This window comes from Papaver somniferum, chromosome 3 (genome assembly GCF_003573695.1).
Source record: "Papaver somniferum cultivar HN1 chromosome 3, ASM357369v1, whole genome shotgun sequence".
NCBI classification, from domain to species: domain Eukaryota; kingdom Viridiplantae; phylum Streptophyta; class Magnoliopsida; order Ranunculales; family Papaveraceae; genus Papaver; species Papaver somniferum.
This window is the reverse complement of record NC_039360.1, coordinates 348,940-419,783: the sequence shown is the minus strand read 5'-3', so window position 1 is coordinate 419,783 and position 70,844 is coordinate 348,940. Positions and strand designations below refer to the sequence as shown.

Genomic DNA, 70,844 nt, shown 5'->3' with positions numbered 1-70,844 from the left:
AAAGGCAAAGGAGGAAGAGATAGGCCAAAAACCAAAGAAACAAAAAAACAAGTTAGAGAATATGCAAAGATATTGTCTAAGAAGGCAAGTGAAATGGCTCCTTTTACTAGAGATCCTTGTGGGCATGAGTATACAGCGGCGAAGTACCACGAAGATTCGAAGAAAAGGGGAAGGAAAATTATTGAAAAAGGCGAGTCAAGTGAACGAGATATGAAGAAAAAAGGACCGATGATACGCTCTCAACCTACTCCGTCGAAACCGAGGCAACCAAGTCTTGATGATAAAAGATACTTGGAAGGTACAAAACCTCTTGATGATAAAAGGTACTTGGAAGACCTACCTCCTTACATTAGAGATTACGTAATATCCACCCATGACGTCCCTCCGGATGGTAATTGCGGTTTCCATGTAGTCGTACAACAAATAGGGCCTTTTACTCAAGGTGCCAAGCTATATAATGATAATCAAATCACTTATTTTCGTCAAAGGTTGATGATGAAACTAAAGAATAAACCGGAATTTTACAAGACAATGTTGGCCGATGGCGATGCTAGTTTAGGTGTGCCACTTGTTAGGTTTCAAATTCGTCTCCACGGGGCCGATCCAATCACAAGGGATTATTGGATGTCAATGCCGATATGTGGGCACTTAATCGCCGAGGCTTTCAATTGTGTAGTGCACTATTTTTCAAAAGGTGGTAGTTTCACATACACTCCCAAAACAACCATATGTGTCGAGAAACTTAGACATAGGAGAGTGGTGATTGTGTTTTTTAACAACAACCATTTTATAGGCCTCCGATTAAAAGACAATTGTCCATTGCCACCGATATGCGGGTGCTCTTATTGGTCGGGATTTAACCCCGACACAATGTTGGGTTGGTGCATAAGTATGAAAATAACATGGAGATGTGGAAAGCTTTGGAGGAATCGGAAAAAATCATACACGGATATGCAGTATCCCTTGGGGATGATTAGATTTACCCTTGGCTAGAATATATGTATGCTTTTGAATATCATGTGAATGAAACATTGTGTTTCTTGGTATTTGGTCTTATGTATGCTTTGAACCTCAACATAAGAATGAAACATTGTGTTTTTTGGTATTTGGTCTTAATTTTGTGTTATTTGCTTGAGTTGGCATGTTTTCATTTATGTTCATTTAACTTTAGTTTGGTTTGTTCTATAACTTTCCCAAAAGTTCAATAGTTAACTAAAGTAACAACACCAAAAAAACAAACAAAAGTGCAGGAAATTTCTAAAGCTAAAATTACATAACATTTAATATCCGAAACGCGTTACGAAAAAATGCACAAGGATGCGGAAATGATCTTCATACTTGAAATTCTTTCTCTTCCATCTTCGCCATTCATTCTTTGTTGTTAAAACAATGTCCTCGTATGTTTCACCTCTAAGTCGATACCGCCTTACAATCCGAAACATAGCCATAAATTCCAAAACTCTCTCTTTAATCTTATCAAATCGGAGTACCAAAGCTATATGATCACGGTTATGAGGGTTTTCTGTGTCGGAGATGAATTGCTCATGAATTTTTCCGCAATAAGTTTGACTCATAATACCATTCATTCTTCATTCTTAATCCCTCTTTGGATAGTATAATCTGTAGTTTCTACAAAGAGAGAGATCTTCATCTAGAGTAAATTTAGCCCTAATTTCTGCCATTTTCAGAAGATTTTGAGACAAAATGCTAACTATGGGACACATATTTATACCACTGAGGTGTATAACGGCTATAAAAATAGCAGTTACTTGAAATTTGTGTCATCCAAATTTCAAAACAGAGAGTTCGGTTATATAGGAAATACATCGATATAACCGAACTCAGCTACACAAAAAAATCCAAAACATCCAGGATAAGGTTCGGTTACCTGGTATTATCTTGCAGGTTACCGAACAAACAAGAACAAAAATAGGTTTTTTAGCTCCTCAGTTCGGTTACCTGGTACTATTTTGCAGGTAACCGAACCTTATCCTATATGTTTTGGATTTTTTTGTGTAGCTGAGTTCAGTTATATCGATGTATTTCCTATATAACTGAACTCTCTGTTTTGAGTTGTTGTTTTTTAAAGGAATAAGGAAGGGGTTCGGTTACATTTTAGTTTTCAAAACCTTTGCGAACCAACCGAACTGTGATGGAAAAGTTCGGTTATTTATGAACTCAACATAGTGGCCAAAACAACATAGTTCGGTTAGATTTGAGTTGTTGTTTTCTTAAAGGAATAAGGAAGGAGTTCGGTTACATTTTAGTTTTCAAAACCTTTTCGAACCAACCGAACTGTGATGGAAAAGTTCGGTTATTTATGAACTCAACATAGTGGCCAAAACAACATAGTCGGTTAGATTTGAGTTGTTTTTTTCTTAAAGGAATAAGGAAGGAGTTCGGTTACATTGTAGTTTTCAAAACCTTTGCGAACCAACCGAACTGTGATGGAAAAGTTCGGTTATTTATGAACTCAACATAGTGGCCAAAACAACATAGTTCGGTTAGATTTGAGTTGTTGTTTTCTTAAAGGAATAAGGAAGGAGTTCGGTTAAATTGTAGTTCTCAAAACCTTTGCGAACCAACCGAACTGTGGTGGAAAAGTTCGGTTATTTATGAACTCAACATAGTGGCCAAAACAACATAGTTCGGTTAGATTTGAGTTGTTGTTTTCTTAAAGGAATAAAGAAGGAGTTCGGTTACATTGTAGTTTTCAAAACCTTTGCGAACCAACCGAACTCTGATGGAAAATTTCGGTTATTTGTCAACTCAACAAAACAACATAGTTCGGTTAGATTTGAGTTGTTGTTTTCTTAAAGGAATAAGGAAGGAGTTCGGTTACATTTTAGTTCTCAAAACCTTTGCGAACCAACCGAACTGTGGTGGAAAAGTTCGGTTATTTATGAACTCAACATAGTGGCCAAAACAACATAGTTCGGTTAGATTTGAGTTGTTGTTTTCTTAAAGGAATAAGGAAGGAGTTCGGTTACATTTTAGTTTTCAAAACCTTTTCGAACCAACCGAACTGTGATGGAAAAGTTCGGTTATTTATGAACTCAACATAGTGGCCAAAACAACATAGTCGGTTAGATTTGAGTTGTTTTTTTCTTAAAGGAATAAGGAAGGAGTTCGGTTACATTGTAGTTTTCAAAACCTTTGCGAACCAACCGAACTGTGATGGAAAAGTTCGGTTATTTATGAACTCAACATAGTGGCCAAAACAACATAGTTCGGTTAGATTTGAGTTGTTGTTTTCTTAAAGGAATAAGGAAGGAGTTCGGTTACATTTTAGTTTTCAAAACCTTTTCGAACCAACCGAACTGTGATGGAAAAGTTCGGTTATTTATGAACTCAACATAGTGGCCAAAACAACATAGTCGGTTAGATTTGAGTTGTTTTTTTCTTAAAGGAATAAGGAAGGAGTTCGGTTACATTGTAGTTTTCAAAACCTTTGCGAACCAACCGAACTGTGATGGAAAAGTTCGGTTATTTATGAACTCAACATAGTGGCCAAAACAACATAGTTCGGTTAGATTTGAGTTGTTGTTTTCTTAAAGGAATAAAGAAGGAGTTCGGTTACATTGTAGTTTTCAAAACCTTTGCGAACCAACCGAACTCTGATGGAAAATTTCGGTTATTTGTCAACTCAACAAAACAACATAGTTCGGTTAGATTTGAGTTGTTGTTTTCTTAAAGGAATAAGGAAGGAGTTCGGTTACATTTTAGTTCTCAAAACCTTTGCGAACCAACCGAACTGTGGTGGAAAAGTTCGGTTATTTATGAACTCAACATAGTGGCCAAAACAACATAGTTCGGTTAGATTTGAGTTGTTGTTTTCTTAAAGGAATAAGGAAGGAGTTCGGTTACATTTTAGTTTTCAAAACCTTTTCGAACCAACCGAACTGTGATGGAAAAGTTCGGTTATTTATGAACTCAACATAGTGGCCAAAACAACATAGTCGGTTAGATTTGAGTTGTTTTTTTCTTAAAGGAATAAGGAAGGAGTTCGGTTACATTGTAGTTTTCAAAACCTTTGCGAACCAACCGAACTGTGATGGAAAAGTTCGGTTATTTATGAACTCAACATAGTGGCCAAAACAACATAGTTCGGTTAGATTTGAGTTGTTGTTTTCTTAAAGGAATAAAGAAGGAGTTCGGTTACATTGTAGTTTTCAAAACCTTTGCGAACCAACCGAACTCTGATGGAAAATTTCGGTTATTTGTCAACTCAACAAAACAACATAGTTCGGTTAGATTTGAGTTGTTGTTTTCTTAAAGGAATAAGGAAGGAGTTCGGTTACATTTTAGTTTTCAAAACCTTTGCGAATCAACCGAACTCTGATGGAAAAGTTCGGTTATTTGTCAACTCAACATAGTGGCCAAAACAACATAGTTCGGTTAGATTTGAGTTGTCGTTTTCTTAAAGGAATAAGGAAGGATTTCGGTTACATTGTAGTTTTCAAAACCTTTGCGAACCAACCGAACTTAGCAACACAAAAACTACCATATTTTTTTACCTCCACAGTTCGGTAACCTGGTATTATTTCACAGGTAACCGAACAAACAAGAATTAACGAGTTCGGTTACCTGCAACATAATACCAGGTAACCAAACCTTCTCCTGGATGTTTTGGAATTTTTTGTGTTGCTGAGTTCGGTTAATTGACCAAATATGCGAAACAACCGAACCTTTGGATTATCAAGTTCGATTCTTTGTGCAATTTAGTCAAATAACCGAACTTCCTAATAGCCAAACACATTTGAGTTTAAAATATCCAAATAACAAAACTAATAGTTCAAAATTTCCTAATAGCCAAACTTCCTAATTTCCAAACGAAACACATATAAGTCAAATAGCAAAACTAATCCAAATCATATGTTATACTAATATATAAGTCTTCCAAACGTAAGGAAACAAACTACCAAATCCGCAATAAAAAAGTCTTCCAACCGTAAAAAAACATAGTACCAAATCCAAAATAAGTTTTCTAAACATAAGAAACCAAAGTACTAATTGTTGCAATCACTCATTTATCACGACCACTTCGTGAAACTTTTCTACTTTTGCGTTTAGGAGCTATAGGTCTTCCTTCATCACTAGGAGTGTCATCTCCACTGCTTTGTTGTTGAACCATCCGACTTGAACCTTCCCCTTCTCTTTGACTCCTCTTCGACGGCATGGTCTGGCTTGGATCAACCTGGCTTGTATCGACAAGGTCAGGATTAAAAACATTAGTCCATTGGTTGTAGAGGTCTGTTTGTTGTCGAGTGTCCATCAGCTCTCCACTCCGGATTTTTGCCATCATTTTCTTCAACAACTTAGCACCTGCCTTCACCTTTTCTCATCAAAAACACAAGTAACTATTATTTTTCAATACTTTTTAACATTTTGAAAAACAAAAATAACAGTAAATATCTTACCGCAGAATTCCACAAGGTCAAGGCCTCATCACCACATTTAGGGGTAGCCTTCTTAGCCTCTTTCTCCATTGTCGTCACCTTTGCTTTATTGGCACGGGCCTGTTGGACATTGTTTATTACACGAGGATGAGATATATGTTCATACCATTCCAAATAACCATCGTCAGCGGCATTTGGCTCATCATACGTATCTTCTACCTCTCCGACTGGAATAAGATAATCCCCAGAGTTGTTCTAGTGGTCCACTGATGGAGCAGGATCGTATTTGGGGGTGAAATTCATCTCGGTGTTCTTAGTTCCGACCTTCTTCACCTTGAAGTTGAATCTTTCCACTTGTGAGACACTTTTGACACAAGAAAGTTGCCTAAGTACTCTTCGAGGATTATACATCGTACAACCCCCAGGATAAAACAACGGTCCATTATAACCCGCAACAGCTGAGAAATGAATAACATCAGCATCCTCCACCTCATCATCTGATGCAATTCTGTAAGGATGGAAAACCACATCTTCCACTGTTAACTTATCCAATGTCTCTCTAAACTCCCACACCTTTTTTTCCTTTTTCTTTTCTTGAGCGTTCAAAAATTCATATTTACCAGCCGTGGGTTTCCCATAAGGCCAAGGAGAGTGAGCATTAGCTAATTGCAGTTTAGGGACGTGGTCATACACCCAAACCTATGAGAAGAGGCAACAAATAATACATAGGCAATATGATTAATAACAATACACATTCATTCACTTATATATTGAAACACACAAACGATAATTTAACAGGGTACCTGAACAAGGGTGTATAAGCCTCCAAAATATAGACACCTAAGCCTCGAAGCTTTTCTGAGTTCCGCAAGAACGAATGAAAGAACCGCAGTGCTCCAAGAATAGTTGTTCACCTGATCCAAGGGGTCCAACAGCTGGAGGTAATGAGCATTTACCACGTGGCCTGAAGTGTCAGGGAAAAATATGGTTCCAAGTTGATATAACAAATAAGCAGTCACATGGTGCTTAATCTTCTCCTCTGTCATCACCAACTTTCCTTTAGAAACCAAATCTTTCGTCCCAGAAAACTCATCAAACAAGGTTTTGAGCTTGATCTTTTTCAACTTCTTCTTGTACGTGCGGTCTTCCTCAAACTCATTATACTCATCACCTTCCTTAGGCTCTTTGTTAGCTCGCCTAAACTCACATTGTGCCTTTCTATCGCTCCACCCTAGACACCTTTCGACTAATTGTTCAAGAAGTTCATAACTCATCGAGGGAATGTATCCATCTTGAACACTTGTTCCTATAATTGGTAGGGTTGTGATTCTAAAACAATCATCCGGAGTTGTTGTCATCTCACCAAAAGGTAGATGAAAGGTATCCGTCTCTGGATAATACCTCTCAGCAAATGCAGAAACAGTGACAACATCAAATTTTTGGTGTGCATGTTGTATCCCGTTCCATAGCACACAATTAAATACCGCCAAGCGGACCTCATCACACTCATTTTCTATTTTCCAAACCTTGTTCTTCTGACGTTTCAAAACACGAACAGCATTTTGATGATCCTAAAAAAACAACATCATATCTTATATGCTAACATATATAAAAAAAACAATATATGACAAAATATAATAAAATGACTGAGAAATCTAAATTTTGATGGTTAAGATTGAACCATACCTTTGTCGCAAAGATCTGGGCAGCCCATGAGTGTTTGTATCCCATCAATACCTCCCCTCCATCTCTTGGAGTACCATAAGTTGGATTCTTTGGCGGCAAACACAAATCCTGCTTAGGAATGTATGAATATCTAGCAGAAGGATTTTTAGGGGCCTTTTTAGGTCTCTTGACCACTATTTCCTCTTGCTCCTCTTCATCCAAGTCCTCCTCTGATTCATCATCATCCTTATCTCCATTCTTGTCTCCTTCTTCCTCATCATCACCATCCTCATCATCGCCACCCCCATTTCCATCTCCTTGAGCTGGTTCATCTTCTCCACCTTGATTGTGTTCTTGAGTGCCAATCTCTTCCACAATCTCTTCATTTACTTGTTCGATTACGTTGTAATCGCCACCCTCATTTCCTTCTCCCTGAGCTGGTTCATCTTCTCCAACTTGATTGTGTTCTTCAATGCCAATTTCTTCCACAATCTCTTTATTTACTCGTTGGATTATGTCGTCGACATTATCTCTATTGACACCATCTTGGATGACAACACCTGGTAATGACCCACGTTCATGCTTAACATATCTGGTTCCACGTTTACGAGCATCTAAATGTATATCGCCTCGAGGCGTGGGAGTTCTCAGCTCTTCCGGTAAAGGTTGCTTTGATTTTGAACATTTTTGACCTCTACCATTAATCAAGAAAACAAAAGATATTAGCTTATCGGAACAAAACAATCAAACAAGAGTAAATGGATAAGATAAGATAAGATAAATAGATGAATTAATCATTAAGCCAAGTAAAAGTCTAGAACTATAAGGGTGGAGTTCGGTTATTTTCCATTTTTTGCGAACCAACCGAACTGCGTTGGGAGAGTTCGGTTATTTATGAACTCAGCATAGTGGCCAAAACAACACAGTTCGGTTAGTTTCCCTTATTTCAAATAAGGGAGAAGTTCGGTTAGTTTCCCTTATTTCAAATTTTATGCGAACCAACCGAACTGTGTTGGCCAAGTTCGGTTATTTAGTAACTCAACATACTGGCCAAAACAACATAGTTCGGTTAGACTGGATTTGTTGTTTTTTATTTTCGTAATAAGGGTAGAGTTCGGTTACATTGTAGTGTTCAAAACTTTTGCGAAACAACCGAACTTAGTTGGATAAGTTCGGTTATATGAGTACTCAACATAGTGGGAAAAACAATACAGTTCGGTTAGACAGAGGAGTTGTTTCTTCTTTTGGGAATAGGGTAGAGTTCGATTACTTTGTAGTTTTTAAAACTTTTGTGAAACAACCGAACACAGAGTTCGGTTACGTAGTTTTAAATCCAAAGCAACCGAACTGTTCTTCGTTTACAGGGAGTTCGGTTAGTACACTAGGTTTTTTGGAAAATCGACCTAACCGAACATGGCTCTGTAACATAGTGTTAAAACCCTATTTTGATGATTTCTATTCGATTGAAGCAATCAAAATCAAATTAAAGTGAAGGGTTTGTTGTAAAATACCTCCGGAGTGGTCCCATGGCAGAATCAGGTTGCGGCGGACGTCTTTTATACTCGATGATGCGTTTAGGTTGCGTTTCAACTTCTTCAACAATTTCACCCGGGAGATTTGCTAGATGCCCTAATGGGGGACCTGTTCCTGGTAATCGATTGGTACTCTTACGACGAACCATTCTTATATTTGATTGATTAATCGACGATGAAAATTTTGTGAATCGACGATTAATCGATGATGGAGAGTTTGCAACGAAGAAGAAGAGAGGAATAGGTTCTCTGCGTTTTTGTTTGTTTTTGTTTTTTTTACATTAGACCTAATATATCACGGTTAGGGTTAGTATTAGGGTTAATGTTAATTAGGTTAAGGGTAAATTAGTAAACTTACTAAGTAGGATTAGTCTTAGGACATCCCTTATCATTGTAGGGTGGGTGGCCTAATAAGACCATGGTCCCCAAAAAATCGTTCTATTGTAATGAGTAAGAATTTTTTTGGGCCCTCAACAGAGCTAGGCCCTGCGCGGTCGCACGGCCTGCACACCCTCAGGCCCGGCTCTGGTTGAGTCCACTATGAAGTGATGACATTTCCTTTGTCTTTGTCAGGTTGAGGAACCAATAAGCTCTCATATTTCGTTGTACATTTTCTTGTATCATCATTCTATTCATGGCGCGAGAGCATACATATGGAAGCAAAAATAGAGCTGACAACAATGAAGACGCATAGAACATCGTTACTACCGTGATGGATACAATTGTTTCTTGAAACTCAGTTAAAAAAAATTAGAGATCGGAGATGGATCTGTCTATATGACTAGTGAGTGATGAACAAAGAACATCTTATTTGAGTTAGTTGGTGGTAAGGTAGGACTATCAGTTGTACTTTTAGAGAAAGACAAGTACAAAATTTCACCACTTCGTTGGTCCATCCCAATGACACTAAAAGGCCAAGAGTGTCCATATTTTCAGTGCAAGTACAGGAGATCAGAGGATCGAATCCTCCTGCATTAGAATTAGAGTATATCGCTGAGTTTTGGACGAAGGAAAATAAAAATTGGCGATACAAACTTCTAGGTTAAAAAGCATTACTGCACTATGTTTTTCAATTTCTGATTTGGGAAAATAATCTAAATGCATAACAAAAAAGCAGGAACATCAAATAAACCATAAACAAACTCCATATATCTCCAAAATAACATTGTTAACCATCGATACATTCTTTAACCACCAACTAACTCAAATAAGTTGAGGATCACATAATTACTGAAAGTGGTTAACGATCCCAATAGAGAGTATTACTAAAAATAACATTATCTCAATCACTTCCTCTCCCAGCCCCTGATTCTTAATCAACCACGACTTCACATCTTTTACCCAAAATCAAGCTACCATTCATCATGGATTTTGGAAATGGACAATTTCTTTGGTGGTCTAAAACCAGTTTCAATGAAGCATATTGCAAACCGCATCTGTTACATCTTAGCTTGGATTTCAGTAATGCAATTCTCTTCTTGTTGGACGGAACCAACACTTTACCATGTTTAGTTAACTCATTAATCACTGTGTCGACATCCTTGAAAAACTCACTTGTGTTTTTGTTGTAAACCCAAGCATCGGGTGTTGAAATAAAGTCCTGTGACAGGACATGCATGTGCACTTGATGCATTGTTTGTCTACCGTGAAAGCCTAACCGGACAGCCTGGTGAGGTTTGTCTTCCAAGTACCTTTGCGCTAGTTCTGTTCCTTCATATCTCATCCTTCGTAATAGTGGTATATCGCACCGTCTTAAATGGCACAAAAACCTTAATTCCTTTTTTGTAGGGATGATGAGTAAGTGCAGATCGGACTTTGGTATCGCATCCCCTACTATCAACATCTCACCTTCATTAATTATATCCAGGATCCAATCCTTATGCTCTCCTCCCGGATCTCTTACCATTTCGCAGAATTTATTGTAGTTAATTTCTTGGTTTTTTGTACTTGCATCTCCTTGATGTTGCAGAGTACTATTAGCAGAACTACTTTCTTCAGCCAAATCTTCATCTTTAACAATTCCTTCTTCAGACATCCGTGCTCTTTTAGAAGAATCACTAGTTTCAGCTAATTCATCATCCAAAGTGCCACTACTTTCATGTTTGCGTTTTAAACCCATGTTTGCTTTCATGTTACTAACAGGTTCTTGTTTTCTACCGCTGCTACTGCTATCATCCTCTTTCTTATCTGCTGGTGCTGGATCTTCTTGATCATCTTCTCGAGAAAACAACTCAGCTAGTGTTGTACTACGCACTTCTTGATTTTCACCTTCTTTATCAACTTCTTTCTTATCTGCTGGTGCTGGATCTTCTTGATCATCTTCTCGAGAAAACAACTCAGCTAGTGTTGTACTACGCACTTCTTGATTTTCACCTTCTTTATCCTCTTCTTTCTTATCTGCTGGTGCTGGATCTTCTTGATCATGGGTTTGAGAAAGCAAGTCAGCTAGTGTTGTCCTACTGCTTGTTCCTTGTTCATCACTTTCAGGTTTTCCACCATCATCAACAACAACATCTTTTCCTATCCTATCTTCCATTATCACAATTTCTTGAATCTCTACCAAAGCTGCTTCTTTGGTTTAATTTTGGACTATTTTCTTTGAGGATTCTGGTTAGTTTCAAAGTAGATTTTTGAAACTAACTTACTGGGTTTTGATTAGAGAGAGTGATCTGATAAATTGATATACTACTAGTCTCGTGTTTTTATAGGGAGGAAATTTGTGGAAGACGGTTTAGTTGCAGCGCTTCTGTCACGTGAGATTTGAATATGTCAAAGGCACTTGGGGTTTTGATATGGGGCACGCCTCAGGCTTGTGTCTTTGTTATGGCTCTTTTCATCCCTTTTTTTACACATAACTGGAGTCCTAATGATACCATTAGCACTCCTTATAGCCTCATATACTACATTATGATTGCAGCTTCTAAATCAGACTCCTTATAGCCTCATATACTACATTGTGATTGCAGCTTCTAAATCAGACTTTAAAAGTAGGTGTAGGCCTTATTTTATGAGAAGAACATGGCTTATGCAGGTATCCGAAGATACCAAAAACCATGTAAAACCTTGTCTAGGTTGCATATCAAGATAATACAGGAAGATGCAACTACTGTACCTGCACATACCTTGGCTTATTGCTCAGATTGTAAGAGCAAAGAGGTAGTAGACACGGCATGCACTCCAGATGTGGGCATGCGTTAGATGCTCACTCCATCGATGAGACATCTGAAATGGAGGACCTTCGCGAATAAGACTGGTGATGATGACCCGTTCGTGTTGGTGGTCCATCAAACACTCTCCTTACCGATGCTGCTTGATACTGCCATAAACACCATTGCTCACATTCTGCCAAACCGATGAATATGTGAAATGAAACACATTATGCTTGCAAACCAAATATCTAGTCAAATGAATGATTCAAATAAAAGGTCTAGTAATCCCAAAAAACCAAAAGGTATTGGATTACCTATAATGCTGTAAATTGGATTGACAAGTGAAAAGCAGCACATCCACTCCAGGAATGAGCTGTTGTCCTGCACATTACATTCCCACAAGCTTTACATGAGCAATGAGAAGTGAGGAGAGGGTTTGAACTGCCAAGACAATGCAGCAACATTCCTAGCATATGCACATCAAGCAGAAATGGGCAGGTCGTGGTGTAATAATTTACAAGCAATGAAGATCGGGTTCAAAAGACATTATATAGAAATTGGGGGATTCACGAAAAGGATAAAATCAGACTGCAATACATTATAACTGAGAAAAATAAAAAATAAATAAATAGAGATAATACTGAGAATATATTCCATTAGATCAATCAAATCAGAACACAAAGAGTTCCAAAAGATCGTAGATCCATAATCCTCCAACACATTTACTCAGAGATTATCAAGCTCGTTCACCTCTGATTCTCCTGGCAAGTTGAATGTCTTTAGGCATCATAGTAACCCTTTTAGCATGAATCGCACAGAGATTAGTATCTTCGAACAAACCAACAAGATAAGCTTCAGCTGCTTCCTGTAATGCCGCAACTGCTGAACTCTGAAACCTTAAATCAGTCTTGAAATCTTGAGCGATTTCACGAACTAATCTTTGAAATGGGAGTTTACGGATCAGAAGGTCGGCACTCTTCTGATACTTTCTGATTTCACGAAGAGCAACAGTTCCTGGCCTGAATCTGTGTGGTTTCTTCACTCCTCCGGTTGCTGGTGCTGATTTACGAGCTGCTTTTTTTGCTAATTGCTTCCTTGGGGCTTTTCCTCCAGTGGATTTCCAAGCTGTTTGCTTAGTACGAGCCATTTAAAAAAAATTAAAGTTGCAGAGATCTGATAAATTTAGGGGTTGGATTCGAAAATAGGAGATTTGTATTTGGGGGAGATTGTGAATTTTATCAACGGTCTAAAAGGTGTCGTACAGATAGGAGGGATTGAGTTTTGTGGTAATCGACGGCTGATACTGGTTGAAATTTTTTGGCGGAGTTCAAAATTTCAAATTTTTGAACAGAATTTGGCAGTGGCTGGATATTTTAACCAAAATTTTGAATTTAGTTGTCGGGGTGCTCAGAAAAGGGAAAGGGAATCGTTTCTTAATGGATTTATACACAGTATGACCAGTTTCCCTTTTGACTAGAAAACTGATCAAAAATTGATCTGTCCCCAAATCATGTTTTGAAAACCTCTCTTCCAGTTGAGCCAAAGAGTTTGGTCTCTGGTGCTTTAGTTCACAGTGGCCAAGTCAAAAAGTAAAAAAAGAAAAAATGCATTTGCATTTCATAACCGATTATAAATACGGAAAATTTGGAAATTTTTTGCAACAGACACAGATAGTATTATCAGATTCATAAAACAAACTTAAGATTACAATCTAAGTGTGAGAGAAAAAAAAAAAGCTACGAAATGAATTTTTCGTAAGAAGTAGGCAGAAAACACCCCATGTTGGGTTTTATACACTATGCAGAAGTAATTGCAGGTTACATCCATACATTGTAAGAAAATGTGCATCAGGTCAGTTGAAGTGGTCATCACTAAGGAAAGGCCAACTCCTAGTCATGGAGTTGCTCTCTTTACCACGGCCTTTGATAAACATATGGACCATGGGTAAGGACACACTGGAATATCAAGACCCCTATCCTATGGTCTGTGCACTGTTCTGTACTTGTGTTGATCAACCGGTAAAAGGGTGGGACTGAAAACCAGATATTTTCTATTTCAGGGATTAAGAATAGGGAAGCAGTTTTGAAAGGATGACAGACCCATAAATGAATGGATACTTGGATCACAAAATTGATAACAATAACAATCAAAATGACATGAGATGAGATGCCCACTGCAATTCTCAAGGACATTAACGAATCTGGAAGCAGTATTATCATGAACAGCAACTAACTATACAGCATTAGATGCATGCTCTTCAAACAACTATTCAAATAATTCGATGTAAATGAGCAACTTACAGCTAATTAAGGTTCGTGTAAACTAAAATTCATATTGTTTGTTGATAATACTACTACTGCCTTATCAAGGATCAAACCTGACCATTCTGAAGCAGACAGCGAGTGATCTCATTTCCTTAATATCACCCTACCATTTGATTCTGTGTGAAAAAGGAAAAAAAACAAAATGAAATTAAAATCTTAAAATGAATTTCCAAAGTTCCAAATCATCAAAGAGTTTCACTTAAAAATCCAAGATTCAGAACTATCTTGCTTAGCCCAGTAGAGTATCCAAAACCTATTGATACATAAGCATGCCATGTCAGTGAAAATGTATAACAAAAGAGAGTACAGATCAGATAATTGCCAACCCTCAAACCATTTCTTGAATCCAGCCTACTAAATTAACATGTCCTATGTGCACAAGCACCGGTACTCATGTAAGTTGTTAACTCAGCTCAACAACCTTTTAGGAACAAATGAAGTTCCTAATCATCAGGAGCTGGGTGAAGTTCATAGATAGACCCTACTACAGTTTGCCACATTCCAAATTAAAGTAATATATTAGTGGCATTTTCTTCCATGAAAAGCAAGGTCCAGGATTAAAGAAGAAAGCTGAATATACACATCTTAACACTGAATTCCAAACAAATTTACGCAACCTGGACTGGACTTCTTCACATAAAAGGCCACTATTCCCAAACCATCAAACAGCGATGCAAAGAAAAAATCACTACAGAAACAAATTACTTGGTCATCAAAGTTCTATTATGTTGATTCTATTAACTTAAATTGCTCCACCTAGTAACCTATTTCTCTCTTTCTTTCTCACAGCATACTATATCGGCTATTTGAGTAGAATCAGTAAATGTCACAACTATTACCTTATCACATCTGAACATTCTGGAAGAGAGAGCGAGTCATACAAAGACGAGTATTTGCTTCTTCGTTCATTCCATCCAGTGCTCTCAGTTCCTTAATCTCATCCTGCCATTTCACGATCTGTTCCTTGTGAATTCTGTATGAAAAATAAAATTGAAATTAAAAAAAAATTGAAAATCAGAATAGAGTTTCCTATTGAACTTTCAATTATCTCACCCAATAATAAGTTCTTCAAATTCATTAATAAGATCTTTAAAGAGTGTTTTTCCTGCCTCAAGCATCTCCGAAACCTAGAGAGAGTAAGTTGAAGGGACATGACATAAAAACATCCGAGTAACAACGAATTGGGACAACAATAAACACATACGAAGTTGAGGAATACCTCTACCTGTTGAGTGAATCGCTCAATCTTTTCAAGAACTCCATTAATAAGGCTTTCCATCTCTTCGGATCCTGCTGCAACAGTTTCAACTTCTTCTTCCATTACTAAACCGTTTTCATTTTCCTGCTCCTCTTCTACCATCTAAACAGTAAACCAAAAAAAAAAACTCGGTAAGAAGAAGAAGAAGAAACCAGTAATGTTTGTTTGATTCGTTTCCTTGAAGTTTCAATCTCGTCCATCTGATCAGGTTGTAATTGTTCGGGTTTGCAGAGAAGCTTCTTCTTTTTCTGAGACCTGGAAAACAAATCGCGGGATAATTTGAAAACTTAAAATTGAGAATTGAAATTTCAGGAAAACCCTTTCACTATTTTATAAAATGATTATATTGAAATAGAGAAAGACGGGAATGATCCGGTATTTACATGGTCATGACGAAGACTTCGGGCGACCGAACCCAAATGTGACACCCCATTTTAAGCCGGGAGAAAAACAGTTTTGTCCAAAAGAGTTTAGAAAGTAATAGTTTAGTCCTCACCCATTCAACTAGGTATAAAATAAGTCCCTTTTTATGGAAAGTATACAAATAACCTTCTGTTTACAATTTAGTCCAAATATTTGTATTTTAGTCCAAACTGATTCATGATGATGTTAGCAGTTTTAAATAATAAAAAAATAAACTAAAATCAATTTATCTTTCGAACCGTTTGTCCAAAATTCGTAAACTTTATATATTCGGAAAACTCTTTCCGAGAGCTACAAAAAGAGTACCCATATGACTATATAATTCTCATTTTAAAAAAAAATAGTTTACATTGGTGTACAAACATGTACACATATACAAAATACAACATGTTTACAACCGCAACTCATTACCAACACCAGCTCCAACCCTCAACCACTTTTAACCCTGCTGGTGCAAACAACAACATCACCTCAACCATTCAACTCAATTTTTTTATCCGTTTATGTAGCTTTCCAATCTTAGTTGCACTTCTCTGCAACAACACTACCCATCCAACAACAACATAAATTCTGCTCCTCAGTACCACAAACATCACACATTTTAGACTTCATCTTTGTAATTCCATCGACATTTGATATTTATTCACCTGATCACGACTTCAGAGTTCTACCATCTCAATAGCACCAGTTACTCAGCTGCACCATTCCTTGTACTGCAACATAGAAGCAAACCCATTCTTCCAAACTTCCCATAGCATCACCTGCAATTGCTTCACAGCCAGCTGCAGCTCATCCATACCCTGTAAGTGCTCAGCCATAAAAAATACACAACACTTCTTCAACCCTGTACACATACACAAAAAATATGCAAAAAACAACTTAAAAACACACACAACATGACATAAATCAACTATAGGAGCATGCTGGTGTATAAACCTGTACGATCCTACATAAATATGAGAAATACATCTTCCAAACACACAGAACAGGGCATAAATCAACTGTAACAGAATGCTTGTGTACAAATCTGTACACATACATAAGAAATACATCTTAATAACACACACAACGGGACATAAATCACCTATAGCAGCATGATGGTATATAAACATGTACTCTCCTGCACAAATTTGAGAAAAACATTTTCAAAACACATGGCATAAATCAACTATAACAGCATGCTGGTGTACAAACTTGATCACATACACAAATAAATCAGAGAAAAATTACTTGAAACACACAAGATGCCACAAATGCAACTACAATATCATGCTAGTATACAACCTTGTACATAGATACAACAAATCTGAGAAAAACAAATTCAAAACACACACAACATGCCGTAAATTAACTATAACAACGTGCTGGTACATAAACATGTACTCTCATACACAAATATAAGAAATACATCTTCAAAACACACACAACATGGCATTAATCAATTGTAGCAGCATGTTGGTGTACAAATCTGAACATTCTTACACAAATCTGAGAAAAACAACTTCGAAACACATACAACATACCATAAATAAACTGGAACAACATGCTGGTGTATAAACTAGTACACATACACAATAAATATGATAAAAACAACTTCAAAACACATATAACATGCCATAAATCAACTATGACAGCATGTTGGTGTATAAACATGTACACTCATACACAAATCTGAGGCAAACATATTCAAACACACACAACATGGTATAAATCAACTGTAACGTCATGATGGTGTACAAACAAGTACACATACACAATAAATCTGAGAAATACATTTTCAAAACACACACAACAAATCATAAATCAACTATAAAAGCATAAAGTTGTATAAACTTATACACTCCTACACAAATCTGAGAAAAACAACTTCAAAACACACACTACATGCCATAAATCAACTGTAATATCATGCTGGTGTACAAACCTGTACATATACACTACAAATCTGAGAAATACAACTTCAAAATGCACACAACATGATATTCCCCTGATTTATTATATATTCCCACAGGTGCACCAATAAGTACACCATTGTAATTCATAAGATTTACACAGGTGCACCAATATGTACACCCCTGTAAAACATGCACAACACCAATGAAACACATGTACAACATATTTACAATTATGTACACATTAAGAATTATGTGTACCACTGTGTGGACGTTAAGAATTCAAAAACATTCAAAAACATTACCAATCAAAATATGTACAACTATATACACATTAAAATCAACAAGTGTACATTTATGTACATGTTAACAATAACAGCTATACAAAAATGTGCACATTATCAAAAAAAAAAAAAAATTCTATAATTAAGAACTTGAACTAGTGGTAGCCTAAGAAGATAGGAGTATAGTTAATTAGTTAGAAATTCAAACATCATTTTAGATATAAAAATCCTTTACGTCATATCCTAGAGTAAAGATACGAACATACACTAAAGAAGCTAAATAAAATTGTAAGCATATTCCATCTTCAACTTTTTCAAAACCAAAAGCATGCTGGTGTACAAGTATGTACACATACGTAAAAAATATGCGAAAAACAACTTAAAAACACACACAACATGCCATAAATCAACTATAGAAGCATGTTCCTGTATAAACCTGTACACTCGTGTCATGAATCCATGTGCGCCCAAGAATCATATCATATCCTGGATCTTCTCAGATTATGTAAAACTTGGTCTCAGTGTAGACCAAATTTTCTTTGACTTTGAGGATGACGTATCCGTATGCTCTCTGGAAACTCCTTCGTGATCTCTGAATGCCATGGGGGCATGAGTAGCTTCCTGTCGAGTAATGCCAGCGGCTCTGGGAGTTTTCAAATGGATAATGTTGACAGTAATACCGACATCGAAAAATGCTCTATTGAACTCGTTTCCTTTGATGTGCACCGTGGTGAGCAATCCCCAGCCATACATTTCTTTGTCCGTTGCTGAAGGCTCGGTGAGTGTCTCTTGAATCAACAGACGATTTCCTGACACAATGTGGTTTATTGTAACAAACATGTCTTTCCTTTGAGCTTTTGATAAGTATAGCAATTCGCAGACATGTTCAATCAAGGATTGAACTACTTATTTGATGGGAGGTTCAAAGATAGTAAAGGTTCTGATTGGTAGGGGGTTCCTGTGTACTCCTTCAGCCCCCAAGTTGAGTTCTCCCGATTCGACGTTTTCTCTGAATATGCATTTCAAGACTTTGCAGCTACTCGTGAGATGATTGACAAACCTGTGGAAGCGACAGTAACGAGGATTTTCCATGTCTTCCTCAGTTGGGTCTCTCCTGATATATGTCAATTTGATTGCACCATCTTGGATCCAGACATATAATAGTTCGAGCACTTCTCCAATGGGGAGAGGAAAGTCAGGTGTATCTTGATCAGGAGCCTCTGCATGCTGGCCAGGAGCCCGTGCCTCTGGTTTGTCCTTATTTTGCATCTTTGGAGGAGCTGAGATATGCTTGTTCGGGGGTTCATCCTTGCGCTTGCTCCCTTCTGCAACAGCGTTTGTGGATGGTTGCAGGTTGTATTGCTTGTTGATCAGACGTCTGCTTCTTCGAGTATCTCGCGATTCTTTAGTTTTTGTAGATTTTGCTCTTTCCAATAGAGCAGGTGCAGTGGTTTCCGATATCTTCGCGGGTTCATGAAGCTCTGAGAAAGTACGGAATCGAAGATTTTCCAGTAGAGCCCTGTAGACTGCTTGTTCGAGCAGATATTGCTAGTTTAAGCAAATATTATCGGTTTGAGCAAATATTGCACATTTTATGAATTGTTGGTAACGGGACCAAAATGAATATTAATTTAATATACTGACTGCTGGGTCGAGTAAAATAAATAAAACGTTGATCATGAAATCAACATAAAATTATCAGAGTATTTGAATCTGCTCAGAATCATGTTTCTGCGGAGCTCTGAATTCAAAACCCTAATTTTACTGAAATGATGATTTATTGCAAATCAATCCGCAAAGTTCAGCAGGGACCGACTACATGGGATTACGAGTCCACCATGTACGCCCAGATGCTTGAACGAGCGAAATACCAAAGTCTCTTGAGGACCCGTTGGTGAAAGAATGATTAAATGCTGGTTTAATCATTTATTAAAATAATGCTCGTGTGAGCGACAAATAATAAAACCTGGCTATGGAAGGATGATGATCCGACCAAGAGGTCATGAGACCGGCTCTTGGTGTCCGTGGGACCAATGGATGGTCGTTTGAGCAAACCCCCAATTGTTTGGAAAGAGTTTGAACCTAATATGAGCGACTGAGCAAATTAAGTTAAAATCATTAAAATATGTGGGACCGACTGTTTGCAAGCCCTAGGGTCACCCTTGGTCGGTCAAGGGGATGTTCCCGTGTCACCATAGTGTCCGTATCTCAGTCCTGAGAGTTTCAGTATTTTCCGATGCGCATTTGAGCAACATTCTGAGAAAATATGCAGAATCCAGGGTTTTGCTGAAACTAGGAAAATACATGAGATGATGAAAAATTATAAATAAAACAGGGAATTGCAAAGTGTGGGACCGACCACGGCTAGGGCATGGACGGACGGTTGACAAGCACGATCCCACACTTTCCCAGTTTTATGTAATTTTACGTATTTTCTCTGATTTGAGGGAAATTCCATGAAACTGGAGAGTTTTATTAAATTAAGGAATTTCCATGAGATGAGGGAGATAAAATAATAATAAAATAGGGAACGATGGAGTGTGAGACCGGCAATGGTCAAGGCATGGCCGGCCGGACAACGGGCACGATCCCAGGGCACTCTTCCCAATTTTATGTAATTTTTTATGATTTTAGGGAATTTTTTATGTCTTGTTCCAAGAATGCATTTTGATTGTGACATGTGTTTAATAATGTTTGATTGCTTGACCTTCGGCGTGTATAAACAATCGATATCTTCTTTTCTTTTGAAATATATACACATTTAACATCATTTTCTAATTTTTATAAATACATGATTGTATATATAAATAATATATACATAAAATATGCATATACATGTCCGCGTCCTAGTTTTTTGAGAATTTTATAGTGTCCGCCTTCGTGTCGTGTCCGCGTCTACACCTGTGCAACCCAGCTTCTGATCAAACACGATTCTTAGCAAATAAATAAATAAAAAGTTGTGCAATCTACTATCTAGCGTAATTATCTTATGCATTTGTATTGAGTCACGTGTTATCCAACTAAATTTACTAAACCCATTGCAACAATGTTGTTCAAACATAACATTTTATAATATATTTAAAGCATATTGTTTATAATATATTTAAGCAATGTTCTCATGTAAGCTCTTTTAATATATGTTATCTTTTGTATTAAATAAAAAAGAAAATGTTATAACCCAAGAATACTCGTAAAAACAAACCATACGACACAAAACCCAAGTTATAATCGAAGAGGTTGAGCATGGCCATATGCCGGGCTGATACCTACTAGTCTTATAAAAAGCAGTGATGTTTATGTATCCTTAAATAGCAGGAAAGATATAAATAACCATAGCAGGTTCTGGTTTAGCTTCGCCAATCATGTCACATGTTCTCCTATCTAGTGTGCCACCCAACTTGAGTTCTGCCACACAGTTATACACCAACTTCACTGTTTTTGTACTGCATGTTCGGCAATACCTGAGACACAAGAAACTAGACGGAAGAATAACTCATGCATAGTGGTGGAACCAGAAAATGAATGTTGGGATAGCTTGAAAACAAATTGACTTGATTTGGGCTGGCTTAAGCCTATTGTTTAAGCTTGATTTTTTATTATCAAATACAATTGCACTACAAAATGGAAGCTTTTATTGGATTTAGGGCTGACTTAAGCCAGTCGTCACAATGTAGATCCGCCCCTGATCATGCATCACACAGTTCCAGGTTCAAATTAATGGTTAAATTGATTTAATTTAATATCACGTAAACAAACCAGCAGGTGGTTGTTAAATAACAAGGCCAATTTTGTTTGATCGATAAAGAATTTAGCGTTGACGAGTTTCGATCAACAAAGGTTGATGTAGATTGTCGGCATATTCTCCGCAACTTCCCATATAAATACCGGAGTTAAGTGAAACCAAGCTTTCGACGTAATTCTCCGCTGCATGTACAGGTACTGAACTACTTGTAATGGTATCTTTCTTTGGGTCATATAGAACAAACTGTCTTTCATCCCTAGTCTTTAATAGAAGAATCTTATCATCTTTGAAAGACCAAATCACTCTTAGTGGATATAGATCGAAAATCTGTCGATGTTCCGTCGGGTGAATGACAAAACGTTTAGTCCAGGATTCTTGGACACCATAATCTTGCATCACCCATATCTCAAGTTGATAACAAGGCTCCCCAAGGACCCAAACACCATTAACCACACATAGGCACTCTTCCAACACTCCCACAGTGTGGAGAGGACGGTTGTCCCGAAATCCATTTGGCAACTGCATTTGTTTAAACCTCTCCTCGCTGAAATCAAAAGAGACTATAAACTGCTCCCTTAGCCACTTATTTCCGTGTATTCTTTTAGCTAACCAGTGGCGAAATCCGTTAACAAGCACCCCAGATACACTGTCAAAAGGGATATACTTGAGCATATGATAAGGGATGGTGTCAATGCTTCTCCATGAATCTGACTGTAATGAATATACCTCAGATACATAAACATCCTCCTCACTTGGTGGCATCTTGACAGAACCATCTTGTATGAAATCACCTTTAACAAGCTTGTAGTCATCATGCTTATAATCATAACCAAATGAATATATAGAAGAGTAGTGGTTTGTTACTCTAGTTGGTGAATTGGGTAATACCTTATATTCTCTAGTGGTTGGGTTCCAAATAACAAAGAATGACACCAACCCATAAACCATACTAGTTTGAAACATGATGCAGATCAAACCGTTACAAGATCCCAAGAAGTGAATTGGAATAGCTAAGTCTATGAATGGGGGATCAATTTCAACACAATCATCATCCCTATTTGGTGATATGAAAGAGTTAGAAAAGAGTGTATCATCATAACTGACTGTGCTAACTAGAGGATAACATGGTTTGGTGCCGTCTTGAATCATAAACATAAACTTAGATCGATTTTTTCGGTTGTGGATCGTATGATCTAGATGATGTTTCACAAAACTAGGGTTAGAAACTAAGGAAAACAACGTCTTGCAAACATACTTAACATTAAGGATCGATTCCGCAGGTACCCTTAGAAGGATTTCTTGTATCACATCTTCTGGGAGGAGGATCATTGCTGCTGCGCGGTGGTGATTGGAGTTTCTGTATTTTGTTTTTTTGTGTGGGGGGAGGATCATGCTTGACATTGCTGCTGCGCGGTGGTGACTGGAGTTTTAGTATTTATGCCGAAAAAGAATTCAAAAAGCCCTTGTTGTCTGTGTATATAGACGATTCGCTATATGTTATATATATAGACGTTTCCCAATGTAACTGTGTTTCCGAATTAATAGGTGATTCTCACCGCTATCTCAGAAGATGATTTAGAAAAGGAAAACAATTCCATCTCCTCTTCCTGGATTTCGTAATCCTGAATAGTTCTCTTCTTTTTTGACTCGCGAAGGGAACAATAGATTAAAAAAGCCACTCCTCACCAAGATGGTACAGAGCAGTCTGTAGAAAATACAAGAAACACAAGCTCAAATGTAGCAGAGCTCGTAGAAGAAAAACCCAAAACTCAACAAAAAGAAAAACTGGTAGCCTAAATTAATGCATTAATGCCTCCAGTTGTACAATACAGAATTCAGATGGATTCCGTAAAAGATTTTTGTACCTAAACACCAGTTATATATAAAAACCTTAACCGTATTGAGAATTTCCTCCAAAAATTTGTAACGCCCATTGAAAAGCCTCTCATTTCTCTATATCCACGCGAAAGGAATGATGTCCCAAATGTGATTTCTAACATTTGAGTTCTTAGTTTTTCTTCTCTTCCATTCCCATATGGTATCTCTGACTGAACCTTGAAAGGCCCATTGCAAACCATAACAATTCAGAAAATAAAGCCACACATTCCTAGTTGTTTCGCAATGCCAAAATAGATGTTGATCTGACTCCACTGCTTTCTTGCAAAGTAAACATCCATTCACCATAATAGAATTCCGATAAGTATCCAAACACGGATTGCACTGTAACAATAGAGTCCACACGAAAAAAATTACCTTTTCCGGGATTTTTGGGTTCCATAAGCTTTCATGTGGAAAGAGCACCAAACCGTCCATCTCCATAGCCTTATAACACTCAACAAGGCTAATTTTGCAGATGAAAGAGAAGGTATTTATGATGCTAATTTTCTTCTTTATGAGGTAAGATACTGCAAAGATTTTACATAAAGGTTCTGTTATTTTCTATTTTTTCTTCAATTTTTTTTTCCTGATGATGATTGATTAGTTGATGTGTTATATACACACATCTTAATCTTATACTTTTTTTCAGATATATTCTTTGATGCTGATTTGATTTATGAAATATATTTTGTGTTTGGGTGATTTTAGGTATTGCAATGGATAGTAAATGCAATCAAGAAATTTGGGGCTGGGGTGTTAGAGTTGTTTTTTAACTGTTGATTTTTTTTTTATTGTGTGTGGTTTTAGGCTTTCTGTTAATTGTATGAAATAGGATTTGATATGAATCTTAATAGTGGAATTTTTGGTGTTTGCAGGGATTTCTCTGAGGATAAGAAGAGTAGTTTATGTAAGTACTAATTTCTCAATTGATGTTTTTGTATTTCATGGTCACTAGAAATGACCGCATACTCTGTTTTATTAGGATTGAAAATCTTTTGTGATTCTTATATTATATTGGTAATTTGGTATGATATGTGTTGATAGCATGGTGCGAATGGTGCTTTAATGAGTTGTACTATATGGTTTTTACTTTTTAGTTTGTTTCATACTGAATTTTTTTTATTTGAAGGATCGTGGATTTTTTGGTGTTTTATTTTTGCAGGGTTTTCTCTTGAGGATAAGAAGGGTAGTTTATGTAAGTACTAATTTCTCAACTGATTTTTTCTGTGTTTGATGGTAACTAGAAATGTGTGCACAGTCTATCCTGTTAGGATCTAAAGTCTTTTGTGGTTCTGGTCTCATATTGAGTAATTTGATATGGTATATGTCTTGATAGCATGGTGCGAATGGTGTTTAAATTGTTTTAATTGATGGTGTTTACTTTGTTTCTTACTGAATTTGTTTTATGTTGAAGGATTATAAGTCTGATGGAAAAGGTTCGTTCATGTACTTTAATTGGATTTGTAACTAAGGAATTCTGAAAGTTTGCATATATCAAGTGGCCTGAGCATAGCTGGCAAAGGTAGTGTAGCTGCAATCTTATGCTCTTTGGTTTTGGTTTTTATCTATTCTGTATCAAGTATAATAGTCTTGCAAAATGCTAGATGGACTTTTTAAATATAATTTCTGAATCTTTATCCATTTCTTGTGGTGCATGGTATCCTGGATGAAAATGTCAACGCCAAAGAATGAAAGAACATGATTATTATAGTATTGGAGCTTTCAGAGTATGCACCTATTAGGTGGTTTTGCATTCTGTTTCTGATAATGTATTATGGTTTATCTATCTTCTTTTAGTTGATGCCGCTTGTTGATTGCTTTGTTTGTTATGTTTTTTACAGGTCAGTCTGAATAATAAGTTGGTGGCATATGCAGAAGACACTATTGGAAATGAGATTTATACTGTTTATGGCATTGACGCAGATTCTCAAGCTTTAGTTGGGAAGCCATTGGTTAAGAGATGATTTATAACGTGATTTTTTAATGATGGTTGGTATATTTTTTTCTGTGATCGCAGACATACATGTTTAAGTAAGGCTTCATCCACGGTCAATGGAAGCACCACGAACTCAAGGTTGAGGACAGCAACACCCTCCTCTTGGATGAGAAGCAAGTTGCAGTTTTTGGTTGTAGAAACCTCGAAGAAATCCTATTGGTTGAGACTGGAGCTGAATACAATGTTGATTCACTGTCCATGCAATGACTGGTTAGTCTAATTGTTTGTCACTTTTTTAATTGAATTTATTTTAAGAGTTATGCAGTTGTAGCTTATATTTACTCAATCATGTGTTTCAGCAACACAGAAGACTGTTGGCTGTCCATCGAGCAAGGACTGGAGAGGTGGAAGGGATGCATCATTCATTATATTTAATAAAGCTTAGAACTGGTATTCGTGTGAGGTCATGTTTTGTTTATAAATTTTTGGTTATTCTGAACCCAAGTGTCAACTGAAATAAGATATCATCAGTGTGTTGTACATTTAAGGAATTCAAATTTTAATCGAATAGCGAATGTTTTAACTTCAGCTCATTTGAATGTAAATTGATTGAATTTCGTTCAGTTTTTGCTTCTTGTTCGTTTCTAATATTTTATTTTATTTTCTAGTTAAAGTTCAACTGAATCAGTTATGGATTCAGCTGAATCAATTCTTTTTTGTATATAAAATATGATCCAGCAATATGACTGCTCCTACCGGTATTTTGATGACAGTTCAAGATAGTCTTAATTTGAAAAATTTAAAGAATCTCAGAAGCAGTCATTTTGGGTAATAAGACTACAATGTTAGGGCTCCCAGAAACAGTCCTTTTTAGAGGTTTTAAGAGTTTTCTGGCAGACGTTTTTTTTGCACTTTCCACTAGTGGAGGAAGAGATACACTATCCCATTAACACCACCGCAGAACCAGAACCTATTCGCCATGGAAATAAGAAGAAGAATTTAACCTCTGATGTGAAGAGAAGGATTCTTGAAAAATTGATGCAAGAAAGCACATATGGGAGACTTCACAAGGGAGTTATCACTGATACTGCCGCTCGGTTTAAAGTTAGTTTTAGAACTGTTTCGAGATTATGGCATGATGCTAAACTGGAAAATGCAAATGGAGATGTGGTTGATATCTCTTCTAAGATGGTCAATATAGTTGGTAGAAAGAGAATTCAATTAGATTTACATAGAATTAAGTTGATACCTCTTTGCAAATGGACAACAATTAGAGGAATAGCACACGCACTAAAATTGTCAACCACAACAGTACATCGACGAATCAAGGATGGATATCTTCGACCACATTCAAATGCCTTGAGGCCGGGACTTACGGATGCAAACAAGATAGCAAGGGTGAATTTTTGCTTAAAAATGATAGACAAAGGTATGACCCAATCTTCAAATTCATTCATTGACATGTTGGATCAAATTCATATAGTTGAAAAATGGTTTTACATTACAAGAAGAGCACAAAAGTATTATCTTAATGTCGAAGAAGAAAAGCCTTTACGCACGTGTGAAAGTAAAAAATTTATCACTAAAATTATGTTTTTAACGGGCGTGGCTCGTCGTCGCTTGGGTTTTGATGCTAAGATCGGAATATGGCCTTTTGTTGTTAAAGAAGCCGCAAAAAGGAGCAGCAAAAACCGCAAAGCTGGCACAATGGAAACCAAGGCCATGAAATCTGTTGAAAAAGAGGTTATGAGGTGTTTTTTGATTGAGAAATTGTTGCCTGCTATCAAGAAGAAATGGTCGTTCAATAATTATAATAAAATCTTTATACAACAAGATAATGCAAAACCACATGTCCACGAGAATGATATAAAAATTATGGAAGCGGTTAGAAGTTACGGGTTAGATATCGAGTTGTTGTGTCAACCTCAAAACAACCCCGACTTGAATGTTTTAGACCTTGGGTTCTTCAGCGCTATATCTGCACTTCATCATACTGATGCTCCAACCACATTATATGAGTTTATCGCAAGTGTTACGAGAGCTTTTGAAAATTTCTCGGTTGAAGACGCAAATAATGTTTTCATAACATTACAATCTTACATGAAGAAGATTCTTAGAATCAAGGGTGGGATTCACTACAAGATTCCTCGTATGCATAAATGGCGTTTAATTAGAGATGGACAACTCCCAAATGCACTTGAGTGTGATCCTCAAGTATTGAATGAGGCCAGGGAATTTATGAGGGAGTATGAAATTATGCATGAAAGTTCTTCAGGTATGTGATTTCAAACTTGTTTTTCGCTTATTTTACACATTATTGAAGTCTTTAATGGCAAGCTTGAATTCTTTTTATTTATTTTTGCAGATGACAAGGTTAAAAGAGATAAATGACATAAAAGCAGCAGTAGTAGTAGCCACAGAGACAAGAAATACCACAAGCATTCTAAACATTCTGATAAGAATCATGTTAGTAATTTATTGTATGAAGAATTTATATTTCAAAGAATCTCTGATCGATAATTCAGAATCTCACTAGGTTTTGTGTTTTCTTCTGCTAGTTGTATGTATGTACTGCATTCTTAGACTGTTGGGGTAGGCTGAGTTCTTGGAATGGACCTGTTTTTTTTGTTAACATATAGATGACCATCAACGAATTTCAGCTCATTTTTTAATATGCAAAAATTTGCGTCGTCTGTAGATGAATTAGAAAATTTGTTGTTGTTGAATACAAACGTTCCAGATCTTATTTTAGTTTGAGTGGGAATCTGGGAATTTCGTCAAGTGAAAATCATGTGCATCTCTCTTACTAGTTGAGTTTCCCCTTTCCCCTCTAACTGAAATGGATTACTATGGCATACCAATTTATATATTTAATGAACTGATATTCATTCCCCAATAAGTTTTTTGAGATCATATATAAGTTACCTTTACATATGCGCACTACCAAGCTAAAACATAGAGCTAGCTACCAAAGAATGATTAATTCCTACAATGATACATGTCAGTATGGTTATGAGGGCGATAAGCTGTGGTAGTGGTTCTTAAATGGTTTTGACCATGATTTCACCATTTACAGTTCTCAAAGACTTGGTTTTCTTTTATCTAATTTGTTCTTTGCTGTCATATTTAGTATGTGCGCTTCAAATCAAAACCATATTTTTTGCCTTGTTACTTGAGTCTGTGTGTTTTTTCTTTATCATGTATTTTTTGCCTATTGGTTATTGTGTGCAATATCAGTTTTAGACCCTATGAAAGCAAACCAAACGAAGGCGAATATGAAAAGAAAAAGAACGGGCCAGCTTGCCATGGATTTTAAACAAACTATTATCGGCAACGATATTTACAAGAGCTGGCTTGAGGACGCCTCTGACCTTGTCGGAAGAAAGAAGTTTTTAATATTGCACCACCTTCTATACAAAAACAATACTTGGTGACTCTGCAGTCTTTTCCTTGTAGCTAAAAACACCTTTGTACTATGATGTTTTTGCAAAGAGCCAAATCTATCAATAAAATGAAGATAACACAGCTCATGGACCTCCCTCCAGTAGCGATTGTATGTGGGTTGGCACGAAATCATTGCACAGAGGTCTATTTTCCGAAGCCACTACTTGAGCTATATAGGAGAAGAATCCACATTCGTCCACCTCGTGATTCAGCACCCAAGCCACCTGAACCAGTAAGCTTATTATCTCTTGCTTGATTTCGTACATACAATTACATACAATTTTTTAACAATGCAACTACTCCAGAAGCCCCCACAATTGCATACAATTTATAGTAGACAAACCATAAATGTGAATTTCAAATTAGCGAAGTTAACTAGTTTACGCACTCACCCCCATTACAGACCATAATGTCTAGATAATGCTGACCAAAGTTCAATACAAATAGTGAGAGAAATTTAAAGTCCACTTATGTCTACGTGACCCACTTACCTTGCTGCCCCTGATTCAGTTTGATTGCGTACACATCTAGGGTGTCATTTTTAAAATTTATGTTGTGCATCCATGAGCACCACTTCAGGATATGATGATTTTATGAACCCTGAATGTGTGTATTGTTGTTGAGTGGTTGATGTTTAATGTTTGCCATCTTATATAATATGGTTTTCTTATACAATCTGTTTAGTGTTTTCCATCTTTGCAACTATTGAGTTGTAATTTTTAAATATGATGCTGGAAAGACTGCACTGTGTTATGATCAATGCATCATCTGCTGCGCGTAGTGTACTGCCAACATTATATAGGTTGGTGCTTTTGAATGAAAGGGGTTTTATTGAGACACTCATGTCATGTTTTCACTTTTCAGTTGTCATTGACAACTAGATTTAGATTCATTGGGATCGGTCTTTGATCAGTGGAGACATTTACCTGCAAACCAGGAAATGATTCCTTTTCCATGTCACTTGAATTGTTCATAATTACATTTACGTTCAATACATCCACTTTTTCTTATATTCTGTTTGAAATGCTGCCTTATTTTCATGTCACACCTCTTGATTAGATTTGGGTACTTGTGTCATTGTATAACGAATTTAAAGATGCTTCTTTTCTACCCTACGCTGGATACACCTGAAGATGAGTTAACTGCTTCTTTTCATGAGCCTAGCTTTCAATTTTTAAATATGATGCTGGCTTCAAATTGCTTGTATAGAATGCAGATGTATATGTGAGAATGTATCTGATTTAGAATTCTCTGTATCTCCACTTCAGACAGCTTGTCTCTTTGTGTGTTCTGATTAGGTCGTTCCGCTTATCCCAATGGAAGGAAACACTGGCTTTGGTGCTCAATGGTTAAGGCCATTACTGGAAGCAAACTATTGCATTCCTTATAGAGACCACGGGGAAGAAATGTCTAAAAGTGAAACAAAATATATCTGCTTGGATTGTATGGGTAAATCCATTTGTTCTTATTGTCTGATTCATCATAGAGAACATCGCATTGTTTAAGTAGGTTCTCTCAGTTTTGTTTTTTTTGATTTTTGGAAACCCACTTGGAAGATTGAACTCTTATTAACATTTTTGTTCCGCCAATTGCAGATAAGGAGGTCTAACTACCACAACGTTATTAGGGTTAATGAAGTTCAGAAGCACATAAACATTTCTGGTGTTCAACATTATGTAATCAACAATGCTGAAATCGTTTTTCTCAACGAACGCCCTCAATTAAGACATGGTAAATGAGTTACAAATACATGTGAAATTTGTGCCAGGACCTTGCTTGATTCATTCAGATTTTGTTCTTTGGGTTGTAAGGTAATTTTGAGTCAATACACAGAACCCATCATTTGAATGGCGCTATAGGTTACGCATCTGCTCCCGTATTGAAAATATTTGAATAATTATGTTTGCACATACGTACAGGCGAAGAAGATGATGTATGCTGTCGAAAAAGCTATGGAATCTGTGGATCAGCTTTCCAAGTAAACATGTCAGATCCTGAACTTCAATCAGGCAAAGAAGATATGACAGCTTACAAAGGGGATATTGGTTGATTGTTGATTGACAAAGGAGTATGAAGCTAATAAAAGATCTGGAATGTACTCTACGATCATTTCCTCCATGATCACTCCATTGTAATGTTACAGCATTAGATTCTTTTGTTTTACTCCATTGTAAGATTTGGAGTAGATTAAAGGTTTGCAAAGGTTCTGTAATTTTATGTCCTGTAAATGTTTGTTTTGCCTCTTGATTGTCCAAGAAGCCCCTTTATTCCCATATATAAATACAAAGAATCATTTTTTGGATTAATCCACACACCATAATTGGATGATGATGTGATTTATCTGTAGATTCTGCATTGGTTCTTGGCTAATCTTCAGACCCATGACAAACTTACCATCCATTATCACTCACAACATTTCCTTACCACACATTCTCCCAATTCCAAATTCTACAACACAGTGCAACACAACTTGAAACTCTAGTAGCTATATTAACTCCATTCAACTAACACTAAACCCAGCAACATTGTTATTAACTCCATAACCTCTTTCATATCCTGTAACTTACACAGCCACTACCAACAAAGTAACATTTCAGCTCAGAGTTGCTGATGGACGTCAAAGATTTGCCATTCAACACCATTAGTAAACCTGAAATTCTCATTCAGGACATTCTTCGAACAACTTGTGGGCGTAAAATTCTCATTCGAGTTATTGATTTCTTCTAATCCAATTTGTTCACCAAATCCCCCATTAAACAAACAGAATTCTCTATCTTTCTTTATCTCTCAAAATATCTCTATTTCTGATCCCTCCCACTCTCTGACAAACTACAGTTCGTTAAAGACTAGTCTCATCTCAACTCATGCAGCTACCCAGAAGAAACACACCTCTGTTGAAACAGCAGGTGGTGGTGATGGAAGAAGAAACAACAATCTTTCAATCATTGTTGTAATTTTCTCAATTTTTCTTTTTGCGGGGTTTATGTATAATGAAGATGTTAAATCAATTACATCAAAAAATCCAAGAAACCCATGCTGATGATTCTGATGTTAAACCATCATTAATCCAACAATCCATTATTGAATCAGTGGTGGTTCCTAAACAGAATCCAGAAATCAAGAAGATTATTGAAGAAATTGAAGGGCCTCCTGAAAGTTGTGATTTTTTTGATGGGAAATGGGTTTTTGACATTTCTTTGTTGTAATGGTGGCGACGGTGTTGCTGGTGGTGTAGTGGTGGCATGGTGTTGTTGGTGGTGGTTTCTTTGGGAGAAGATGAAGCTGAAAGAGGCCTGTACCGATGGTGAAGGTGTTTCGGTGATAATGGTAGAAAAAGAAAAAACGATTTTACGAAACTTATATTTTTGAAACGTATATTTTAGGAAACCAGACTATTAAAAAATAACCGAGGGAGTATATATATATATATATATATATATATATGCATATATCCCTCGATATTCTCAATCACTAAAAGATTTACATGCAGTCATTCTCGCATCAACATTAAAGGAAAGTCAATGAAGAACTTAAAGTTGGCAATACAAGTAGAATCCGTCCTTATTGGTGGAGCTAAAATTTTATCTTCCTCCTCATCCTCTTGGTCTTTCTTCTTATCCTCAATGAATGTGAAGATGTGTTTGAAGTTACTCTGGAAGTGCTAATATCAGTGTTGTACTACATATATGATATGCTCACAAACGCATATCAAGCCATGAACAGCGCTATGGTATGCTCACAAACGCATGAGGGAACCACTTCGAGAATGCTCCATTCTTTAGTTTTACGATCAGAGCATACAATCCGTAGCAAGGGAAGTAAATTAGGGCCAGGCAGAAGTACCTGTAGATAAAATTCTCATGAGTGCAGGAGCGCGAAAGCGGAATATATAGAAGAGCTTAAATTCAATAATGATTTAGTGTTGTACCATAGAGGTGCCCATGGAGTTGATAGATCTAGGAATGGGTAAGGCCACCTGGAAAAAAGAAATGAAACCACCAATTCAGCCAGAAGATTAAAACTTTTGCTTTGTTTGTCTGCTGTTAAGATGGAAAATCGCTATGGTGTTTTGTTTAGCTTACCATGAACCACCACATGCGTGAAGAACCCATAAGAAAACGCCATACGTACAATTGAATAGTAAGAAATATGCAAACCGAAACCACGGGAAGGGCTACAAACAAGCAAGTCTCCATCACAATTTCATCAAGTAAAGAAACTAGAATTGGAACAAAATCTTCTCCAGATTTGGCCGTTATACTTACAAGGCTATTGAGAGCGGTGTCAATGAGAAGAAACACCGCGTTAAGAGAATGCATGCATCCCATTAACTGCCAAACAGAAGTCATTAGACATGAAATTAGTGATATATGAGTTTTGAATCGTAGGATTACTGCATTAGCTCTATGACAAATGTAGCTCTAGTAAATACTACATACATCCTAGATAACGAGGTTTTGAATCTTATACTTCTCAGCGAGGATTGAGTAGTCTCACCAGGTTCATTTCGACTCCTGCAACAGCGAGAGATGGGACTATAAGAAACCAAAAGATGGTATCTGTAAGGATCACAGCTCCGGCACAAGTCTGGCAAGAGAAAGGTTGGCATCAATTGCATATTTCAAGCAATGCCACCTAGTTGGCTTGCTACGAAAAGAAGTATTTTAGGCAGGCTAACCTGATAGACTGTTTGCATCAGATATCCCCAAAAGCCAGCTATTTCCTTGATGCTGTCCTGCTCATGATAGCTCTGCACTTTGACAGTAGCTCTGACTTTGTTTGCCGAAAAATTTATGGTTGTTTTGGATTTATTACTACTCTCTGCCATACTCGTTTTTACCGAACTATTTTTTCCATTGTTTTGGTTGACAGGTTTCCTCGAGTTCACCAAACATCCTTGTGCCGATGCTATTGTGCCAAGCTATATGCAGAAATGAATGTTAGATGCGGGAAGTTGCACTTTGATTCTGAAGTACAGAAAATGTTAGACCACACATACCGCGAAATAGAAGACGACTAATGCAAAGGTCCACCTATGTATCACTCACGAAAAGCATAATTAGAGCACAGGTAGTGTCACAGAATATCATATGAAGGAGAAGAAAAAGGAAAACATACTTGGTGTAGTACAGAAACACTGTTTTGCCATGCAGCTGGATGTCCCAAGCCAGAACACGAGCCATAATAACGAAGGATAAAAACCGTGTAACCAGAAGCCATACAGGGTTCAGATTTCTCCAACAACTTGTCCACAACTGATTGGATACTACATGATTCGGTTGAGTCCACTCTGAAGTGATGACATTTCCATTGTCTTTGTCAGGTTGAGGAATCAATAAGCTCTCGTATTTTGTTGAACATTTTCTTGTACCGTCATTCTCTTCATGGCGCAGGAGCATCCATATAGAAAGAAAAATAGAGCTGACAACTACGAGGAAGCATAGAATGTCGTTCCAGGGAACTAGTACCGTCATGGATACAACTTTATCTTGAAACTAACCTAAAGAATTTAGAGATCAGACAGAATGTGATGGATCTTTCACACAATAATGAAGGTTAGTGTTTAAGCTATATGACTAGTGAGTGGTGAACAGAGAAAAGCTTATTTGAGTTAGCTGGTATGGTAGGACTATTAGTTGTACTTCTAGAGAAAGACAAGTACAACTAGACAGAGGTCAAAAAATTTCTCCGCTTTGTTGGTCCATCCCTATGATACTAAAAGGCCAAGAGGGTCCGTATTTTGAGTACAAGTTGGGTTCAAACCAAACAGGAAATCAGAGGATTGAATCCTCCTGTATTATAGTCTTATAGAGTATATCATTGGGTTTTGGGCGAAGGAAAATGAAGCCCAATGGCACTCTGTTTTTCAATTTCTTTCATCTTTACCCCCAAAAGTCTAGTTTGTAAACGTCCTTCACTTCCGCCATTTGGCAAATGTCGCCAGTAATATCCCATACTAAAGGGGTTTCGGGCGGGTTTTCATTCTATACCTTAAATATTTGCATTACAAGGCAAGGATCATGTCAAACTTGATGGTAAATAAGAAGAATGACAATAATTACATGAAATGACAGGATGGACACTAGGCATGGGATTGGAATTTTGAGTTTAGATTTCAGAATGGTTCAGTAGTGTCAGTATGGGACAACCAAGATGAGGATGTTGAGAAGGGCAAAATGGAAGATGAACCATTTTGTCAGATGCTAATTAACCAATTTATACTCCAGTGGAGGGATTTGGAAAATATTTTCCTGCTGAAAAGGGTTACTAGTAATCAAATGCAGATTTGATTTATTATAATAGTAGAGGAAGTCAAAACTATTTCAGTGAACGAACCCAGAGACCAAGGCTTTTGTGATTAGTATGGTAAAATTCATGGTTCATTATACGTGTTGCTCCTCATGTTCTGCATTTAACTCTTGAAATGTTTATAGTGCGCTCCTAAATGCTATCTTCAGAACTGTCACCGTTCTGTCAGTAACTATGGCATACTGTCAGCAGTAATAACTTGTTGAAAATCAGTTACCCGTGAGCAGATTTGCTTGTAATGCAGGTGTAGGAGGATCTTTTTCAAGTATTCTCGAGTTCAACTTGGAAGATATTAACGAGTTTGGTCTTATAGCCCCGTTTGGGAATTGCTTTTTGCTTTTTTCTATCAAAAATTGTTTTTGGTAAAAAAGATTAAAAATATTTTTGGAGAGAAGCACTTCCATTTTGGGCATGCTTTTAAAAGTTACACGGCACTAGCTTTTAGCTTTTAAAAGCCGAAAGGCAGAAGCTGTGGACACATATAATTTTATTTAATTGATTCTCTATTGTAACCTTATTATTTATTATAAAGACAATCATCGTTATATTTTCTATTGTTTATTTTGAATTAATAAATAATAATTACAATAATAAATTTTTTTGAAGCAAACCATAATCATAAAATTCTTTATTAAATGATAAAAATAACTATAAAATAATGATAAAGAATAAAAATAAAATAAAATAAATGTTACTTATATTATTATTTATTTAATACTAAGTTAAAGTAATTATAACTACAATGTGTTTTTAAAACATGTATATTTTTGTGATTAGCTACATCACCAGCACTTTAGAATACCAATTTACCAAACATAATTTATGATTTATTAAAACAAGAAAGAAAATGAAGACGACGTATAACAAAGAAAGGGAAAAAAAATCTAACGGTTCCTTGACACTTGCCACACAAGTAAGTTTTCCCCGAAAATTTAATACTTTTTTTTGTACCATTAGCTTATAGCTTCACTTTAAATAGTTAAAAGAAAAGACTCACTATTACATCCTGCTCTTGTCCGTTCTCTTTTGTGTCTGAAATTTTTAAATAAAATTATCCGAGAACATCGTAATTTAAGTCTGCTATATGTGCCTCTATTTCTCAAACAAAAAACAAAGAAGACAAAGGAATAAAAGAACAATGGTGTGGATTAGTAATTCACAAAGGTTAATAATCTTATCAAAGTACCTGCTCACTTTCTAATGTTTAATGTTGACAACCCTAGTTTGCAAATAATGAGGAGAGAAAGAACTGGTTTAAAAGGCCGTGGAAGAATAAAAACAACAAGAAAAATAATAAGAAAAAAGGTATTACTTGCTTAACTTTTTCTATCTGGACAGTATTTTTATCCGCAAAAGTTTCACGTTTTTCTTTTCCAACTGCTTCAGGCTGGAGGGCACAACAACACTTGGAAAAATGTTGATATAGAGAAAGGGTTAAAACAAAGATGGGACAAATTAGGATATTCTACAGAACAACAGGTTTGATTTGATATCTTTTTGGGAAAAACAAAAATGTGGCTATGTCTCTTATCTGACTAACTAGGGTTTTAATAATATTTGGTGGTACAGAAAGATTTATTGGCGGAAGTATTCTATAACTGTGATTCATGCATGTGCACTTGATGCATTGTTTGTCTACCGTGAAAGCCTAACCGGACAGCCTGGTGAGGTTTGTCTTTCAAGTACCTTTGCGCTAGTTCTGTTCCTTCATATCTCATCCTTCGTAATAGTGGTATATCGCACCGTCTTAAATGGCACAAAAACCTTAATTCCTTTTTTGTAGGGATGATGAGTAAGTGCAGATCGGACTTTGGTATCGCATCCCCTACTATCAACATCTCACCTTCATTAATTATATCCAGGATCCAATCCTTATGCTCTCCTCCCGGATCTCTTACCATTTCGCAGAATTTATTGTAGTTAATTTCTTGGTTTTTTGTACTTGCATCTCCTTGATGTTGCAGAGTACTATTAGCGGAACTACTTTCTTCAGCCAAATCTTCATCTTTAACAATTCCTTCTTCAGATATCCGTGCTCTTTTAGAAGAATCACTAGTTTCAGCTAATTCATCATCCAAAGTGCCACTACTTTCATGTTTGCGTTTTAAACCCATGTTTGCTTTCATGTTACTAACAGGTTCTTGTTTTCTACCGCTGCTACTGCTATCATCCTCTTTCTTATCTGCTGGTGCTGGATCTTCTTGATCATCTTCTCGAGAAAACAACTCAGCTAGTGTTGTACTACGCACTTCTTGATTTTCACCTTCTTTATCATCTTCTTTCTTCTCTGCTGGATCTTCTTGATCATCTTCTCGAGAAAACAACTCAGCTAGTGTTGTACTACGCACTTCTTGATTTTCACCTTCTTTATCATCTTCTTTCTTATCTGCTGGTGCTGGATCTTCTTGATCATGGGTTTGAGAAAGCAAGTCAGCTAGTGTTGTCCTACTGCTTGTTCCTTGTTCATCACTTTCAGGTTTTCCACCATCATCAACAACAACATCTTTTCCTATCCTATCTTCCATTATCACAATTTCTTGAATCTCTACCAAAGCTGCTTCTTTGGTTTAATTTTGGACTATTTTCTTTGAGGATTCTGGTTAGTTTCAAAGTAGATTTTTGAAACTAACTTACTGGGTTTTGATTAGAGAGAGTGATCTGATAAATTGATATACTACTAGTCTCGTGTTTTTATAGGGAGGAAATTTGTGGAAGACGGTTTAGTTGCAGCGCTTCTGTCACGTGAGATTTGAATATGTCAAAGGCACTTGGGGTTTTGATATGGGGCACGCCTCAGGCTTGTGTCTTTGTTATGGCTCTTTTCATCCCTTTTTTTACACATAACTGGAGTCCTAATGATACCATTAGCACTCCTTATAGCCTCATATACTACATTATGATTGCAGCTTCTAAATCAGACTCCTTATAGCCTCATATACTACATTGTGATTGCAGCTTCTAAATCAGACTTTAAAAGTAGGTGTAGGCCTTATTTTATGAGAAGAACATGGCTTATGCAGGTATCCGAAGATACCAAAAACCATGTAAAACCTTGTCTAGGTTGCATATCAAGATAATACAGGAAGATGCAACTACTGTACCTGCACATACCTTGGCTTATTGCTCAGATTGTAAGAGCAAAGAGGTAGTAGACACGGCATGCACTCCAGATGTGGGCATGCGTTAGATGCTCACTCCATCGATGAGACATCTGAAATGGAGGACCTTCGCGAATAAGACTGGTGATGATGACCCGTTCGTGTTGGTGGTCCATCAAACACTCTCCTTACCGATGCTGCTTGATACTGCCATAAACACCATTGCTCACATTCTGCCAAACCGATGAATATGTGAAATGAAACACATTATGCTTGCAAACCAAATATCTAGTCAAATGAATGATTCAAATAAAAGGTCTAGTAATCCCAAAAAACCAAAAGGTATTGGATTACCTATAATGCTGTAAATTGGATTGACAAGTGAAAAGCAGCACATCCACTCCAGGAATGAGCTGTTGTCCTGCACATTACATTCCCACAAGCTTTACATGAGCAATGAGAAGTGAGGAGAGGGTTTGAACTGCCAAGACAATGCAGCAACATTCCTAGCATATGCACATCAAGCAGAAATGGGCAGGTCGTGGTGTAATAATTTACAAGCAATGAAGATCGGGTTCAAAAGACATTATATAGAAATTGGGGGATTCACGAAAAGGATAAAATCAGACTGCAATACATTATAACTGAGAAAAATAAAAAATAAATAAATAGAGATAATACTGAGAATATATTCCATTAGATCAATCAAATCAGAACACAAAGAGTTCCAAAAGATCGTAGATCCATAATCCTCCAACACATTTACTCAGAGATTATCAAGCTCGTTCACCTCTGATTCTCCTGCAGAGATCTGATAAATTTAGGGGTTGGATTCGAAAATAGGAGATTTGTATTTGGGGGAGATTGTGAATTTTATCAACGGTCTAAAAGGTGTCGTACAGATAGGAGGGATTGAGTTTTGTGGTAATCGACGGCTGATACTGGTTGAAATTTTTTGGCGGAGTTCAAAATTTCAAATTTTTGAACAGAATTTGGCAGTGGCTGGATATTTTAACCAAAATTTTGAATTTAGTTGTCGGGGTGCTCAGAAAAGGGAAAGGGAATCGTTTCTTAATGGATTTATACACAGTATGACCAGTTTCCCTTTTGACTAGAAAACTGATCAAAAATTGATCTGTCCCCAAATCATGTTTTGAAAACCTCTCTTCCAGTTGAGCCAAAGAGTTTGGTCTCTGGTGCTTTAGTTCACAGTGGCCAAGTCAAAAAGTAAATAAAGAAAAAATGCTTTTGCATTTCATAACCGATTATAAATACGGAAAATTTGGAAATTTTTTGCAACAGACACAGATAGTATTATCAGATTCATAAAACAAACTTAAGATTACAATCTAAGTGTGAGAGAAAAAAATAAAGCTACGAAATGAATTTTTCGTAAGAAGTAGGCAGAAAACAAATAGAGATACAGCAAATTTCGAGTAAAATATACCCATAATAAAAAAAAAAAAGACATTATACAGAACACCCCATGTTGGGTTTTATACACTATGCAGAAGTAATTGCAGGTTACATCCATACATTGTAAGAAAATGTGCATCAGGTCTGTTGAAGTGGTCATCACTAAGGAAAGGCCAACTCCTAGTCATGGAGTTGCTCTCTTTACCACGGCCTTTGATAAACATATGGACCATGGGTAAGGACACACTGGAATATCAAGACCCCTATCCTATGGTCTGTGCACTGTTCTGTACTTGTGTTGATCAACCGGTAAAAGGGTGGGACTGAAAACCAGATATTTTCTATTTCAGGGATTAAGAATAGGGAAGCAGTTTTGAAAGGATGACAGACCCATAAATGAATGGATACTTGGATCACAAAATTGATAACAATAACAATCAAAATGACATGAGATGAGATGCCCACTGCAATTCTCAAGGACATTAACGAATCTGGAAGCAGTATTATCATGAACAGCAACTAACTATACAGCATTAGATGCATGCTCTTCAAACAACTATTCAAATAATTCGATGTAAATGAGCAACTTACAGCTAATTAAGTTTCGTGTAAACTAAAATTCATATTGTTTGTTGATAATACTACTACTGCCTTATCAAGGATCAAACCTGACCATTCTGAAGCAGACAGCGAGTGATCTCATTTCCTTAATATCACCCTACCATTTGATTCTGTGTGAAAAAGGAAAAAAAACAAAATGAAATTAAAATCTTAAAATGAATTTCCAAAGTTCCAAATCATCAAAGAGTTTCACTTAAAAATCCAAGATTCAGAACTATCTTGCTTAGCCCAGTAGAGTATCCAAAACCTATTGATACATAAGCATGCCATGTCAGTGAAAATGTATAACAAAAGAGAGTACAGATCATATAATTGCCAACCCTCAAACCATTTCTTGAATCCAGCCTACTAAATTAACATGTCCTATGTGCACAAGCACCGGTACTCATGTAAGTTGTTAACTCAGCTCAACAACCTTTTAGGAACAAATGAAGTTCCTAATCATCAGGAGCTGGGTGAAGTTCATAGATAGACCCTACTACAGTTTGCCACATTCCAAATTAAAGTAATATATTAGTGGCATTTTCTTCCATGAAGAGCAAGGTCCAGGATTAAAGAAGAAAGCTGAATATACACATCTTAACACTGAATTCCAAACAAATTTACGCAACCTGGACTGGACTTCTTCACATAAAAGGCCACTATTCTCAAACCATCAAACAGCGATGCAAAGAAAAAATCACTACAGAAACAAATTACTTGGTCATCAAAGTTCTATTATGTTGATTCTATTAACTTAAATTGCTCCACCTAGTAACCTATTTCTCTCTTTCTTTCTCACAGCATACTATATCGGCTATTTGAGTAGAATCAGTAAATGTCACAACTATTACCTTATCACATCTGAACATTCTGGAAGAGAGAGCGAGTCATACAAAGACGAGTATTTGCTTCTTCGTTCATTCCATCCAGTGCTCTCAGTTCCTTAATCTCATCCTGCCATTTCACGATCTGTTCCTTGTGAATTCTGTATGAAAAATAAAATTGAAATTAAAAAAAATTGAAAATCAGAATAGAGTTTCCTATTGAACTTTCAATTATCTCACCCAATAATAAGTTCTTCAAATTCATTAATAAGATCTTTAAAGAGTGTTTTTCCTGCCTCAAGCATCTCCGAAACCTAGAGAGAGTAAGTTGAAGGGACATGACATAAAAACATCCGAGTAACAACGAATTGGGACAACAATAAACACATACGAAGTTGAGGAATACCTCTACCTGTTGAGTGAATCGCTCAATCTTTTCAAGAACTCCATTAATAAGGCTTTCCATCTCTTCGGATCCTGCTGCAACAGTTTCAACTTCTTCTTCCATTACTAAACCGTTTTCATTTTCCTGCTCCTCTTCTACCATCTAAACAGTAAACCAAAAAAAAAAACTCGGTAAGAAGAAGAAGAAGAAGAAACCAGTAATGTTTGTTTGATTCGTTTCCTTGAAGTTTCAATCTCGTCCATCTGATCAGGTTGTAATTGTTCGGGTTTGCAGAGAAGCTTCTTCTTTTTCTGAGACCTGGAAAACAAATCGCGGGATAATTTGAAAACTTAAAATTGAGAATTGAAATTTCAGGAAAACCCTTTCACTATTTTATAAAATGATTATATTGAAATAGAGAAAGACGGGAATGATCCGGTATTTACATGGTCATGACGAAGACTTCGGGCGACCGAACCCAAATGTGACACCCCATTTTAAGCCGGGAGAAAAACAGTTTTGTCCAAAAGAGTTTAGAAAGTAATAGTTTAGTCCTCACCCATTCAACTAGGTATAAATTAGTCCCTTTTATGGAAAGTATACAAATAACCTTCTGTTTACAATTTAGTCTAAATATTTGTATTTTAGTCCAAACTGATTCATGATGATGTTAGCAGTTTTAAATAATAAAAAAATAAACTAAAATCAATTTATCTTTCGAACCGTTTGTCCAAAATTCGTAAACTTTATATATTCGGAAAACTCTTTCCGAGAGCTACAAAAAGAGTACCCATATGACTATATAATTCTCATTTTAAAAAAAAATAGTTTACATTGGTGTACAAACATGTACACATATACAAAATACAACATGTTTACAACCGCAACTCATTACCAACACCAGCTCCAACCCTCAACCACTTTTAACCCTGCTGGTGCAAACAACAACATCACCTCAACCATTCAACTCAATTTTTTTATCCGTTTATGTAGCTTTCCAATCTTAGTTGCACTTCTCTGCAACAACACTACCCATCCAACAACAACATAAATTCTGCTCCTCAGTACCACAAACATCACACATTTTAGACTTCATCTTTGTAATTCCATCGACATTTGATATTTATTCACCTGATCACGACTTCAGAGTTCTACCATCTCAATAGCACCAGTTACTCAGCTGCACCATTCCTTGTATTGCAACATAGAAGCAAACCCATTCTTCCAAACTTCCCATAGCATCACCTGCAATTGCTTCACAGCCAGCTGCAGCTCATCCATACCCTGTAAGTGCTCAGCCAGAAAAAATACACAACACTTCTTCAACCCTGTACACATACACAAAAAATATGCAAAAAACAACTTAAAAACACACACAACATGACATAAATCAACTATAGGAGCATGCTGGTGTATAAACCTGTACGATCCTACATAAATATGAGAAATACATCTTCCAAACACACAGAACAGGGCATAAATCAACTGTAACAGAATGCTTGTGTACAAATCTGTACACATACATAAGAAATACATCTTAATAACACACACAACGGGACATAAATCACCTATAGCAGCATGATGGTATATAAACATGTACTCTCCTGCACAAATTTGAGAAAAACATTTTCAAAACACATGGCATAAATCAACTATAACAGCATGCTGGTGTACAAACTTGATCACATACACAAATAAATCAGAGAAAAATAACTTGAAACACACAAGATGCCATAAATGCAACTACAATATCATGCTAGTATACAACCTTGTACATAGATACAACAAATCTGAGAAAAACAAATTCAAAACACACACAACATGCCGTAAATTAACTATAACAACGTGCTGGTACATAAACATGTACTCTCATACACAAATATAAGAAATACATCTTCAAAACACACACAACATGGCATTAATCAATTGTAGCAGCATGTTGGTGTACAAATCTGAACATTCTTACACAAATCTGAGAAAAACAACTTCGAAACACATACAACATACCATAAATAAACTGGAACAACATGCTGGTGTATAAACTAGTACACATACACAATAAATATGATAAAAACAACTTCAAAACACATATAACATGCCATAAATCAACTATAGAAGCATGTTGGTGTATAAACATGTACACTCATACACAAATATGAGGCAAACATATTCAAACACACACAACATGGTATAAATCAACTGTAACGTCATGATGGTGTACAAACAAGTACACATACACAATAAATCTGAGAAATACATTTTCAAAACACACACAACAAATCATAAATCAACTATAGAAGCATAAAGTTGTATAAACTTATACACTCCTACACAAATCTGAGAAAAACAACTTCAAAACACACACTACATGCCATAAATCAACTGTAATATCATGCTGGTGTACAAACCTGTACATATACACTACAAATCTGAGAAATACAACTTCAAAACGCACACAACATGATATTCCCCTGATTTATTATATATTCCCACAGGTGCACCAATATGTACACCATTGTAATTCATAAGATTTACACAGGTGCACCAATATGTACACCCCTGTAAAACATGCACAACACCAATGAAACACATGTACAATATATTTACAATTATGTACACATTAAGAATTATGTGTACCACTGTGTGGATGTTAAGAATTCAAAAACATTCAAAAACATTACCAATCAAAATATGTACAACTATATACACATTAAAATCAACAAGTGTACATTTATGTACATGTTAACAATAACAGCTATACAAAAATGTGCACATTATCAAAAAAAAAAAAAAAAAATTCTATAATTAAGAACTTGAACTAGTGGTAGCCTAAGAAGATAGGAGTATAGTTAATTAGTTAGAAATTCAAACATCATTTTAGATATAAAAATCCTTTACGTCATATCCTAGAGTAAAGATACGAACATACACTAAAGAAGCTAAATAAAATTGTAAGCATATTCCATCTTCAACTTTTTCAAAACCAAAAGCATGCTGGTGTACAAGTATGTACACATACGTAAAAAATATGCGAAAAACAACTTAAAAACACACACAACATGCCATAAATCAACTATAGCAGCATGTTCCTGTATAAACCTGTACACTCGTGTCATGAATCCATGTGCGCCCAAGAATCATATCATATCCTGGATCTTCTCAGATTATGTAAAACTTGGTCTCAGTGTAGACCAAATTTTCTTTGACTTTGAGGATGACGTATCCGTATGCTCTCTGGAAACTCCTTCGTGATCTCTGAATGCCATGGGGGCATGAGTAGCTTCCTGTCGAGTAATGCCAGCGGCTCTGAGAGTTTTCAAATGGATAATGTTGACAGTAATACCGACATCGAAAAATGCTCTATTGAACTCGTTTCCTTTGATGTGCACCGTGGTGAGCAATCCCCAGCCATACATTTCTTTGTCCGTTGCTGAAGGCTCAGTGAGTGTCTCTTGAATCAACAGACGATTTCCTGACACAATGTGGTTTATTGTAACAAACATGTCTTTCCTTTGAGCTTTTGATAAGTATAGCAATTCGCAGACATGTTCAATCAAGGATTGAACTACTTATTTGATGGGAGGTTCAAAGATAGTAAAGGTTCTGATTGGTAGGGGGTTCCTGTGTACTCCTTCAGCCCCCAAGTTGAGTTCTCCCGATTCGATGTTTTCTCTGAATATGCATTTCAAGACTTTGCAGCTACTCGTGAGATGATTGACAAACCTGTGGAAGCGACAGTAACGAGGATTTTCCATGTCTTCCTCAGTTGGGTCTCTCCTGATATATGTCAATTTGATTGCACCATCTTGGATCCAGACATATAATAGTTCGAGCACTTCTCCAATGGGGAGAGGAAAGTCAGGTGTATCTTGATCAGGAGCCTCTGCATGCTGGCCAGGATCCCGTGCCTCTGGTTTGTCCTTATTTTGCATCTTTGGAGGAGCTGAGATATGCTTGTTCGGGGGTTCATCCTTGCGCTTGCTCCCTTCTGCAACAGCATTTGTGGATGGTTGCAGGTTGTATTGCTTGTTGATCAGACGTCTGCTTCTTCGAGTATCTCGCGATTCTTTAGTTTTTGTAGATTTTGCTCTTTCCAATAGAGCAGGTGCAGTGGTTTCCGATATCTTCGCGGGTTCATGAAGCTCTGAGAAAGTACGGAATCGAAGATTTTCCAGTAGAGCCCTGTAGACTGCTTGTTCGAGCAGATATTGCTAGTTTAAGCAAATATTATCAGTTTGAGAAAATATTGCACATTTTATGAATTGTTGGTAACGGGACCAAAATGAATATTAATTTAATATACTGACTGCTGGGTCGAGTAAAATAAATAAAACGTTGATCATGAAATCAACATAAAATTATCAGAGTATTTGAATCTGCTCAGAATCATGTTTCTGCGGAGCTCTGAATTCAAAACCCTAATTTTACTGAAATGATGATTTATTGCAAATCAATCCGCAAAGTTCAGCAGGGACCGACTACATGGGATGACGAGTCCACCATGTACGCCCAGATGCTTGAACGAGCGAAATACCAAAGTCTCTTGAGGACCCGTTGGTGAAAGAATGATTAAATGCTGGTTTAATCATTTATTAAAATAATGCTCGTGTGAGCGACAAATAATAAAACCTGGCTATGGAAGGATGATGATCCGACCAAGAGGTCATGAGACCGGCTCTTGGTGTCCGTGGGACCAATGGATGGTCGTTTGAGCAAACCCCCAATTGTTTGGAAAGAGTTTGAACCTAATATGAGCGACTGAGCAAATTAAGTTAAAATCATTAAAATATGTGGGACCGACTGTTTGCAAGCCCTAGGGTCACCCTTGGTCGGTCAAGGGGATGTTTCCGTGTCACCATAGTGTCCGTATCTCAGTCCTGAGAGTTTCAGTATTTTCCGATGCGCATTTGAGCAACATTCTGAGAAAATATGCAGAATCCAGGGTTTTGGTGAAACTAGGAAAATACATGAGATGATGAAAAATTATAAATAAAACAGGGAATTGCAAAGTGTGGGACCGACCACGGCTAGGGCATGGATGGACGATTGACAAGCACGATCCCACACTTTCCCAGTTTTATGTAATTTTACGTATTTTCTCTGATTTGAGGGAAATTCCATGAAACTGGAGAGTTTTATTAAATTAAGGAATTTCCATGAGATGAGGGAGATAAAAATAATAATAAAATAGGGAACGATGGAGTGTGAGACCGGCAATGGTCAAGGCATGGCCGGCCGGACAACGGGCACGATCCCAGGGCACTCTTCCCAATTTTATGTAATTTTTTATGATTTTAGGGAATTTTTTATGTCTTGTTCCAAGAATGCATTTTGATTGTGACATGTGTTTAATAATGATTGATTGCTTGACCTTCGGCGTGTATAAACAATCGATATCTTCTTTTCTTTTGAAATATATACACATTTAACACCATTTTCTAATTTTTATAAATACATGATTGTATATATAAATAATATATACATAAAATATGCATATACATGTCCGCGTCCTAGTTTTTTGAGAATTTTATAGTGTCCGCCTTCGTGTCGTGTCCGCGTCTACACCTGTGCAACCCAGCTTCTGATCAAACACGATTCTTAGCAAATAAATAAATAAAAAGTTGTGCAATCTACTATCTAGCATAATTATCTTATGCATTTGTATTGAGTCACGTGTTATCCAACTAAATTTACTAAACCCATTGCAACAATGTTGTTCAAACATAACATTTTATAATATATTTAAAGCATATTGTTTATAATATATTTAATGTTGGAAAAAATTGGGTTTCACAAAGAATGAATGAATCAGAGAAGAAAGTGTTGCACTCCAAAACTTTCAAGGCTTGTATAAATTTCTTTTAGACAAATATTTCTACCCTCCCAATAACAATTGGCGATTACAACAGGTATGCGAAATATTGCCTTCAGGATACAATGAAAGCCCTGCAACGAAAACTGAATTCAAGGTTTGTACCCCTTGATTCAATCAAGAACACACAAAGAGATTTCTGATTTCTGATGATGCTTTTTGAAACAGAGAAAACAGATTGATTTTTCTTATATCTTAAACGAAACTGGGAGAAGCTATTTATAAAGGGTTTTGCACCTGTTGGGAATAGGTTTTTATTCGCCAACAGGTTTCTATTCACGAAACGTCAGGTTCCTTCATCAACAGACATCAATGGTGTCTTTTGGATTCGAAATTTTCGAACAGGCTTTTATCGGCCAAATAAAAACGTCAGGTCGACCACAGCCTGGGGGGCGATGCCCCCCAGGACCCCCCTTTGGTTAGCGGCGTTGAAAATATTCCAACATTTAAGCAATGTTCTCATGTAAGCTCTTTTAATATATGTTATCTTTTGTATTAAATAAAAAAGAAAATGTTATAACCCAAGAATACTCGTAAAAACAAACCATACGACACAAAACCCAAGTTATAATCGAAGAGGTTGAGCATGGCCATATGCCGGGCTGATACCTACTAGTCTTATAAAAAGCAGTGATGTTTATGTATCCTTAAATAGCAGGAAAGATATAAATAACCATAGCAGGTTCTGGTTTAGCTTCGCCAATCATGTCACATGTTCTCCTATCTAGTGTGCCACCCAACTTGAGTTCTGCCACACAGTTATACACCAACTTCACTGTTTTTGTACTGCATGTTCCGCAATACCTGAGACACAAGAAACTAGACGGAAGAATAACTCATGCATAGTGGTGGAACCAGAAAATGAATGTTGGGATAGCTTGAAAACAAATTGACTTGATTTGGGCTGGCTTAAGCCTATTGTTTAAGCTTGATTTTTTATTATCAAATACAATTGCACTACAAAATGGAAGCTTTTATTGGATTTAGGGCTGACTTAAGCCAGTCGTCACAATGTAGATCCGCCCCTGATCATGCATCACACAGTTCCAGGTTCAAATTAATGGTTAAATTGATTTAATTTAATATCACGTAAACAAACCAGCAGGTGGTTGTTAAATAACAAGGCCAATTTTGTTTGATCGATAAAGAATTTAGCGTTGACGAGTTTCGATCAACAAAGGTTGATGTAGATTGTCGGCATATTCTCCGCAACTTCCCATATAAATACCGGAGTTAAGTGAAACCAAGCTTTCGACGTAATTCTCCGCTGCATGTACAGGTACTGAACTACTTGTAATGGTATCTTTCTTTGGGTCATATAGAACAAACTGTCTTTCATCCGTAGTCTTTAATAGAAGAATCTTATCATCTTTGAAAGACCAAATCACTCTTAGTGGATATAGATCGAAAATCTGTCGATGTTCCGTCGGGTGAATGACAAAACGTTTAGTCCAGGATTCTTGGACACCATAATCTTGCATCACCCATATCTCAAGTTGATAACAAGGCTCCCCAAGGACCCAAACACCATTAACCACACATAGGCACTCTTCCAACACTCCCACAGTGTGGAGAGGACGGTTGTCCCGAAATCCATTTGGCAACTGCATTTGTTTAAACCTCTCCTCGCTGAAATCAAAAGAGACTATAAACTGCTCCCTTAGCCACTTATTTCCGTGTATTCTTTTAGCTAACCAGTGGCGAAATCCGTTAACAAGCACCCCAGATACACTGTCAAAAGGGATATACTTGAGCATATGATAAGGGATGGTGTCAATGCTTCTCCATGAATCTGACTGTAATGAATATACCTCAGATACATAAACATCCTCCTCACTTGGTGGCATATTGACAGAACCATCTTGTATGAAATCACCTTTAACAAGCTTGTAGTCATCATGCTTATAATCATAACCAAATGAATATATAGAAGAGTAGTGGTTTGTTACTCTAGTTGGTGAATTGGGTAATACCTTATATTCTCTAGTGGTTGGGTTCCAAATAACAAAGAATGACACCAACCCATAAACCATACTAGTTTGAAACATGATGCAGATCAAACCGTTACAAGATCCCAAGAAGTGAATTGGAATAGCTAAGTCTATGAATGGGGGATCAATTTCAACACAATCATCATCCCTATTTGGTGATATGGAAGAGTTAGAAAAGAGTGTATCATCATAACTGACTGTGCTAACTAGAGGATAATATGGTTTGGTGCCGTCTTGAATCATAAACATAAACTTAGATCGATTTTTTCGGTTGTGGATCGTATGATCTAGATGATGTTTCACAAAACTAGGGTTAGAAACTAAGGAAAACAACGTCTTGCAAACATACTTAACATTAAGGATCGATTCCGCAGGTACCCTTAGAAGGATTTCTTGGATCACATCTTCTGGGAGGAGGATCATTGCTGCTGCGCGGTGGTGATTGGAGTTTCTGTATTTTGTTTTTTTGTGTGGGGGGAGGATCATGCTTGACATTGCTGCTGCGCGGTGGTGACTGGAGTTTTAGTATTTATGCCGAAAAAGAATTCAAAAAGCCCTTGTTTTCTGTGTATATAGACGATTCGCTATATGTTGTATATATAGACGTTTCCCAATGTAACTGTGTTTCCGAATTAATAGGTGATTCTCACCGCTATCTCAGAAGATGATTTAGAAAAGGAAAACAATTCCATCTCCTCTTCCTGGATTTCGTAATCCTGAATAGTTCTCTTCTTTTTTGACTCGCGAAGGGAACAATAGATTAAAAAAGCCACTCCTCACCAAGATGGTACAGAGCAGTCTGTAGAAAATACAAGAAACACAAGCTCAAATGTAGCAGAGCTCGTAGAAGAAAAACCCAAAACTCAACAAAAAGAAAAACTGGTAACCTAAATTAATGCATTAATGCCTCCAGTTGTACAATACAGAATTCAGATGGATTCCGTGAAAGATTTTTGTACCTATACACCAGTTATATTTAAAAACCTTAACCGTATTGAGAATTTCCTCCAAAAATTTGTAACGCCCATTGAAAAGCCTCTCATTTCTCTATATCGACGCGAAAGGAATGATGTCCCAAATGTGATTTCTAACATTTGAGTTCTTAGTTTTTCTTCTCTTCCATTCCCATATGGTATCTCTGACTGAACCTTGAAAGGCTCATTGCAAACCATAACAATTCAGAAAATAAAGCCACACATTCCTAGTTGTTTCGCAATGCAAAAATAGATGTTGATCTGACTCCGCTTCTTTCTTGCAAAGTAAACATCCATTCACCATAATAGAATTCCGATAAGTATCCAAATACGGATTGCACTGTAACATAGAGTCCACACGAAATTTTTTTACCTTTTCCGGGATTTTTGGGTTCCATAAGCTTTCATGTGGAAAGAGCACCAAACCGTCCATCTCCATAGCCTTATAACACTCAACAAGGCTAATTTTGCAGATGAAAGAGAAGGTATTTATGATGCTAATTTTCTTCTTTATGAGGTAAGATACTGCAAAGATTTTACATAAAGGTTCTGTTATTTTCTATTTTTTCTTCAATTTTTTTTTCCTGATGATGATTGATTAGTTGATGGGTTATATACACACATCTTAATCTTATACTTTTTTTCAGATATATTCTTTGATGCTGATTTGATTTATGAAATATATTTTGTGTTTGGGTGATTTTAGGTATTGCAATGGATAGTAAATGCAATCATGAAATTTGGGGCTGGGGTGTTAGAGTTGTTTTTTAACTGTTGATTTTTTTTTATTGTGTGTGGTTTTAGGCTTTCTGTTAATTGTATGAAATAGGATTTGATATGAATCTTAATAGTGGAATTTTTGGTGTTTGCAGGGATTTCTCTGAGGATAAGAAGAGTAGTTTATGTAAGTACTAATTTCTCAATTGATGTTTTTGTATTTCATGGTCACTAGAAATGACCGCATACTCTGTTTTATTAGGATTGAAAATCTTTTGTGATTCTTATATTATATTGGTAATTTGATATGATATGTGTTGATAGCATGGTGCGAATGGTGCTTTAATGAGTTGTACTATATGGTTTTTACTTTTTAGTTTGTTTCTTACTGAATTTTTTTTATTTGAAGGATGGTGGATTTTTTGGTGTTTTATTTTTGCAGGGTTTTCTCTTGAGGATAAGAAGGGTAGTTTATGTAAGTACTAATTTCTCAACTGATTTTTTCTGTGTTTGATGGTAACTAGAAATGTCTGCACAGTCTATCCTGTTAGGATCTAAAGTCTTTTGTGGTTCTGGTCTCATATTGAGTAATTTGATATGGTATATGTCTTGATAGCATGGTGCGAATGGTGTTTAAATTGTTTTAATTGATGGTGTTTACTTTGTTTCTTACTGAATTTGTTTTATGTTGAAGGATTATAAGTCTGATGGAAAAGGTTCGTTCATGTACTTTAATTGGATTTGTAACTAAGGAATTCTGAAAGTTTGCATATATCAAGTGGCCTGAGCATAGCTGGGCAAAGGTAGTGTAGCTGCAATCTTATGCTCTTTGGTTTTGGTTTTTATCTATTCTGTATCAAGTGTAATAGTCTTGCAAAATGCTAGATGGACTTTTTAAATATAATTTCTGAATCTTTATCCATTTCTTGTGGTGCATGGTATCCTGGATGAAAATGTCAACGCCAAAGAATGAAAGAACATGATTATTATAGTATTGGAGCTTTCAGAGTATGCACCTATTAGGTGGTTTTGCATTCTGTTTCTGATAATGTATTATGGTTTATCTATCTTCTTTTAGTTGATGCCGCTTGTTGATTGCTTTGTTTGTTATGTTTTTTACAGGTCAGTCTGAATAATAAGTTGGTGGCATATGCAGAAGACACTATTGGAAATGAGATTTATACTGTTTATGGCATTGACGCAGATTCTCAAGCTTTAGTTGGGAAGCCATTGGTTAAGAGATGATTTATAACGTGATTTTTTAATGATGGTTGGTATATTTTTTTCTTTGATCGCAGACATACATGTTTAAGTAAGGCTTCATCCACGGTCAATGGAAGCACCACGAACTCAAGGTTGAGGACAGCAACACCCTCCTCTTGGATGAGAAGCAAGTTGCAGTTTTTGGTTGTAGAAACCTCGAAGAAATCCTATTGGTTGAGACTGGAGCTGAATACAATGTTGATTCACTGTCCATGCAATGACTGGTTAGTCTAATTGTTTGTCACTTTTTTAATTGAATTTATTTTAAGAGTTATGCAGTTGTAGCTTATATTTACTCAATCATGTGTTTCAGCAACACAGAAGACTGTTGGCTGTCCATCGAGCAAGGACTGGAGAGGTGGAAGGGATGCATCATTCAGTATATTTAATAAAGCTTAGAACTGGTATTCGTGTGAGGTCATGTTTTGTTTATAAATTTTTGGTTATTCTGAACCCAAGTGTCAACTGAAATAAGATATCATCAGTGTGTTGTACATTTAAGGAATTCAAATTTTAATCGAATAGCGAATGTTTTAACTTCAGCTCATTTGAATGTAAATTGATTGAATTTCGTTCAGTTTTTGCTTCTTGTTCGTTTCTAATATTTTATTTTATTTTCTAGTTAAAGTTCAACTGAATCAGTTATGGATTCAGCTGAATCAATTCTTTTTTGTATATAAAATATGATCCAGCAATATGACTGCTCCTACCGGTATTTTTGATGACAGTTCAAGATAGTCTTAATTTGAAAAATTTAAAGAATCTCAGAAGCAGTCATTTTTGGGTAATAACTACAATGTTAGGGCTCCCAGAAACAGTCCTTTTTAGAGGTTTTAAGAGTTTTCTGGCAGACTTTTTTTTTGCACTTTCCACTAGTGGAGGAAGAGATACACTATCCCATTAACACCACCGCAGAACCAGAACCTATTCACCATGGAAATAAGAAGAAGAATTTAACCTCTGATGTGAAGAGAAGGATTCTTGAAAAATTGATGCAAGGAAGCACATATGGGAGACTTCACAAGGGAGTTATCACTGATACTGCCGCTCGGTTTAAAGTTAGTTTTAGAACTGTTTCGAGATTATGGCATGATGCTAAACTGGCAAATGCAAATGGAGATGTGGTTGATATCTCTTCTAAGATGGTCAATATAGTTGGTAGAAAGAGAATTCAATTAGATTTACATAGAATTAAGTTGATACCTCTTTGCAAATGGGCAACAATTAGAGGAATAGCACACGCACTAAACTTGTCAACCACAACAGTACATCGACGAATCAAGGATGGATATCTTCGACCACATTCAAATGCCTTGAGGCCGGGACTTACGGATGCAAACAAGATAGCAAGGGTGAATTTTTGCTTAAAAATGATAGACAAAGGTATGACCCAATCTTCAAATTCATTCATTGACATGTTGAATCAAATTCATATAGTTGAAAAATGGTTTTACATTACAAGAAGAGCACAAAAGTATTATCTTCTTGCCGAAGAAGAAAAGCCTTTACGCACGTGTGAAAGTAAAAAATTTATCACTAAAATTATGTTTTTAACGGGCGTGGCTCGTCCTCGCTTGGGTTTTGATGCTAAGATCGGAATATGGCCTTTTGTTGTTAAAGAAGCCGCAAAAAGGAGCAGCAAAAACCGCAAAGCTGGCACAATGGAAACCAAGGCCATGAAATCTGTTGAAAAAGAGGTTATGAGATGTTTTTTGATTGAGAAATTGTTGCCTGCTATCAAGAAGAAATGGTCGTTTAATAATTATAATAAAATCTTTATACAACAAGATAATGCAAAACCACATGTCCACGAGAATGATATAAAAATTATGGAAGCGGTTAGAAGTTACGGGTTAGATATCGAGTTGTTGTGTCAACCTCCAAACAACCCCGACTTGAATGTTTTAGACCTTGGGTTCTTCAGCGCTATATCTGCACTTCATCATACTGATGCTCCAACCACATTATATGAGTTTATCGCAAGTGTTACGAGAGCTTTTGAAAATTTCTCGGTTGAAGACGCAAATAATGTTTTCATAACATTACAATCTTACATGAAGAAGATTCTTAGAATCAAGGGTGGGATTCACTACAAGATTCCTCGTATGCATAAATGGCGTTTAATTAGAGATGGACAACTCCCAAATGCACTTGAGTGTGATCCTCAAGTATTGAATGAGGCCAGGGAATTTATGAGGGAGTATGAAATTATGCATGAAAGTTCTTCAGGTATGTGATTTCAAACTTGTTTTTCGCTTATTTTACACATTATTGAAGTCTTTAATGGCAAGCTTGAATTCGTTTTATTTATTTTTGCAGATGACAAGGTTAAAAGAGATAAATGACATAAAAGCAGCAGTAGTAGTAGCCACAGAGACAAGAAATACCACAAGCATTCTAAACATTCTGATAAGAATCATGTTAGTAATTTATTGTATGAAGAATTTATATTTCAAAGAATCTCTGATCGATAATTCAGAATCTCACTAGGTTTTGTGTTTTCTTCTGCTAGTTGTATGTATGTACTGCATTCTTAGACTGTTGGGGTAGGCTGAGTTCTTGGAATGGACCTGTTTTTTTTATTAACATATAGATGACCATCAACGAATTTCAGCTCATTTTTTAATATGCAAAAATTTGCGTCGTCTGTAGATGAATTAGAAAATTTGTTGTTGTTGAATACAAACGTTCCAGATCTTATTTTAGTTTGAGTGGGAATCTGGGAATTTCGTCAAGTGAAAATCATGTGCATCTCTCTTACTAGTTGAGTTTCCCCTTTCCCCTCTAACTGAAATGGATTACTATGGCATACCAATTTATATATTTAATGAACTGATATTCATTCCCCAATAAGTTTTTTGAGATCATAAGTTACCTTTACATATGCGCATTACCAAGCTAAAACATAGAGCTAGCTACCAAAGAATGATTAATTCCTACAATGATACATGTCAGTATGGTTATGAGGGCGATAAGCTGTGGTAGTGGTTCTTAAATGGTTTTGACCATGATTTCACCATTTACAGTTCTCAAAGACTTGGTTTTCTTTTATCTAATTTGTTCTTTGCTGTCATATTTAGTATGTGCGCTTCAAATCAAAACCATATTTTTTGCCTTGTTACTTGAGTCTGTGTGTTTTTTCTTTATCATGTATTTTTTGCCTATTGGTTATTGTGTGCAATATCAGTTTTAGACCCTATGAAAGCAAACCAAACGAAGGCGAATACGAAAAGAAAAAGAACGGGCCAGCTTACCATGGATTTTAAACAAACTATTATCGGCAACGATATTTACAAGAGCTGGCTTGAGGACGCCTCTGACCTTGTCGGAAGAAAGAAGGTTTTAATATTGCACCACCTTCTATACAAAAACAATACTTGGTGACTCTGCAGTCTTTTCCTTGTAGCTAAAAACACCTTTGTACTATGATGTTTTTGCAAAGAGCCAAATCTATCAATAAAATGAAGATAACACAGCTCATGGACCTCCCTCCAGCAGCGATTGTATGTGGGTTGGCACGAAATCATTGCACAGAGGTCTATTTTCCGAAGCCACTACTTGAGCTATATAGGAGAAGAATCCACATTCGTCCACCTCGTGATTCAGCACCCAAGCCACCTGAACCAGTAAGCTTATTATCTCTTGCTTGATTTCGTACATACAATTACATACAATTTTTTAACAATGCAACTACTCCAGAAGCCCCCACAATTGCATACAATTTATAGTAGACAAACCATAAATGTGAATTTCAAATTAGCGAAGTTAACTAGTTTACGCACTCACCCCCATTACAGACCATAATGTCTAGATAATGCTGACCAAAGTTCAATACAAATAGTGAGAGAAATTTAAAGTCCACTTATGTCTACATGACCCACTTACCTTTCTGCCCCTGATTCAGTTTGATTGCGTACACATCTAGGGTGTCATTTTTAAAATTTATGTTGTGCATCCATGAGCACCACTTCAGGATATGATGATTTTATGAACCCTGAATGTGTGTATTGTTGTTGAGTGGTTGATGTTTAATGTTTGCCATCTTATATAATATGGTTTTCTTATACAATCTGTTTAGTGTTTTCCATCTTTGCAACTATTGAGTTGTAATTTTTAAATATGATGCTGGAAAGACTGCACTGTGTTATGATCAATGCATCATCTGCTGCGCGTAGTGTACTGCCAACATTATATAGGTTGGTGCTTTTGAATGAAAGGGGTTTTATTGAGACACTCATGTCATGTTTTCACTTTTCAGTTGTCATTGACAACTAGATTTAGATTCATTGGGATCGGTCTTTGATCAGTGGAGACATTTACCTGCAAACCAGGAAATGATTCCTTTTCCATGTCACTTGAATTGTTCATAATTACATTTACGTTCAATACATCCACTTTTTCTTATATTCTGTTTGAAATGCTGCCTTATTTTCATGTCACACCTCTTGATTAGATTTGGGTACTTGTGTCATTGTATAACGAATTTAAAGATGCTTCTTTTCTACCCTACGCTGGATACACCTGAAGATGAGTTAACTGCTTCTTTTCATGAGCCTAGCTTTCAATTTTTAAATATGATGCTGGCTTCAAATTGCTTGTATAGAATGCAGATGTATATGTGAGAATGTATCTGATTTAGAATTCTCTGTATCTCCACTTCAGACAGCTTGTCTCTTTGTGTGTTCTGATTAGGTCGTTCCGCTTATCCCAATGGAAGGAAACACTGGCTTTGGTGCTCAATGGTTAAGGCCATTACTGGAAGCAAACTATTTCATTCCTTATAGAGACCATGGGGAAGAAATGTCTAAAAGTGAAACAAAATATATCTGCTTGGATTGTATGGGTAAATCCATTTGTTCTTATTGTCTGATTCATCATAGAGAACATCGCATTGTTTAAGTAAGTTCTCTCAGTTTTGTTTTTTTTTGATTTTTGAAAACCCACTTGGAAGATTGAACTCTTATTAACATTTTTGTTCCTCCAATTGCAGATAAGGAGGTCTAACTACCACAACGTTATTAGGGTTAATGAAGTTCAGAAGCACATAAACATTTCTGGTGTTCAACATTATGTAATCAACAATGTTGAAATCGTTTTTCTCAACGAACGCCCTCAATTAAGACATGGTAAATGAGTTACAAATACATGTGAAATTTGTGCCAGGACCTTGCTTGATTCATTCAGATTTTGTTCTTTGGGTTGTAAGGTAATTTTGAGTCAATACACAAAACCCATCATTTGAATGGTGCTATAGGTTACGCATCTGCTCCCGTATTGAAAATATTTGAATAATTATGTTTGCACATACGTACAGGCGAAGAAGATGATGTATGCTGTCGAAAAAGCTATGGAATCTGTGGATCAGCTTTCCAAGTAAACATGTCAGATCCAGAACTTCAATCAGGCAAAGAAGATATGACAGCTTACAAAGGGGATATTGGTTGATTGTTGATTGACAAAGGAGTATGAAGCTAATAAAAGATCTGGAATGTACTCTACGATCATTTCCTCCATGATCACTCCATTGTAATTTTACAGCATTAGATTCTTTTGTTTTACTCCATTGTAAGATTTGGAGTAGATTAAAGGTTTGCAAAGGTTCTGTAATTTTATATCCTGTAAATGTTTGTTTTGCCTCTTGATTGTCCAAGAAGCCCCTTTATTCCCATTTATAAATACAAAGAATCATTTTTTGGATTAATCCACACACCATAATCGGATGATGATGTGATTTATCTGTAGATTCTGCATTGGTTCTTGGCTAATCTTCAGACCCATGACAAACTTACCATCCATTATCACTCACAACATTTCCTTACCACACATTCTCCCAATTCCAAATTCTACAACACAGTGCAACACAACTTGAAACTCCAGTAACTATATTAACTCCATTCAACTAACACTAAACCCAGCAACATTGTTATTAACTCCATAACCTCTTTCATATCCTGTAACTTACACAGCCACTACCAACAAAGTAACATTTCAGCTCAGAGTTGCTGATGGACGTCAAAGATTTGCCATTCAACACCATTAGTAAACCTGAAATTCTCATTCAGGACATTCTTCAAACAACTTGTGGGCGTAAAATTCTCATTCGAGTTACTGATTTCTTCTAATCCAATTTGTTCACCAAATCCCCCATTAAATAAACAGAATTCTCTATCTTTCTTTATCTCTCAAAATCTCTCTATTTCTGATCCCTCGCACTCTCTGACAAACTACAGTTCGTTAAAGACTAGTCTCATCTCAACTCATGCAGCTACCCAGAAGAAACACACCTCTGTTGAAACAGCAGGTGGTGGTGATGGAAGAAGAAAAAACAATCTTTCAACCATTGTTGTAATTTTCTCAATTTTTCTTTTTGCGGGGTTTATGTATAATGAAGATGTTAAATCAATTACATCAAAAAATCCAAGAAACCCATGTTGATGATTCTGATGTTAAACCATCATTAATCCAACAATCCATTATTGAATCAGTGGTGGTTCCTAAACAGAATCCAGAAATCAAGAAGATTATTGAAGAAATTGAAGGGCTTCCTGAAAGTTGTGATTTTTTTGATGGGAAATGGGTTTTTGACATTTCTTTGTTGTAATGGTGGCGACGGTGTTGCTGGTGGTGTAGTGGTGGCATGGTGTTGTTGGTGGTGGTTTCAGTGGGAGAAGATGAAGCTGTAGTGATGGTGAAGGTGTTTCGGTGATAATGGTAGAAAAAGAAAAACTTATATTTTTTAAACTTATATTTTAGGAAACCAGCCTATTAAAAAATAACGGAGGGAGTATATGCATATATCCTTCGATATTCTCAATCACTAAAAGATTTACATGCAGTCATTCTCGCATCAACATTAAAGGAAAGTCAATGAAGAACTTAAAGTTCGCAATACAAGTAGAATCCGTCCTTATTGGTGGAGCTAAAATTTTATCTTCCTCCTCGTCCTCTTGGTCTTTCTTCTTATCCTCAATGAATGTGAAGATGTGTTTGAAGTTACTCTGGAAGTGCTAATATCAGTGTGCAGTTGTCCTACATATATGATATGCTCACAAACGCATATCAAGCCATGAACAGCAAGGAAGTCGCTATGGTATGCTCACAAACTCATGAGGGAACCACTTCGAGAATGCTCCATTCTTTAGTTTTACGATCAGAGCATACAATCCGTAGCAAGGGAAGTAAATTAGGGCCAGGCAGAAGTACCTGTAGATAAAATTCTCATGAGTGCAGGAGCGCGAAAGCCGAATATATAGAAGAGCTTAAATTCAATAATGATTTAGTGTTGTACCATAGAGGTGCCCATGGAGTTGATAGATCTAGGAATGGATAAGGCCACCTGGAAAAAAGAAATGAAACCACCAATTCAGCCAGAAGATTAAAACTTTTGCTTTGTTTGTCTGCTGTTAAGATGAAAAATCGCTATGGTGTTTTGTTTAGCTTACCATGAACCACCACATGCGTGAAGAACCCATAAGAAAACGCCATACGTACAATTGAATAGTAAGAAATATGCAAACCGAAACCACGGGAAGGGCTACAAACAAGCAAGTCTCCATCACAATTTCATCAAGTAAAGAAACTAGAATTGGAACAAATCTTCTCCAGATTTGGCCGTTATACTTACAAGGCTATTGAGAGCGGTGTCAATGAGAAGAAACACCGCGTTAAGAGAATGCATGCATCCCATTAACTGCCAAACAGAAGTCATTAGACATGAAATTAGTGATATATGAGTTTTGAATCGTAGGATTACTGCATTAGCTCTATGACAAATGTAGCTCTAGTAAATACTACATACATCCTAGATAACGAGGTTTTGAATCTTATACTTCTCAGCGGGGATTGAGTAGTCTCACCAGGTTCATTTCGACTCCTGCAACAGCGAGAGATGGGACTATAAGAAACCAAAAGATGGTATCTGTAAGGATCACAGCTCCGGCACAAGTCTGGCAAGAGAAAGGTTGGCATCAATTGCATATTTCAAGCAATGCCACCTAGTTGGCTTGCTACGGAAAGAAGTATTTTAGGCAGGCTAACCTGATAGACTGTTTGCATCAGATATCCCCAAAAGCCAGCTATTTCCTTGATGCTGTCCTGCTCATGATAGCTCTGCACTTTGACAGTAGCTCTGACTTTGTTTGCCGAAAAATTTATGGTTGTTTTGGATTTATTACTACTCTCTGCCATACTCGTTTTTACCGAACTATTTTTTCCATTGTTTTGGTTGACAGGTTTCCTCGAGTTCACCAAACATCCTTGTGCCGATGCTATTGTGCCAAGCTATATGCAGAAATGAATGTTAGGTTTGGGAAGCTGCACTTTAGTTCTGAAGTATAGAAAATGTTAGACCACACATACCGCGAAATAGAAGACAACTAATGCAAAGGTCCACCTACGTATCCCTCACGAAAAGCATAATTAGAGCACAGGTAATGTCACAAAATACTGCATGAAGGAGAAGGAAAAGGAAAACATACTTAGTGTAGTACAGAAACACTGTTTTTCCGTGCACCTGGATGTCCCAAGCCAGAACACGAGCCATAATAACGAAGGATAGAAACCGTGTAACCAGAAGCCATACAGGGTTCAGATTTCTCCAACAACTTGTCCACAACTGATTGGATACTACATGATTCGGTTGAGTCCACTCTGAAGTGATGACATTTCCATTGTCTTTGTCAGGTTGAGGAATCAATAAGCTCTCGTATTTTGTTGAACATTTTCTTGTACCGTCATTCTCTTCATGGCGCAGGAGCATCCATATAGAAAGAAAAATAGAGCTGACAACTACGAGGAAGCATATAATGTCGTTCCAGGGAACTAGTACCGTCATGGATACAACTTTATCTTGAAACTAACCTAAAGAATTTAGAGATCAGACAGAATGTGATGGATCTTTCACACAATAATGAAGGTTAGTGTTTAAGCTATATGACTAGTGAGTGATGAACAGAGAAAAGCTTATTTGAGTTAGCTGGTATGGTAGGACTATTAGTTGTACTTCTAGAGAAAGACAAGTACAACTAGACAGAGGTCAAAAAATTTCTCCGCTTTGTTGGTCCATCCCTATGACACTAAAAGGCCGAGAGGGTCCGTATTTTGAGTACAAGTTGGGTTCAAACCAAACAGGAAATCACAGGATTGAATCCTCCTGTATTATAGTCTTATAGAGTATATCGTTGGGTTTTGGGCGAAGGAAAATGAAGCCCAATGGCACTCTGTTTTTCAATTTCTTTCATCTTTACCCCCAAAAGTCTAGTTTGTAAACGTCCTTCACTTCCGCCATTTGGCAAATGTCGCCAGTAATATCCCATACTAAAGGGGTTTCGGGCGGGTTTTCATTCTATACCTTAAATATTTGCATTACAAGGCAAGGATCATGTCAAACTTGATGGTATATAAGAAGAATGACAATAATTACATGAAATGACAGGATGGACACTAGGCACGGGATTGGAATTTTGAGTTTAGATTTCAGAATGGTTCAGTAGTGTCAGTATGGGACAACCAAGATGAGGATGTTGAGAAGGGAAAAATGGAAGATGAACCATTTTGTCAGATGCTAATTAACCAATTTATACTCCAGTGGAGGGATTTGGAAAATATTTTCCTGCTGAAAAGGGTTACTAGTAATCAAATGCAGATTTGATTTATTATAACAGTAGAGGAAGTCAAAACTATTTCAGTGAACGAACCCAGAGACCAAGGCTTTTGTGATTAGAATGGTAAAATTCATGGTTCATTATACGTGTTGCTCCTCATGTTCTGCATTTAACTCTTGAAATGTTTATAGTGCGCTCCTAAATGCTATCTTCAAAACTGTCACCGTTCTGTCAGTAACTATGGCATACTGTCAGCAGTAATAACTTGTTGAAAATCAGTTACCCGTGAGCAGATTTGCTTGTAATGCAGTTGTAGGAGGATATTTTTCAAGTATTCTCGAGTTCAACTTGGAAGATATTAACGAGTTTGGTCTTATAGCCCCGTTTGGGAATTGCTTTTTTCTATCAAAAACACTTTGTAACAAACTTTCGTCGAAAATTGTTTTTGGTAAAAAAGATTAAAAATATTTTTGGAGAGAAGCACTTCCATTTTGGGCATGCTTTTAAAAGTTACACAGCACTAGCTTTTAGCTTTTAAAAGCCGAAAGGCAGAAGATGTGGACACATATAATTTTATTTAATTGATTCTCTATTGTAACCTTATTATTTATTATAAAGACAATCATCATTATATTTTCTATTGTTTATTTTGAAATAATAAATAATAATTACAATAATAAATTTTTTTGAAGCAAACCATAACCATAAAATTCTTTATTAAATGATAAAAATAACTATAAAATAATGATAAAGAATAAAAATAAAATAAAATAAATGTTACTTATATTATTATTTATTTAATACTAAGTTAAAGTAATTATAACTACAATGTGTTTTTAGAACATGTCTATTTTTGTGATTAGCTACATCACCAGCACTTTAGAATACCAATTTACCAAACATAATTTATGATTTATTAAAACAAGAAAGAGAATGAAGACGACATATAACAAAGAAAGGGAGAAAAAAATCTAACGGTTCCTTGACACTTGCCACACAAGTAAGTTTTCCCCTAAAATTTAATACTTTTTTTTGTACCATTAGCTTATAGCTTCACTTTAAATAGTTAAAAGAAAAGACTCACTATTACATCCTTCTCTTGTCCGTTCTCTTTTGTGTCTGAAATTTTTAAATAAAATTATCCGAGAACATCGTAATTTAAGTCTGCTATATGTGCCTCTATTTCTCAAACAAAAAACAAAGAAGACAAAGGAATAAAAGAACAATGGTGGGGATTAGTAATTCACAAAGGTTAATAATCTTATCAAAGTACCTGCTCACTTTCTAATGTTTAATGTTGACAACCCTAGTTTGCAAATAATGAGGAGAGAAAGAACTGGTTTAAAAGGCTGTGGAAGAATAAAAACAACAAGAAAAATAATAAGAAAAAAGGTACTACTTGCTTAACTTTTTCTATCTGGACAGTATTTTTATCCGCAAAAGTTTCACGTTTTTCTTTTCCAACTGCTTCAGGCTGGAGGGCACAACAACACTTGGAAAAATGTTGATATAGAGAAAGGGTTAAAACAAAGATGGGACAAATTAGGATATTCTACAGAACATCAGGTTTGATTTGATATCTTTTTGGGAAAAACAAAAATGTGGCTATGTCTCTTATCTGATTAACTAGAGTTTTAATAATATTTGGTGGTACAGAAAGATTTATTGGCGGAAGTATTCTATAACTGTGATTAGGATGAGAAGAAAGTTTATGTCGTAAAGAAAATAAAACCACACGCAATTGAATTTCTCTCTACATATATATAAATACTCCCATGTATCTCTCTCTAGCTCTTTCTCTATATATATCTCTCTAACTTATTTTATTTTTGTTGTTTTTCTTCTGGATAGGTTAAGAAACAGGAATAAACCAGTCGCCCGAAGACAAAAGTTGAGATTAGTTGAAGGAGATGGCGTGGATGGACTTTTTATGTTCTACTGTGTAGTACATTCTTTAGTTTTGGATATCTTAACACAAACTCGTGTTGTTGAACTATTCCTTTATTTTACCTTTTCCATTGTAAAAAAACTATCTGGTCTGCATTCAGATCATTTAATAAGAGAAGAGATTCATTTATGTGCAGGGGTTTCATTATTTATGGGAGAAAAATAAGTTTCTTATGTTGGTGGTTTGCGAAATTGTAAGATGAAAATCAATAATTTCTTCTGGTTTTTTGTTTGGTATTCTTGATTTTGGTTTCTCTGGTATACTAGGTAAATTCGTGCTAAATATAAAATTGTGTTTTGAAATGTTTCTCAAATCTGAATTCAAAGATTTATGTTGCTATTGAGGTTCTGATCATTATCGATCTTGGTTAATTTGCTAGCAATCTTCGTAGGATTTTGATGTTATAATCAGAGATCTCCACTGTTTTTTTTTTGAATTGGGACTAACACTCGGTCTTGACGAAGATTCTGCTGATCTCTCAACTAATTCATGTGTTGGGTTTGGAACAAAATTTATCTATTTGCTTTCTTCTTCTTTATGATTATTTTTAAGAATCATAGATTGGTGGACATGGTGCTATTATTGTTGCTGCGGAAAGTAACATGGTAGAATATTTTAGTGCGGATTTATGGATGGGAAGTGAGTTATTCAGTGTCGGATAATATGAGAATGAAAAGAACAAAGACGAAAGGAAGAGATTTCTTCGGTATGACTAGATTTTCTGGTGAGATTGGTGTTAGAGGTGATATGCTTAGAGACATGAGATTCAAATGGGAAATAGAGAAGATGGAAGAGTCTGAATTTTATCAGAAGTTTGAGATTGAAGAAGATCAAAATAGCTGTTGTGTAGTAGAAGGTCTGGGTGCTGGTGAAAATGTAGATTAAACCCAAGGTTCGATCGATCAAGAATATGTGATTTTCTTGCAAAACTTTTAGTACACGAAATAACGAAATAGGGTCACCCAAAACTAAAATCAAGCCACCCCTTATCTCAAATTTTTCGAAATAGCTAAAATACCCTCCATGATCGGTAGACGATACTACAATTAGTAGTTTATATTGATGTATGTTGGTTTGTGTTACGAAAATTATAATCAGTAGTTAAAATGGTAATCTCGTGATGTTTTATTATCTACCGATTGTGGTAGTAGCCCCAAATTCAATTTTTTCAATAACCAATGGAATTTTGAGTATCTCTATTTTCACAATTGTTAGTTTCGTGATGCTATTTATCTACCGATTGTACAATCGGTAGCTTCGGGATGTTAATTATCTACCGATTGTGGTAGTAGTCCCAAATTCAAATTTTTTAAAAACCAATGGAATTTTGAATTTCTCTATTTCCACAATCAGTAGTTTCGTGGCGTTCATTATCTACCGATTGTGATAGTAGCCCCAAATTCGAATTTTTTTCAGAAACCAATGGAATTTTGAATTTCTCTATTTCCAGAATCGGTAGTTTCGTGATGTTTATTATCTACCGATTGTACAATCGGTAACATCGTGATGTTAATTTTCTACCAATTATGGTAACAGTCCCAAATTCAAAATTTTCAAAATCGATGAAATTTTGGATTACTCAAAGAAGAGAAAAACATAATCACAATCGGTAGATAAAAAAAATAATACTAAACTACCGATTATTAAGGAACATATAAGTATTTTCATCCTATTTTGTTTTATACGTCGCCCCTAATGACGTCGGATTGTTACGGTGGTTCATCACTTCATCTTTCGTGTTTGTTGAAAAATTATTGAAATAAGGTGAGGAACAAAAAACATTCAGCAAGCACCAGTGGTCTAGTGGTAGAGTAGTACGTACAGACCCGGGTTCGATTCCCGACTGGTGCATTTTTTTTTTAATTCTTCTGTGCTGTATTTTGCTGTAGCCAGGCATGCAGTGGACAAATGCAAATGATAGGCCGCGCTCTTATTTGTACCTCAAGAAAAGAGGAATACCTAACTACTTTCATCCAGCCCCATAGGTTTCATATTAAGATTTTGCTGTTCTCTTGAGAAATTGTTTTTAATGAAAACACACACTAGATGTTGATACTTTCATTTTTGTACAAACTCGAAACTGATTGTGATGACTCAACTGGAGGTATCCGTTAAAGATTCAAGTCAGGAAATTTATTTGAAGTCCCACATTGCTCGGTTAAGCTTAAATACAGCCTGCTTTCATTTAACGTCCGAAATCTATCCTACATTTCTTCATCTAATTCCATCACTTCTTTACTTAATCGATTCCTACACATATGAGCGTCTTCATCTTCTTCAAATGATGATGATGATTCCTTATTAATTGTGTATGTAAACCTTTCATCATCCATCATGTGTACAGAAAGAGACACGTGGAAGACATGCAAAACAAGACATCAAAACATGATAGCAAGCATCTCATCAGAAGATGCCATCGGTCAGCAGGTCCGACAGTCAGGGACTGAGGATCACAGAAGTATGACGGCTCAGAGGAGCACCAGATAATACCCCTTGGGTGTTAGTACACCCAATCCCGAGGAAGATCCCAGATCAACGGTTGAGGGGAAGTTTGACTGACACTGATGTGACCAGACAAAGAGACACTTGCGTGACGCAGATGTGACCAGGCAGAGACACTTTCCTGACACGAGCAGACGTTCATCTACCCGCATTAAATACCAAAGAGATACGTGTCAATCAGCTCGTGGAGGAGGCGAGGATAACCCTTCGTGTTCAAGCTCATGTCGCGGGATACTCCGAAGACCCCTGCGTAATGGGCACAAAGCACAAGAAGATAAGATTACAACGGTGCCACAGAAGTAGGACCCACGTTCCAAACCTATAAATACCCCTCTCCACTAAGAGAGAAGGGGTCGACCGGTTTTTAGAAATTAGAGAAGACCATAGGAAGAGTAAATATGATTCCCCTTCCCCCATTTCCCCTTAGCATCGTTGTTCACTTAAAGTCATTTGACTATCTTTGTAATACCTTCAATACATAGTGAAAACACCAACCCGGTGGATGTAGGCCTTAGTGCTGAATCACGTAAATCATCGTCTCATTTACATTATGTTCTTATGTTTATACTTTTATTCTTTATTTATCCTGTCGTATGATTAGTAATATTGATACCATACGACTAGACAAGGACGAGCCCCAAGGCTCTGAGTCAACATCTTCTTATAGCTTTATGCATACCACGCTCAGTTTTCTGATGAATGATCGTATGCGAATATTGTTTGTGAACACGCAGATGGCTTCGTAATTTGTGTGTTCACAATCTGGCGCTAGAAACAGGGACTTTGTCCCGGTAAAAGATTTATCTTATCCTGTGATTTCACCTTAAACCCGCATTATGGTTGTATCCTATTCTGGGTTCAGCGTGCTTTCAAAACCTTTTTTATTCTGGGTTCATGGTCTTCACTTTCACAAACACCATTTCAAAACAGACAGATCCACGACTATTTATCACAGATTTCCACGTGAGGCGTTTTTCTTTTAAAACTAAGACTTAATAATCCAGATTCATGAGTTCTCGCTACGGATCTGCCTTTTCAAGAGTTTTCCTTTTCAAAAGTAGTCTGAAAACAAGGTCCATGATTGTTTATTAGAGGATTTGTATTGCGAAAACTAGACCGACGGAGTCTTTATGTTCCTTTTTATTAAGGCCCTTGGGCAATTCATTTCCTTTTATTCCACAAATTCTGCGGATACGAATGGCACTAACCCGATTCTCGTGGATATCTTTGGTTCTCTTTATTTATCCCCCTATGCAGAAAAAAGGACTAACAATGGAAAAGATACTAGGGGCAGGAAAAACCAAAGCATCATCAAAGGAGACACCGAGGAGTATCCCGGTCATGACCCGAAGCAAGAAAAAAATAGACAAAGCTAAAACAGCTACTCAAAGACAGGATGTTGTGGAAATCACCTCACCCATGAACGCTAACTCCATTGCAACCGCAGCTCTCAAAGCAGCAGCCACAAAAAACAACGCAACTGTTGCGGTCCTCCAGGCTACAGAAGCTACAAGACTTTGGTTTCAAAACAAATCCAACGACAAAGAGAAGGGGTGGCGGAATCTATGACACATCAGCCCGCACACCCACCAGTCTTCGGAATGCCGTCAACCAACGATCAGAATCAAACCATACCAGTAGTTTTAGTACCGCTGGTGGAAGCACAACCGAGGGGATCAAATGTGGAGATACCAACAATTGAAGTTGATCCTCTGCCACCTTTAATACACACAGTAGACGAAGGTGGAACCATGGACGTAGGAGTACAAGCCGTAACTCCCAATCAGGTACCGACTGATGGTAGAGCTCGAAGAATTGAAAAAGAGCCAGCAGGCCTACGCAGAGGCCGTAGCTTTTTTGGCTAGGGAAAACCAAGACTTGAAAGATAGGATTGCCCAAAGCACGAAGACTAGCCAACAACTGGACGAAGCAAATTCTAACCCACCAGAGCCTAATCGAGACCAAAGAATTATCCCAGCAAATGCCGCTAGGGGAAGCAGTGTATCCGATCCATAATATGCCGCCGAAGACTTAGACTATTATGACAGTGAAGTTCGAACAAAGGAACGCTCAGCTGAGCGTGAGAATATGGGACAATACCGCGCAATGGAAGAGATGCATGAAGAGATGATGGCTGAGATCAGGCAATTAAAAGCCAGACAAGGCGGAGGAAGGCTTGAAGAGGTGATGAAAGAAGCTAACTCCACGCCCCTAACTCATCGCCTGGCAAATACCCCCATTCCGTTAAAGTGCCCTGTCCCAACTTTTGAATGCTATCACGGATCCACTGATCCCGCGGCATATATCCGGTATTATAATCGTGTCTTAGCCCAATGGAGTCAAAACGACGCCGTCCTCTGTAGGTATTTCCCATCAAGTCTGAAGGGGTCGACTTTGTCTTGATTTGACAACCTTCCACCTGATTCCATCAACTCCTACGATCAACTCGCAGAGAAATTCTTGAAAACCTACATGTACAACAAAGCTGTCAACACCGGAATGGATAAACCTTTTTCTCTGGAAATTGGTTACAAGGAGAACACGAGGGAATACACCAACAGATGGCACAAGATCTTCCAAGCCATAGGGAGTGTGGACCCCGTGGTAAGCATAAACTGCTACAAGTGGGGATTAGACCGAATGAGTCCACTATTTGTTGAGATCCACGGAAGCGTACCTAAGACAGAAAGAGATCTTCGAATAATTATTAAGAAATATGCTCGTCTTGAAGAAATCCAGCGTGAGAACCCGAGGGCGCAAACGCGGAAGTCTCACCGTACCAATTCCGCAGAACAAACCAGCGGGGCCAAAAGAAGTAGCTCAGTGGAACGACCACATGAAGATAGGAAGGAACGAAGAGGTGAACGACGAAAAGACGATCAACAATTCGAAGATCAGGTTTACACGAATCTCAATGCTAGCTACTGATGAGTGTCAAATATTGTATATATTTTATCCCTTTTTGTTGGCATTTAACTCATCTTTTGTGCATTAATTCTACATATTATCCCATATTCTGTATTTTCATTGTTTTCAAGAATAAATATTTTTATTAATTAATTTTGCATTTTTAGGTAATAAATAAAGTTCGGATGAGTCGTGGAGCGAAAAGAGCAGAAAAGTAGTGAAAAGCCGGGAGGAATTACGCAAGGAAGCCGCGAAGAATGGTGCGCACAACCTCATTTTCTACACACAAAAGCGCCTCCGTTCTCAGCCATCAGATCAGTTCTCGGGAGCATCCGACGGTCGCTCCTTCATAGAGCATCAAAATCGGAAGTCTCTGCCAAGCACCACAGCGCTGAAATTCCAAGCCTTCAGATTAGATGGTAGTTGAATCCAACGGTCGCTCCTATGCCTGTGCATCAAATCCCGATGATTCCGCCTTACACTACAGTACCTAACTCCATCTGGTGCCGTTAACTTCGTTGCACCTCAGAATCCGACGGTCGCTTCACACATCCTTCCATCTATCCGTTCGATTCCACTTAGATCCAATGATCCAACATCTCAGATTCGCCAACATCTAAATTTGATATCCTGCCTCACACCATAGCAACACATACCCTATTCCCAACCAAACAACCCCTAATCCTAATCCCATCGAGCTCTTCCTCCCCTTCTTCCCAAAAAAATTGCAGAGCTCTGCAACACCACCTCCTCCTCTGTCTCCTCTGCCGCAACCATTCCCTCACCACCACCAGTTCCATCACTGCCACCACCATCTCCAACCCCCGACAACACCCTAGCCTAGCTATTTTCTTCATCTCACAACCTCTGAAACCCTAGGTTTTGGGGTGAGTAAAATAGCTAGAAATTAGGGGACAATAGGAGCAGGAAGAGCATCAGAGGGACATCAAGAAGCATGGGTCGAGCAAATTTTGGAGATTGGAAGCTAAATTTTGGGTAATAAGTTAAACCCTAATTGTACTGTGTAGTGATATTTTTGGGGAAAATGTGTTGAAACCCTAATTTGTTAATTTGGGTATAAAAGGGAGGTGCTGTAGAATGAAAAACTTGTTCTTGGACTAGCCAAGTTTCCACCCAATTTGGGTTAGGTTAATTCCAATTTTAAATTGCACTGTTAATGTTTAATGTGTATGCTCTCTGTTAATGTGTATGTTCTCTGTTAATGTGTATGTTCTGTTATGTCTTGTAATGTTCTCATGTTGTTCATGTCATTCTTAGATGTGTGAAATGTTCTAGGATAGAATTGAATCAAGGTAAACCACATTTTACTCTCACAGTGCATATCATGTATGCTTTGTAGTTAGGATAAAACTATGTGATATTACCACAACTCATACCTTATTGACATTGTCAAATTCTCTGACTAATTGTGCTTTAGTCAGACATTTAGTGCTTAGGATTGACACTTTAGTTGTGATTCAACTGTCCATTGGTGAAACACCTTAGG

At 36.8% G+C, this 70,844-nt stretch overlaps 8 protein-coding genes and 1 long non-coding RNA gene across 16 annotated transcripts; 4 read left to right on the top strand and 5 right to left on the bottom strand.

The window, feature by feature from the left end:
* Positions 1-5,026: 5,026 nt before the first annotated feature.
* Positions 5,027-8,745, bottom strand: LOC113358885. Its single transcript, XM_026602605.1, has 6 exons — positions 8,627-8,745; positions 7,257-7,758; positions 6,801-6,970; positions 5,816-5,907; positions 5,421-5,626; positions 5,027-5,335 (listed from the first exon to the last, which is right to left on the bottom strand). Exons 1-6 carry the CDS (start codon positions 8,743-8,745, stop codon positions 5,027-5,029), a joined length of 1,398 nt encoding a protein of 465 aa, XP_026458390.1.
* Positions 8,746-11,798: 3,053 nt separating this feature from the next.
* LOC113358884 (histone H3.2-like) lies at positions 11,799-12,892 on the bottom strand. The gene is made up of 2 exons (XM_026602604.1): positions 12,496-12,892; positions 11,799-11,938 (listed from the first exon to the last, which is right to left on the bottom strand). The coding sequence occupies exons 1-2, from the start codon at positions 12,890-12,892 to the stop codon at positions 11,799-11,801; spliced, it is 537 nt and encodes a 178-aa protein (XP_026458389.1).
* An 11,047-nt stretch (positions 12,893-23,939) lies between these two features.
* Positions 23,940-25,994, top strand: LOC113360823. 5 transcript variants are annotated; one of them, XR_003364810.1, is made up of 7 exons: positions 23,940-24,065; positions 24,422-24,453; positions 24,709-24,741; positions 24,961-25,068; positions 25,234-25,273; positions 25,388-25,752; positions 25,842-25,994. XR_003364810.1 is itself a non-coding variant. In XM_026604281.1 (3 exons), exons 1-3 carry the CDS (start codon positions 25,245-25,247, stop codon positions 25,915-25,917), a joined length of 309 nt encoding a protein of 102 aa, XP_026460066.1. In that variant the 5' UTR covers positions 25,077-25,244; the 3' UTR covers positions 25,918-25,994. The 5 variants fall into 5 exon arrangements, 1 of the variants encoding a protein (XP_026460066.1); XR_003364811.1 differs by having other exon boundaries at positions 25,234-25,288; positions 25,564-25,752; XR_003364809.1 differs by having other exon boundaries at positions 25,234-25,288.
* A 230-nt stretch (positions 25,995-26,224) lies between these two features.
* Positions 26,225-27,873, top strand: LOC113358882. Its single transcript, XM_026602603.1, has 3 exons — positions 26,225-26,240; positions 26,405-27,757; positions 27,848-27,873. Exons 1-3 carry the CDS (start codon positions 26,225-26,227, stop codon positions 27,871-27,873), a joined length of 1,395 nt encoding a protein of 464 aa, XP_026458388.1.
* A 4,436-nt stretch (positions 27,874-32,309) lies between these two features.
* On the bottom strand, positions 32,310-34,485 carry LOC113360822 (protein rolling stone-like). Its single transcript, XM_026604280.1, has 8 exons — positions 34,045-34,485; positions 33,926-33,959; positions 33,605-33,847; positions 33,424-33,513; positions 33,192-33,257; positions 33,009-33,100; positions 32,855-32,902; positions 32,310-32,769 (listed from the first exon to the last, which is right to left on the bottom strand). The coding sequence occupies exons 1-8, from the start codon at positions 34,398-34,400 to the stop codon at positions 32,652-32,654; spliced, it is 1,047 nt and encodes a 348-aa protein (XP_026460065.1). The 5' UTR covers positions 34,401-34,485; the 3' UTR covers positions 32,310-32,651.
* A 13,872-nt stretch (positions 34,486-48,357) lies between these two features.
* Positions 48,358-50,663, bottom strand: LOC113360821 (F-box/kelch-repeat protein At3g06240-like). The gene is made up of 2 exons (XM_026604279.1): positions 50,384-50,663; positions 48,358-50,223 (listed from the first exon to the last, which is right to left on the bottom strand). The coding sequence occupies exon 2, from the start codon at positions 49,917-49,919 to the stop codon at positions 48,585-48,587; it is 1,335 nt and encodes a 444-aa protein (XP_026460064.1). The 5' UTR covers positions 49,920-50,223; positions 50,384-50,663; the 3' UTR covers positions 48,358-48,584.
* A 126-nt stretch (positions 50,664-50,789) lies between these two features.
* Positions 50,790-52,848, top strand: LOC113360820. Of its 4 annotated transcripts, none has more exons than XR_003364806.1 (7): positions 50,790-50,915; positions 51,271-51,302; positions 51,558-51,590; positions 51,810-51,918; positions 52,084-52,123; positions 52,238-52,602; positions 52,692-52,848. It is a non-coding gene; the product is annotated as an uncharacterized LOC113360820 (long non-coding RNA). The 4 variants fall into 4 exon arrangements; XR_003364805.1 differs by having other exon boundaries at positions 52,084-52,138; XR_003364807.1 differs by having other exon boundaries at positions 51,525-51,590; positions 52,084-52,138.
* A 226-nt stretch (positions 52,849-53,074) lies between these two features.
* LOC113358881 lies at positions 53,075-54,723 on the top strand. Its single transcript, XM_026602602.1, has 3 exons — positions 53,075-53,090; positions 53,255-54,607; positions 54,698-54,723. The coding sequence occupies exons 1-3, from the start codon at positions 53,075-53,077 to the stop codon at positions 54,721-54,723; spliced, it is 1,395 nt and encodes a 464-aa protein (XP_026458387.1).
* Positions 54,724-59,164: 4,441 nt separating this feature from the next.
* LOC113360819 lies at positions 59,165-61,296 on the bottom strand. Its single transcript, XM_026604278.1, has 8 exons — positions 60,856-61,296; positions 60,737-60,770; positions 60,416-60,658; positions 60,235-60,324; positions 60,003-60,068; positions 59,821-59,912; positions 59,667-59,714; positions 59,165-59,581 (listed from the first exon to the last, which is right to left on the bottom strand). Exons 1-8 carry the CDS (start codon positions 61,209-61,211, stop codon positions 59,464-59,466), a joined length of 1,047 nt encoding a protein of 348 aa, XP_026460063.1. The 5' UTR covers positions 61,212-61,296; the 3' UTR covers positions 59,165-59,463.
* Positions 61,297-70,844: the final 9,548 nt, after the last annotated feature.

Bases quoted from the DNA above. Each gene is read 5' to 3' on its own strand.
- LOC113358881 (XM_026602602.1), top strand. The intron at 54,608-54,697 runs GTATGTGATTTC...TTATTTTTGCAG, and splicing joins TATGCATGAAAGTTCTTCAG to ATGACAAGGTTAAAAGAGAT.
- LOC113360822 (XM_026604280.1), bottom strand. From the start codon at position 34,400: ATGACGGTACTAGTTCCCTGGAACGACATTCTATGCTTCCTCGTAGTT. The intron at 33,258-33,423 runs GTGAGACTACTC...TCTGTTTGGCAG, and splicing joins CAGGAGTCGAAATGAACCTG to TTAATGGGATGCATGCATTC. The intron at 33,101-33,191 runs GTAAGTATAACG...GCTTGTTTGTAG, and splicing joins ACACCGCTCTCAATAGCCTT to CCCTTCCCGTGGTTTCGGTT.
- LOC113360821 (XM_026604279.1), bottom strand. From the start codon at position 49,919: ATGTCAAGCATGATCCTCCCCCCACACAAAAAAACAAAATACAGAAAC.
- LOC113360819 (XM_026604278.1), bottom strand. From the start codon at position 61,211: ATGACGGTACTAGTTCCCTGGAACGACATTATATGCTTCCTCGTAGTT. The intron at 60,659-60,736 runs GTATGTGTGGTC...TTCTGCATATAG, and splicing joins TAGTTGTCTTCTATTTCGCG to CTTGGCACAATAGCATCGGC. The intron at 59,582-59,666 runs GTACAACACTAA...TTTTATCTACAG, and splicing joins ACTCCATGGGCACCTCTATG to GTACTTCTGCCTGGCCCTAA.
- LOC113358882 (XM_026602603.1), top strand. The intron at 27,758-27,847 runs GTATGTGATTTC...TTATTTTTGCAG, and splicing joins TATGCATGAAAGTTCTTCAG to ATGACAAGGTTAAAAGAGAT.
- LOC113360823 (XM_026604281.1), top strand. From the start codon at position 25,245: ATGATTATTATAGTATTGGAGCTTTCAGAGTATGCACCTATTAG. The intron at 25,289-25,563 runs GTGGTTTTGCAT...CTGTGATCGCAG, and splicing joins TCAGAGTATGCACCTATTAG to ACATACATGTTTAAGTAAGG. The intron at 25,753-25,841 runs GTTAGTCTAATT...CATGTGTTTCAG, and splicing joins CACTGTCCATGCAATGACTG to CAACACAGAAGACTGTTGGC.
- LOC113358884 (XM_026602604.1), bottom strand. From the start codon at position 12,892: ATGGCTCGTACTAAGCAAACAGCTTGGAAATCCACTGGAGGAAAAGCC. The intron at 11,939-12,495 runs GTGAACGAGCTT...TCGGTTTGGCAG, and splicing joins ACTTGCCAGGAGAATCAGAG to AATGTGAGCAATGGTGTTTA.
- LOC113358885 (XM_026602605.1), bottom strand. From the start codon at position 8,745: ATGGTTCGTCGTAAGAGTACCAATCGATTACCAGGAACAGGTCCCCCA. The intron at 7,759-8,626 runs GTATAAAAGACG...GATTAATGGTAG, and splicing joins CAACCTAAACGCATCATCGA to AGGTCAAAAATGTTCAAAAT. The intron at 5,627-5,815 runs GTACGATGTATA...ATCTTATTCCAG, and splicing joins GTTGTTTTATCCTGGGGGTT to TCGGAGAGGTAGAAGATACG.